Below are 72,089 nucleotides of genomic sequence, written 5' to 3'. Positions count from 1 at the left end.
CCGTGCTGCGAAGTCTCTGCCACGCAAAGGAGTCCTAGCCTTAGTAACAAGTTTTAATGCCATGCTAAGGCTAGGGCACTTTCCAAGGCAATGGAAGCGAGCACGTATCATCATGATACCTAAAGCCGGAAAGCCGCCAACGCAGATCGATGCATATCGCTCAATCAGCCTGCTATCAACATTCTCTAAGATTTTTGAGAGAATACTCTTAGCCCCCCTGATGGAACTGCCGCAAGTAGTGAACCACATACCTCCACACCAATTTGGTTTCAGGAAGTCCCACGGCTGCCCTGAACAAATACATCGACTGGTAAACCAGGTGACGCATGGCTTCGAGCACAAACTCTACACGGTCGGCGTCTTTCTAGACGTGAAGCAAGCGTTTGACAAGGTGTGGCATGAGGGCCTTCTATACAAGATGAAAGCTCTCCTTCCTGCTCCCTACTATGCCATCCTGAGATCGTTCATCTCTAATCGGAGGTTCGACGTTGCAGTGCGTGATGCTCGATCCAGCCTGGAAGAGATTCACGCAGGAGTTCCACAGGGAAGTGTTCTTTGGCCCTTCCTATACACCCTGTACACTGCTGACATGCCATCTCCCGCAAACAACGCCGAAGTCCCTCCGGCTCAGCTACTCCTGGCCACTTACGCCGATGACACTGCCATGCTGGTGTCTCATCCTTCACTGCAAACTGCCTCCAACGCAGTCCAGGGATGGCTGCACGCAATAGAAAAATGGACTGCCAAATGGAATGTGGCCATTAACTCCTCAAAGTCAGCCTGTGTAACTTTTTCCCTGCGACCCGGAACCTGCACAGATCTGACCTTCGATGGAAGCCCTATCACCAATGCTAGATCGCACTGCTACCTAGGAGTTTATCTAGATCGGAGACTGACCTGCAGGGCCCACATCACGTCGGTCAAATCTAAGTCACTGGCGAAGCTAAAAAAGCTCGACTGGCTCTTCCACTCCAGCAAACTTCAAATGAGCTCTAAGGCTCTTTTAATCAAAGCCATTCTCGCTCCAACGTGGAGTTATGCCATCCAGGTGTGGGGAACTGCCGCCAAATCCCAGCTTAATAGGCTCCGTGTGGTCCAGTCGAGAGCTGCATCTGGGCTCCCCTGGTACGTGACGAACATGGTCATCGAAAGAGATCTGAAAGTTACCCTTCTTGGGGATCAGATTAATTTCCATAGCAGCCGTTATGCCGACAGGCTTATGGCCCACCCGAACCGACTAGCAACTATCCTAGCTGATCCCATCTCCCTACCAACGTGGTGAGTTTAAAGATTAGCGGAGTTGGAAAAGTCACTCGTCACGTATTGAGAAACGTGTATATCGAGCCTGAGTCTGCCGATGCAGAAATTGAGTCGACAGGATGTCCAAGACGTGAATAGATATGCACGCCTGCCGATGAAGCCCTACAGCAACGCGGTTTCAAAAAGCTGCTCATCGGCCTGGATCACGGACATCTCGGATTGCCACTTAGAACGAGGCGGTTCGCTAGAGATGGACTGTACGCGGCCGCAACCGAGCTGGGCTGGGTTGTGTTTGGGCCTGTAAGTGGACAATCGACTAAGCCATCACCGAGGTCCTGCCTCCTTGCCGTGACAGTGGATGACGCGATGGAATAGATGGTGGAGGACAACTTCGACATGGAGCGACGATATGCGGGCCCAAAGGATGCTTCAAGGCACCACGGTGAGAGTGGGGCGTCGCTACCAGACGGGATTACTCTGGAAGGAAACCACGTTGTGTTGCCACAGAGCATCGGGTGGGGTGAGGCTGAGCAAAAGATCCTCGGAATGCGTTGGCAGGTAGCAATGTATGACTTCAGATTCAACGCGGAGTATCATCGAGTGCCAAGCAGCGTTCTGAGTGGAGATCGAGCCCCTACGAAGATGGAATATTCGAGCCTGGTGATGTCGACGTTTGATCCTCTGGGATTCCTGTGCTGCCTCATGATTACAGCGAAGCTTCTGCTGCGAGAGATTTGGAGGCAGATATGGACGTCGTGGGACAGTTCCGATGTTCTCGCCAATATTTTGGGCGAGGAGCAGTCCGGGCCGTCGAATTGCACGTCTTCGTGGATGCTAGTCAGGCAGCATTCGCGGCGGTGCCATATTGGAGGGGTACATACGAAGACGACAACGTGCTGGTGAGCTTCGTATGTGCAAAGACGAAGTGCGCCCCGATGAGAATAATGACGATCCCACGGCTGGAGCTGCAGGCAGTAGTCCTCGAAACTAAGCTGATGAAAACCGTCAAGGAGGAGCACAGTGTGGCCATCACGGACCTGGTGTAATGGACGGACTCAAAGACGGTGCTAAGATGGATCGGCAGCACCCTCCGCCGGTATAAGCAGTTTGTTGGCAACCGCAGCGAGCGAGTTAACATACCCCCTCTCTCGGTCTACCCAGTACTGCAACTGAGAGCCGAGCGAAAGTTCAACGAAGATCGCCAATACGAACTCTGACGAAGATATTTGGGAGATACATACATATACATATTTGTAATAAAGAATTCATGATCATTCTCATTTCACACCTCAAACTACTCAGTCGTTTTTTTTGGAAGCTTTCCTCCCTCGGCCACGGGATTGTAACTGGCGCAGCCGGTCAACGGACAAGGGATTAACAATGCCCACTACGCTTATCGTTCTAATTCTAAAGAGGTATTGAACATGTGACGGCAGTGGTTGTGGGGATTTTATTAATGAGTGGTGAAATAGAAAGGAATTGGATAAAGCGTATTGAAACATAATAACGTGCAAGTGCAAGTAAAACAAAGGAAACAAACGAAATCAAGTTCAAATTGCTTCACAGGCGACCGTATATGTGTATATCAAACGCTGATAAGGCACCGGGATCGCTTGTGCGGGACAATTTACAACAATTATACCAACAAGTTACTGTGTGTGATGACCGTATATGTGTACATCAATCGCTGATAAGGCACCGGGATCATCCATACACCCTAACTCATACAAATGGTAAATTAATCAACAACAAAAAACAAAATAATAATAAAAAAAAAAAAAAAAAGAGGAAACATTTTTTCTGACATGTTAAACTACTGTGTATGGTTACCATTTGTGTGTCGGAGAGCGCTTGGAGTGTGCGAGAGTATTGGTTGCTCTTTGGTTACTTCATAAGAATGGTAATTTCATCACTATGGTAATATTACATCAGCCTATATTAGCACTGCGAACGGTTGTTGTGTCTCTATAGTTCTGAGAACAACCGTTTGGCGCGGCGACAGAGCGACGTCGCTGCCGCTGAGTGTTGGTCGTTGTGCACAACAGAAAAGAGAATGGTAAAGAACGAGATCAGTCGAATATTAGACTACGTTGTGACCAGAACTCGCTCCGCAAAGAATAAATTTTGGACATCGATCGCCTCCGAGACAACGGGACCTCCTACACAAGTGTTTAAAAAAAAAAAAAAAAATAATAATAATAATAATAATAAATAAATAAATGTAAGTTGTGTGATTAACGACCGAATATGTGCACATCAATCGCTGATAAGGCACCGGGATCGTTTTCACTTAAAAATTTACATGAACACAAATTTTTTTAGCAAATACAGAACTCGCTGCGCAGGAGGTGAATTTGGACATCAGTCGCCTCCAAGGCAACGGGATCTAATTCACAGTAGGTTATAAAAATAAATGTGAGTTTGATTAACGACCGAATATGTGTACAACAATCGCTGTTAAGGCCGGTATCCGGTATCGTTTTCACTTATCCATTTCCATGAAAAAAAAAAAAAATAATAATAATAACAATCATAATAATACTAATAAATAAAAAAAAAAAAAGACAAAAAAATAAAAAAAGGAGAAATAAAAAAAATTTGCACAGTGATACAGTTTCCTTCGGCAAAATCAAGTATGCATGTATGTGTTTGTGTTGCGCCGCTTGTATAACCCTAGCGACGTCGACGCATCACTGTACATTGGCTGCCGCCAAAAGCTGATGTCGCGCCAGAGTGGCAGCGCGACGCTTGACGCTGTGCTCGCTTGTATACTGTTGAGTTCTGTTCAATTCAGTTGAAAAAAAAACCCACTCAATTAATTCAAGAAAAATAATGCATATATGTATAGAAAAAAAAGAACCAAAAAAAAAACAAAACCAACTTAACGCCTACTGTTGTCACATGTTCACAAGCCTATAAAAAAAAATACACTCTATTCAATAGCTATTTAAATCATGTATTACAGCTAATGTCGAAAACACGAAAAAAAAAACTACAATGGTGGATAGAAGCACAGCAGCACTACAAGAACGACATATACTAAACACCGGGAAACAAGGATAAGAAGAAACTGCGTAACGGACACACACATACAGGTTTTCTTTTATTTTGAAAAGAATACACACATATAATACACATTCAAACATATACATATACGTAGCATCACAGAATATAATACAAAATATTACAACATTAATATACAAACGAAAACAAAACAAGCCTAACACCCAAAATTTTCCCTAAACAAAAAGATATTATTAATATACCTATTTTTACATATTATTACACATATCATAACCATACCCCAATATATAATTATTCACTATTATTTGCAAACAAAAAATAATACAATATATTACTCGACTATAATACAATATATTACTACATTAATATACAAACGAAAACAAAGCAAGCCTAACACCCAAAATTTTCCCTAAACAAAAAGATATTATTAATATACCTATTTTTACATATTATTACACATATCATAACCATACCTCAATATATAATTATTCACTATTATTTGCAAACAAAAAATACAGATTTCTTCCCAATACGTGTAAATGTTAGGAAAAAAAGCCAACATTAGTAATACAGTTAGGGACAGATTAGGGCTAAGAAGCGGATCTGGTCTATCTGAGATAAGGGAAGCGACAGGAACTAAAGAAATAGACCAGTCGGTTCAATCTGAAGACAATAATCCCACCAACACTATGGATTCCGGTAACGACACAGGGCCAATAAGTCCTATCTTTAATTCATCAACAAACACAAACCTGAACCTACAACAATTACTAACCCCTGTACATCAACTACCAACCTACGAAGACCCACCTGACAATCTTGATAGATTCATAGACAGAGTAGATCAGCTCCTTTTGTTAGCCTCATTAGTGGACCAAACAACAGGCGGACAGTACTTACTTGGAACTATCCGTGACAAAATTAAAGGCAGAGCAGAGAAAAGAGGCTGAGTTAACATACCCCCTCTCTCGGTCTACCTGCTGCAACTGAGAGCCGAGCGAAAGTTCAACGAAGATCGCCAATACGAACTCTGACGAAGATATTTGGGAGATACATACATATACATATTTGTAATAAAGAATTCATGATCATTCTCATTTCACACCTCAAACTACTCAGTCGTTTTTTTTGGAAGCTTTCCTCCCTCGGCCACGGGATTGTAACTAGCGCCGTAAGCCGCCTGTAATGGGACCCCATCCAGAGGACAGATTCTATGCGGTTGGATGGCCATTCAAGTACACTGGATTGGATTACTTTGGGCCACTGTTGGTGACTGTGTCCTGTCACAAGGAGAAGCGTTGGGTCGTCTTGTTCACGTGCGATCAGACTCTTTGTCTGCCGTAGAGGGCCAGTACATAGACTGCGCAGCAACAACGGCAAGAACTTCGTTTGAGCTGACAGGGAAGCCAGACGCTTTGGTGATGTGCTCGAGATGGAGAAGATTCAGAGTGAGTTGTTAAGCAGAAGCATCGAATGGGCTTTCAATTGCCCAGTAAACCCGTCTGAGGGCGGAGTATGGGAGCGCATGGTGCAGTGCGAAGCTGAGAATGATGTGAATTCGCGTCCGCTCACCCATATCCCTGTGGATGCCGAACAGGAGGCGCCGTTGACGCCGAACGACTTACTCAAGGGAGTAGCCAATCTGCCGGATACGCCTGGATTGGATTAGGAGCTGTCCATGGGGGTTTCTACAAGAAAGCAGTGGAGGATTGCTCGCATGCTGCGAGACCGTTTCTGGAGGAGATGAGTCATGGAGTACCTGCCTACGCTTGTGCGCCGCGTGAAGTGGTGCCGAAGAACTGAGCCCATCCACCAGGGTGATGTGGTCTTCGTCTGCGATCCCGCCTTGTCGATCGAGAGTGGTGCAAGGGCATCGTGGAGGAAGTTTACAGCGAAGCAGATGGAGTCGTCAGGCGCGCCAAGGTGCGCGTGAGCGACAACGGCCTATCGAGAACACTGAACCGACCCGTCTCTAAATTTGCAGGGGATATCGCGGATCGGACGGTGTAATCGATAGGCATAGTCAGTATTTCCTGATAATGATAAGATTTGGTGGATAAATCTGTGCGGACGCCATCGCAAGGCGCAAAAACTTAGCGTCAATTGTCGATCGAGAGTTTAGAGGGCAAACTGCGGTAAGATAAGATTATAATAATTTGTACTGAATAATCTTAAATAACGATCATAGAATAAAACGAGCGAGCCAGGAAGTCGTTCCTTTCCTTTGAGATCCAAAGGGAGTAGCCGTTGAAGGCAACTCCACTCGAGCGACGACATATATCAAAACTGTGGGCGTGCAATATTCGGAAACAAACTTGCTTTGCGTCCATGGATCTGTAAGCTGAATGTTCAACATTCTATCTTTTCAAGATTATTTGATCGAGATGTTCATACGGAAAGACTGACATTGCCAAATCGTTTAGGCTACTGATTCTTATCAAGAATATATATAGTGACGTATTTGGGTGTTCCAAACCGGCCACTTCAATTATTTCAAAGAAATCAGTAATGCACTTTAATCACTGATTAATGCACTTTAATAACTTCCATAATGTATCCCATCTGCGCAGCATCCGTTTCTAATAAGAAATTCTTTGGCTGCGGCACTAAGCCGTTCTTGTAAACATCCTAAAACCTGACCTAAGCAGATTTGACTGCTCTCTTTGAACAATTCGTAATCTTAAGAACCAAGAGCGAGGATCTCCCGAAATACAAATATTGTTCAAATTTGCATTTGATTTTTAGTCTTAAGCTGAGATCAATAGAATAAGGACGTGAAAACTATTTCTCCGATAATTTTATATAGTAGTGGCAAGTGTTCAGAAAATATAAATAAATAAATTTTTTGAGTTCTAAGGGTTCTAAGCTAAGATCATTTCAAGTGGGGGAGCTTTAAAACCAGCTATACGTCACAAGACCAGTACTGTATAGCTATCCCACTCCTACCCGTTGTTCCGTTCTGCTAGCCTGGAAGAGTCCCGTTAAAGCTCGCATATTTCATTCACATGTACTGCCACGCCACTAGAATTTCCGGCCACGCTGATCATTTCGCTGTCGATGACAATATTCAAGAAACCCAGGTGTGTTAATTCTAACTCTTTAACAAGTATTAACGGACGACGTGTGTTTGAAAACATAACTACATATCCAAGACTTAACCTCAGAAAATTGGCGGTGCACGCCCGACCCGACTTATGAGCAGAGATCAGGAAATTTATTGAGCCTAATAGTAATTAAACTGACTGCGGGAAATGTCGCAAGACAATACGAGTACCGTCTCCTTGACGGAGAGCCTACTTCGGTGGTAACACAAAAAAATGATCCTAAACGGAGTGTGCCAACGGCACAAGCACGCCCAGTTGCGGGAGGGAAGAATCGGGCAGCCACACCGAGCCACTCGAATGTGGTCCAAGCCAGCCAAGCGGGACGGGCTAAAAACCCATTACCGCAACTTGGTCAGCCTGGGGCCCGGGATGACCCTAACCGTAGAGGGCTGAGCGGGGCCAGAACGAAGTGGTATCTTCGTTACCTTCAGCAGGGCAGCCGCTAGAGCAAAGGCTCAACTCTGCTTCGAGAGTCAGGCCACTGACTGCTCCCTTCGATGGCCCAAGTACCTCAAGGGCTACAAAGGCAACTAAGATACGTGAGAACCACTCACAGCGTCCTCGAACGCACTACTGAAGGAAATAGTCCTCTCCGGTTGGGATTCTCCAATCAAGTTTGGAGGAATCCACTTCAGGGTGGGTCACCTGATAGTGGACTGCCGCAACGCAACCACTGCTGAGTGGCTGCAATCAGCAGTCCCCAGCCTCAGTAAGTGGAGCGGTGTCTCCCTGGAGGTAGAGATGGGCGACGACTTGCCATCGTCACACAACATCACCATCTTCTGCCCCAGGACAGGAGACAAAACGACAAAGTGGATTATGGATTTGATAAAGAAACAGAATGACACTAAGAACTGGCGTCTCATATCAAGGAAGAATGAGGGTGGTGGCTCGCTCCTCAGCCTTGGCCAAGATTATCTCTAGTGACCACAACCTGAGCTTCAGGTTTGGAGACATTTCAGTTTGTGGTTTAAAGAAGGCCAGAGCGATCAAAGCCGGCACGAGACAGGTCGAGACTCCTCGAAATCTACCAGATTATCTCTAGTGACCACAACCTGAGCTTCAGGTTTGGAGACATCTCAGTTTGTGGTTTAAAGAAGGCCAGAGCGATCAAAGCCGGCACGAGACAGGTCGTGACTCCTCGAAATCTACCAGTCTCCGCGGAGTAGGAGAAGTCCAATAAGATCTCTGAATCGAGGATCTGGCGGATGATGAGGATCTTGATGCGACCATCATCGAGATGGGGGATCAGACCACGATATCCTCTCAGGAGCTAGGCATGGAACTAGACCTACTGAGTAAGGAAGAAGCGATACCGGCGGATGGTGATCTGGGTATCTCCAGAGCAGCAACGCCGACGAAAGAGCCGATCATTTAATGGTCGGCAGTACAGGGATAGCTCAGGTGAACATCCATCGCACCAAGGCGGCCTCGGCTGTGCTGGCAAGGATGTTCACCAAACAACATCTTGGGCTAGCCCTGGTACAGGAACCCTGGTATAATCAGGGAATAAAATGACTGTACGTGAAGAACGCCAAGGTAATTTGGGATCAACTGGCCTCTAGCCCTAGAGCCTGTACCCTGGCATGTAGAAGTATTAATTATTATATACATACAGAATTTCTCACGCGCGACTGTGTACCGAGTAGAAGATGTGGGAGCAGCCCACCGCCCACCGCAAAGTACACCGTGTGCTACTGAATGGGCCAAAGCAAGATCAATAGTAACAACGGAGAGACTAAGATGGGAAATTGGTATATTCCAGCCCTACAAATCTCCTGGTCCAGATGGCATTCAGCCAATCCTGCTACAACGAGCGCTAAATCAGCTCGAAGTGCCGATCGGGAAAATACTGATCATCAGCCTAGCAGGAAAGAAAGACATCACTGATCCCAAGTCGTTCAGACCCATCAGCTTGACATCGTTTTTGCTAAAAACGTTGGAAAAGCTAGTGGATGTCAGCATTAGAAGCACTCTGCTTGTAGAGCATCCGCTCCAACGGATGCAGCATGCCTATAGGGTGGGCAGATCAACTGATACTGCCCTATATCACCTGAAAAGCCTTATTGAGGATTCACTTACTCATAAGGAAGTGGCGTTATGTGCTTTCTTAGACATACCATACAGGGTGCATTCGACAATACCTCTCATGAGGCGGTCAACGCATCTCTGGCAAGAAGAGGACTAGATGCAACAACCAGCAGATGGATCAATTCACTACTGGCATCTAGGCGAGCCATGGCCACTATAGGAGGACAGTCGTCCACAGTATCTACCACAAGGGAGGGTTGCTCCCAAGGGGGTGTCCTCTCGCCTCTCTTGTGGAGTTTGCTGGTAGACGAGTTGCTGGACAGACTGACCCGCAGAGGTATACTTTGCCAAGGCTATGCTGACGATATTGTCATAAGAGCCAGAGGTAAATATGAGGAAACACTCTGCGATATCATTCAACTGGGCCTCAATATGACCAGCGAATGGTGCAAGGAAGTAGGCCTGAGCCTAAATCCTAGCAAAACTGTTATTGTTCCTTTCACAAATAGGTACAAGCTACAGAGAATGAAGGCAGTAACCCCGTCAGAATGTCGCATAGAGGCCAGCAAAGAGTATCTCGGGATAACCCTCGACTCCAAACTTAGCTACAAAACTCATGTCGATAACAAAATTGATAAGTGCACCAGAGCACTTTTCACGTGTAGGAAAATTGTTGGAAAATCGTGGGGAACCTCACCACGCATAATAAGATGGCTGTACCTCATGGTCGTCAGACCCATACTAACCTATGGAGTAATAGCCTGGGGTGATAGAGCACGCCTTAGCACCACTAAGGTAAAACTTCATAAGCTGCAAAGAATGGCCTGCATATGCATGACATGAGCAATGCGTACCTGATCCACTGCAGCCCTAGAAGTACTAATGGAGGTAACGCCGCTTCATATCATCATTGAAATGAAACGGAAAGCCACCCTAATAAGAATTGAGGAAGCAGGAAATGACTGCAACCTTACAAGAAAGGATGCTGAAAGCCTAAGAAGGGATATTCCTTTGCTGATGAAACCAAGGGATGAGATGCCAGCTGAGCAAAGGTTCGCTCAGAACTTCAGCACTCATCTCAGTAATATAAACAGTTGGACAACCCTGGGGAAAGTACACCCTATGAAACCACAAACAATAAAGTGTTATACAGACGGATCCTTCACCGACGAGGGAAGTGGGCTGGGGGTTGTAGGCCCCAGGTTAAAATACCACGAATCAATGGGCAGATACAATAGCATTTTTCAAGCTGAAGTCTGTGCTATTGGACGCTGTGCGTAGTTTAATCTGCAAAGGAACTATCGTGGCAAGGACATTGCTATACTGTCTGATAGTCAAGCAGCCATAAAGGCGCTCAGCAAAGCTAAGATAACATCTAAGCTAGTAAGTGAAGTGCAGACAGCCCTAGACAAACTAGGAGCTGTCAACAAACTCACAATAAGGTGGGTGCCGGGACACAACAACATCCCGGGAAATGAGCTAGCGGACAACCTAGCCAGGAAAGGGGCAGACAACCCTCTAATTGGGCCCGAACCATTCTGTGGTGTTGGTCACCACAGAGTACTGGGCTTACTTATGTCAATAGAGGAAGAAAAACGTCAGTCCTTCTGGGAACACCTACCAGGACTTAGGAAGTCTAAGATTCTCCTTCGTGAATACAACCATACAAGTTTCAAGACCTTAATGACACACGGGAAAAACACCGTGCGAACTTTAAGTGGCCTTCTTACGGGGCACTGCCGACTTCGCAGTCAGTTGCATAAGATTGACAGTGAACTCTGTCGCTTCTGCTGCATGGAGGAGGCGAGCTCTGCACATATTATATGTGACTGCATGGCGCTTTCCATCAGGAGGAACAGACTCCTGGGCATGTATGTAGTCCCACGGGAAACAATTGCAGCCCTGAACCCCAATAAAATTCTGTCATTTATACAGTGCATTGGACTTCAGGGAGATCTTTGAGTCATGAAGGGGTAGTACAATAGCTCAGTATGGGTCGCAGTACACATAGAAACCCACTTAATAATATAAATAATAATAATAACAGTAATTAAAAGTTATTTTTTGTGTTTTAATTAAAGGTAATATTAATTTCACACATTCCGGGGTGTATGCTGTAGTAGGTAGGCTGTCGCCGGAATCACATACAGCAAGTAATCGTACCTAGATCGCAGCATTAGAGAACAAAGCTTTGCAGGCAGTTGCACCAATGCACTATGGTCAAGAATTCTTTTTATTTTGGCATAAAGTCTAAATTTGTATGTCAATATATCGCCCTTTAGCAATTATTTTCTAATAGAAAATTGATCATATAACTAAAACCCAAAAACAAAATTGACCGGAAGCTTCATTAAATCGTTTTATGAGCTTTTAAAGGTGAAGCGTTAAACAGCTGATTGAGAGAGGGCGATTCCCAGCAAATTATTAGCTTACTTTTGCCTCTGGTACGATTGTTAATACGCATCCATAAATTATAGTAAAATATGGAAAATAAATGCCAAGGTATGTTGTTTTTAACGTAGGTAGTTAATGTATGTGAAGTCGTTCTGTTTTTGTGTTGTGTAACATCCAACTTATGTGTATTTTAACAGATAATTCGAAAAAGTCCCCTGTGTTTTGTGGAGTATAACTAATTATCTGACAAAAGTTAAAAACGTCAGTTTGTACCTGCAATGGGAGACAACTAGGAATTAAATTTGCATGTATTGTATAACCTGTGTCCTTCGTCGTCGTCAGTACTGACATAATGCAACATATGTTGATGCAACGGTTCTCTTTATATATATAGATTGATAGATATATATAGTAGCATATGTACCATAGTATAACACTCGAATACATATATATACTTATACATACTTACACACACAAACAACACACACACATATACATTGCTACATAGCAACAGCCACACACCAAATTATAGAATGCCTTAGATATGTCATAAATTCAAAAATTTTGGTGACAATACTTATTATACCTATTCCAGCTTGCCCTAATGTTAGCATTAACATCCGCTGCCGAATTCGCTATTCCCACCAAAGGATCAAAACTGCTGACCACACATAAGCATCCGCAGCTGCATTCGAGACTCAAAACCGCTTACGCAGCTCAAATTCTAGGCTGATCAGTATCAATACGCGATCCACTCAAGAGAGCGCCCAATTCATATAAATACAAAGGAGAGCCTCTTACGCTCAACATAAAGAAGTAAATAAGTCTCAGCCAAGGGTTTGTTAAGCGTTTGCTTTGTAACTTACAATTAGATTTAATTCTTTCGCTCTACAAATAAGACGTGAATTATCTACGCTTTTAGACTTTTAAATTTATTTGAATAAAGATTATATTTTTTTTCTTATGTTTTTTCTCGTGTGATTTAACTTCAATTTTGTGGCTAATCAGTGCTTCAAGAGGTGACTAATCCGCCAGTCAGACCGTGCCTTATAATTTAAATCGTTTCAACTTGGTAGCCCACCATACAGGTGTGACCACCATAGAAGTGATAAAAAGACCAAGGACAAGACCATTAAAGGGTAACTGAAGCCCCAGACTTTGCGTATTAAAAAAAGACACTGTGTAGCTCGCAAAACAAATAGTGTGTGTGAGTGAAAAAAAAAAAAAAAATTAAAAAATTTAATCCCGAGTGCTAATAATAATGCTTATGAGCTGAACATTGCTATTGTCATTTTCATCTAATTTTACTGAGTTGTAGGCGATTATGTCTAATCTCTTGTATTTTTACTCGATCATTTTCTAAAGTGTGCCAAATAGGTACTTAAAACAGCCCACAATGCTAATAAGTCCCCGTTTATTTCTATGCTGTACCGTTTTTCCGTCTAGTTCTCTCTGCATTTAATTCTATATGTCGCATCGATGCTATTACTTATTTTGTTACCAGTTAAGTACCATTACTACTTAATAATTGTCCTGTATCGTGAGCACTAATAAAGTATAAGAAATAAAGAATTGGAAGATAATGTATAACTATCATTCTCATCTATCCTCTTCCTACTGGTTCCTTCTTCACAAGCCCACAAGATTGACTGTTCTGCGTGCCTTTACTGCGTGTAGGTATTGTGCTAGCTTAATTTTGAAGTAGTAGTCAGTCAGAAACAAATATTTGGAGAAGATAGTTCAAAATGTCATCGAGGAAACGCAAGGCCACGAGGCTTGAATTAGGAGGTTGAAATGTTTGAGTCTGGCCATCAGACTCCGACATCAGAAGTGTTATCGTTTCAACACCAAACCATCACCGACGATCGTGTACACTTTTGGAAACGCAGCATCGCAACTTGATCGACGTCTAGAATGCAGTAAAAAGTCAACGCGAGGCGTAAATAAATAGGAAGACAGTTAATAAGACTCAAGACTAATGGCAAAGTGGAAGTCGATGCCTACGGAAGAAATAGCGGTGTCGGTAATTCTGGCGCACACGGTCCAGAAGAAAGAGAATTGACATAAATTATTACATTATAATTGAGCGTTTAATTTTATCTCATAATTTTTGTGTAAAGATAGTAATAGATACTTTTGAATTATATAAGACAAAAGCTGTGTTCACCCTGTGGTAGCCGTACCAACATCGATACCGAGCTCAGTGTAGATAACTTTATTAAAAATTTAAAGTGAATTTTCAACCGCATTTATAGATGGGTTTCCGAAAAGCCGAGTCACAACTGGATAGTAGAAATACCCTTGATCGATCCTAACAAGACTGTGCAAAGGCGGCAATATCGGCTTAGTATCGAGAAAAAAGGAATCGTAAAAGACAAATTAAGGGACTTTGTGGCATCGAATAGGGCATCCGCCCTATCTATTGCAAGCCCAATTAAAAAGAAAAATGGCTCGGAATTAACGACCAAGTCTCTAAGTAACGTGGGGCGAGGTACCTTTTGTGTCTAGCTGTTTCGACCAGATTCCTTTACTTAATTCCAATTCAATCGAACGAACGGCATTTGTCATTCTAGAGGGAATTTTTAACTATGCCTTTCGGCTTGAAAATGCACCCTCTGTGTTCCAACGTGCGATAATGAAAGCGTTAGGTAACCTTGCGCACTCCTATGATAACGTTTACATGGATGATGATGAAAGAAGCTCGGAAAGTCTATATATTCTTGATCAGTAGAGTCGATCTAGCCGTCTGTCCGTCCGTCAGTATAAAAGTCGAGATCTCAGGAACTATAAGCTAGAAGGTTGAGATTCAGCATACAGATTCTAGAGACAAGACGCAGAGCAAGTTTGCTGACCCATTTTTGGGTCATTTGGCCATTTGTGCAAGTTTGCCACACCCATTCTTATGCCCACAAACCAAAGAAAACTGCCACGCCCACACTTTTGAAAAATATGTAGATATTTTTTCACATTTTTATTAGTCTTGTAAGTTTCTTATTTTAACGCCCTAAAATCGACCAAAGCTGCCACGCCCACATTTTTGAACAATGATTTTTTCATAATATTATTAGTCTTGCAAATTTCTATCGCTTTGCCTAAAACCTTTTATATTATATCCACTCTGGTCCTTTGTATAATATCCAATATACGCTTTTGTTTTTTTTGTTGAGGGACCTTTTGGAAATAAACAAAATTGCTACAACTACATACGAAATAAGAGAAGCTTACAAGGAATTAGCGAAGAAATGAAAAGTCTGCATAGCAATTGTGCCATAAAAACTTAATATGTTTAAAATTAAATGTTTTTTATCATTGTATTTATATAAGAATTTAGAAAAAAGTTGCTTTGCAGTAAAAATATATAAAAATAATAATTATTATTTATACCCTTTACTCGTAGAGTACAAGGGTACTAGAGTACTAGATTCGTTGAAAAGTATGTAAACGGCAGGGGGAAGTTAGTTTCCAAATGTTCCAAATGTTGATGGTAGCATGCTTAATCTCAACATTCTAGATTATATATTTTCATATTTTTGTTAAACTTGTAATATTCTCTCGATATGTCAAACAACTCTTTGCCACGCCCACACTTTTGAAAAATGTTTTAAAATTTTTTTTTGGATTTTTGTAAGTCTTGTAAATTTCTATCGATTAGTCAAAAACTTTCTGCATGCACAATCTAACGCCCACAAGCTACCCAGAAATCTCCCAAAACAATTCGATCTTTTTCATTATATTCTCCAATATCTATCGATATGCCAAATAAGTTACGAAATTTTGCGTATTCACATTCACTTGGTTACTAGATACACCTTACCCGTTAGTCGGGGACTAAAGCATGAATACAGCATGCTTGTTATTAAAAAGTTAATGGGTATGTAATATATATATAAGATTTAATTAATTATTGTTTATCTTTCTATTAATAAAAGTGGGTGTTTTTATGTTTAAAATGTTTTTTTTGGGTTTTTTGGGTCTGGGCTATCTGCTTTTCGCAAGCAATATTTTTGGTTAAATGAATAAGTATGTCGAAACATTTTTTTTATTTATTTTTGGAACGAAGTGTTTTCCTTTTCTCATTTGGGATGTTTAGTTCATATTTTTGAATCTTTGTTCTATTGGTTGTGTAATATAATTTGTGTATTGTATTGTAGTATTTTTTTTTTATTTTTAAGGAAATAAACAGCAGTTTAGCGACGGACGATATAAGTGAATGAGGATTTGTGGAGGTATATTTAGAAAAATTTTTTTTTTTATTAATATTTATTAAGTGAAGAATCCGTACATCATAATTTTGTATCTTAACATCACAGTATGGAGAAATATTCATATGAATTACCAAACACTATAAAAATAAAATAAGTGAAGTAGGAACATAAATGAAGAGTTTTTACTGTTGCCCAATTGTCTGAGTCGTCTCAGAGGTCGAGCGGGGATGAGACGTCTTGCAAGAAGACTGCTATGGCTCAGTAGTCTGTCACTATATCGACTTGTATGTCTCCCAATTTGTGTCTCAACTGTGTGAATATTGAGGTCTTTATGGAGTGTAGAGTTACGTACATACCAGGGACAGTTGGTCATTTGTCGTAATGCGCGATTTTGCATCACCTGGATACGATTATAATTCGATATGGCTGCAATTCCCCAAATCTGGATCCCGTATAACCATATCGGTACGATACAGTGCGCATACACAGCTCTTTTGCACCTCATCGAAAGAGTGCTCCTTCTATTCATGAGCCATCTCAGCTGTTGTGATCTGTGACCACATTTCTTTACTGTCTTTTTGAGATGCGGCCCAAAGGTGAGCCGTTTATCCAGGGTGATACCTAGATATGTTGCTTGCAGGGGCTGATTCAGGGTAACTCCTTCTAGCCGAATTGGAGGGGTGTTCGGGATAAGCGTTTTTAATGTAAAGCATGGATTTGTTGTTTTCAGTGGGTTTATTTCTAGGTTCCACCGTTTACACCAGGCTGCCAGAGCATTAATATATTCTTGTAGTCCGTTAGCTGCCTCTCTGCTGTCCCTGGAGTTATATACAACTGCGATGTCATCTGCATAGGTTGCAATAAGAGTCCTGTTCGGTGCTACCATGTATTCGAAACTCGGGCAAGGGATATCAGCAGTGTACAAGGAATATAGTAGCGGTCCGAGAACACTGCCCTGTGGGACTCCAGCTCTCATTGGGTATATAGAGGAGTAGCTATTTCTCACCGTGATTTTAAATTGTCGTTCTTCCAGATATGACTTTAAAATACAGAAGTAGGGCGCAGGTAGAAGGGTCTTGATCTTGCATAATAATCCAACATGCCATACTTTGTCGAAGGCTTGATGCATATCTATAAAGACAGCGTTGGAGTACTCGCAGTCGTCAAAAGCCTGTAATATACACATATTCACCAGTCTGTGGACCTGTTCAATAGTTCCGTGTCTCTTCGAAATCCAAATTGATGATCCGGCAAGATATTGCCTTGTCTTATAATGTCGTTTATCCGATTGGCAATAAGTCTCTCCCATTATTTAGAAAGGGAGGGTAAGAGGCTTATAGGCCGATACGACTCAGGATCATCTTCAGGCTTTCCAGGCTTGTGGATCATCAAAATAGCAGCCATTTTCCACTGTCTTGGGAACACTTGGATCATTAAAATAGCATTAAAGATTAGTGCTATATATATTATCGCTTTTATAGGTAAAACTTTAGCGTGGCATGACAAATCCTGTCAATTCCTGGAGCTTTATGTTTCGCCAGTAATTTAATTATTTTAAGGATTTCTTCTATCCTTATTGGCTTAATAGGCCAAGACATCTGCAATGGCATTTGTAGGTACTGGTGAGTCTCTCTTATTTGTTCTGTCGTGGCGAAGTCGTAAGGAGTGAAGCGATCCTCTAGGTGGAAGCCGAATGCATTAGCCTGTTCCAGCCTTCAGCTTTTGCAAATTCCCCACCTGGACAGCGTACCGGGTACCCATCGAAGTGGTTGTCGTTTAAGCGCTTTTGTGCACTTCCACAGCGAATAGTTTGCATCAACGGTGTAGTCCATGCTAATAGATATAGTAAAATAGTTTTTGTTTTGAATCGAATAAATGATCCGTATTTGAACTAAGATCAACGCCGAAAAAAATAAAAACTCCGAATGAATCCGCTTTGCGTTTTTATTGATTGAATATTAGCTCAAGACTGAAACAATTGGTGTGAAAAAATCTTAGATGTACTGGGTTAGTGGGTTGTTTACTTGATCTGCGCGAGAGCGCTTCGTGATTATGCTTATGTGCATACATATGAAAAAGAATTCTTATGCCTGGCGGCTAGGTTCTGATTTCGGCTTGAGTGGATGCGCAATATCGAGAACTATTTGTTTATTTAACGATGAATCGATACGGCGGACCACCGCGGTCTGTCTTCTGTATAAGTGAATGAATTATGAGGATATATATATGTACCATAGTATAACACTTGACTACATATACTTACACACATACATTACTACATAGCAACAGCCATACACAAAATTATAGAATGTCTAAGATAGATATAAGTCATATATTCAAGTATTCCATAAGAACCCCAATTTTTGTGACAATAACAAATCCAGCTTGTCCTAATGTTATCATTAACATCCGCTGCCGAATTCGTTATTCCCACTAATCGGTCAAAACCACGCAGCTTAAATTCTCGGCTGATCAGTATCAATACGCGATCCACTCAAGAGAGCGCCCAATTCATATAAATTCAAAGGAGAGCCTCTTACGCTCAACATAAAGAAGTAAATAAGTCTCAGCCAAGGGTTTGTTAAGCGTTTGCTTTGCAACTTAAAATTAGATTTAATTCTTCGCTCTACAAATAAAACGTGAATTATCTCCGTTTTTAGACATGTAATTTTATATGAATAAAGATTATATATTTTTTTTTAAATAAATAACCGTGGATTCGTTATTGGCGCAGTCGGTGGTCCTAAATTTATAGGGATCAGCAAAAGTACCTTCGTGTGTGATTTAACTTTAACTTTGTGGCTAATCAGTGCTACAGTGACTAATCCGCCAGTCAGACCGTGCTTTATAATTTAAATCGTTTCAACTTGGTAGCCCACCATAGCGGTGTAACCGCTACTAGAAGTGATACAAATTACATAAGTGCTGCAAGGACAAGACCATTAAAGGATAACTTAAACCCCTAATCGCTGAGTTTAATACCCAAACACCGTTTCAAGAACTTTTAAGACGCCTATATAACACACAATTCAATGGATCAGTTCGTAAGTTCACAGAAGAACCTGAAGCAAAATGTTTTATAATAACAAATAAGTTAGTAAATTAAAGCAAATTGTCCAGCAAGAGGGTTGTTATGACAATACATGATCCCATCGCCCAAACTCCCAAAACACTCAAAAATACCCTAAATAAAAATAAGCACAAATAATCAAAATAGAAATCAAAACTATAACCAAGCTCAACTTACCAAAATAAAAATCAATTATTTTTTTTTTATATAACTACTCTATTTAATGGATCTTCTCAGAAATTATGAGACTAACAATAAGTTTACAAATCTTAATTATGTATTGTTTTTGTTGGAATATACTATTCAACCTACAAAAATAACGTTAAACAACACTACTTTATATTTGACATGAATGGCCACACTTTTTATTTGATTTCTCATTCTTGTACGTTTTTTGCTGTGAGTAGGTCGTGGTGCTGGTGTTGCAGTTGAAAATAACTTAAAATATAAAACATAAAACTCAAACACAAACTTGACTATTTATTTATTTATTAAGAAAGGAAATATAAATTATAAACTACAACAGGTTATGGGCCCAGTCCATGCCTAATAAACAATTAAATTGTGAATTAAAGATTGTGAAAATAAATTGTGAAATAGCATTTTTTTCACATTCTTGTGAAATTAATTCCTTCTCAGAATTTGAGTGAAAAATGGACAAGGCTAAACGTTATATTAAGCCGTTTGATGGCGAGAAGTACGCGATTTGGAAATTTAGAATTAGGGCTCTTTTAGCCGAGCAAGATGTGCTTAAAGTAGTTGATGGTTTAATGCCTAACGAGGTAGATGACTCCTGGAAAAAGGCAGAGCGTTGTGCAAAAAGTACAATAATAGAGTACCTAAGCGACTCGTTTTTAAATTTCGCAACAAGCGACATTACGGCGCGTCAGATTCTTGAGAATTTGGACGCCGTTTATGAACGAAAAAGTTTGGCGTCGCAACTGGCGCTGCGAAAACGTTTGCTTTCTCTGAAGCTATCGAGTGAGATATCACTATTAAGCCATTTTCATATTTTTGACGAACTTATAAGTGAATTGTTGGCAGCTGGTGCAAAAATAGAAGAGATGGATAAAATTTCTCATCTACTGATCACATTGCCTTCATGTTACGATGGAATTATTACAGCGATAGAGACATTATCTGAAGAAAATTTGACATTGGCGTTTGTGAAAAATAGATTGCTGGATCAAGAAATTAAAATTAAAAATGACCACAACGATACAAGCAAGAAAGTTATGAACGCGATCGTGCACAACAAAAATAACACTTATAAAAATAATTTGTTTAAAAATCGGGTAACTAAACCAAAGAAAATATTCAAGGAAAATTCAAAGTATAAAGTCAAGTGTCACCACTGTGGCAGAGAAGGCCACATTAAAAAAGACTGCTTCCATTATAAAAGAATATTAAATAATAAAAATAAAGAAAATGAAAAACAAGTTCAAACTGCAACATCACACGGCATTGCGTTTATGGTAAAAGAAGTGAATAATACTTCAGTGATGGATAACTGCGGGTTTGTCCTTGATTCTGGTGCTAGTGACCATCTTATAAATGATGAGTCGCTGTATACCGACAGTGTGGAGGTTGTGCCTCCACTTAAGATTGCAGTGGCCAAGAGTGAAGCTCATTTTAATTTAAAGGTTGTGTATTTATACATTGACAATGGTAGAGAATACTTGTCAAATGAGATGAGACAATTTTGTGTTAAGAAAGGAATTTCTTATCACTTAACAGTGCCACATACACCTCAGTTAAATGGTGTTTCTGAGAGAATGATAAGAACCATTACGGAAAAAGCTCGAACCATGGTTAGTGGTGCAAAACTATATAAAAGCTTTTGGGGCGAAGCAGTATTAACTGCTACTTATTTAATCAACAGAATTCCTAGCAGAGCACTTGTTGATAGTTCAAAGACCCCATATGAGATGTGGCACAATAAGAAGCCATACTTAAAACATTTGGGAGTGTTTGGTGCAACTGTTTATGTGCATATTAAAAACAAACAAGGAAAGTTTGATGATAAATCATTTAAAAGTATTTTTGTGGGCTATGAACCCAATGGTTTTAAGTTGTGGGATGCTGTAAATGAAAAATTTATTGTCGCAAGAGATGTTGTTGTCGATGAAACCAATATGCTTAATTCTAGAGCTGTTAAATTTGAAACAGTGTTCCTGAAAGATAGTAAGGAAAGTGAAAATAAAAATTTTCCGAATGACAGTAGGAAAATAACACAAACAGAATTCCCGAATGAGAGTAAGGAATGCGACAACATACAATTCCTGAAAGATAGTAAGGAAAGTGAAAATAAAAATTTTCCAAATGACAGTAGGAAAATAATACAAACAGAATTCCCGAATGAGAGTAAGGAATGCGACAACATACAATTCCTGAAAGATAGTAAGGAAAGTAATAAATATTTTCTGAATGAGAGTAAGAAAAGAAAGCGAGATGATCACCTGAATGAAAGTAAGGGATCAGGCAACCCGAATGAGAGTAGGGAAAGTGAAACAGCAGAGCACTTAAAAGAAATTGGAATTGATAATCCAACTAAAAATGATGGCATAGAAATTATTAATAGAAGAAGTGAGAGATTAAAGACTAAGCCTCAGATATCCTATAATGAAGAGGATAATAGTCTAAATAAAGTTGTTCTTAATGCTCACACTATATTTAACGATGTCCCAAATTCATTTGATGAAATTCAATATAGGGATGATAAATCTTCTTGGGAAGAAGCCATCAATAAAGAGTTAAATGCTCATAAAATTAATAATACTTGGACAATTACAAAAAGGCCTGAAAACAAAAATATTGTAGATAGCAGATGGGTATTTTCTGTTAAATATAATGAACTTGGAAATCCAATTAGATACAAAGCTAGATTGGTTGCACGAGGATTCACTCAAAAATACCAAATAGACTATGAAGAGACATTTGCTCCTGTAGCTAGAATTTCAAGTTTCCGATTTATATTGTCATTAGCAATACAGTATAACTTGAAAGTCCATCAAATGGATGTAAAAACAGCTTTCTTAAATGGCACGGTATATCGTGTAATAGTGACAATGTGTGTAAATTGAATAAGGCAATTTACGGACTCAAGCAAGCGGCTAGATGCTGGTTTGAAGTATTTGAGCAAGCATTTAAAGAGTGTGAGTTTGTAAACTCTTCAGTTGATCGCTGTATATATATTTTAGACAAAGGTAACATCAATGAAAACATATATGTATTATTATATGTAGATGATGTGGCTATAGCTACAGGAGATATGACAAGAATGAATAACTTCAAAAGGTATTTAATGGAAAAGTTTAGGATGACTGACCTAAATGAAATAAAACATTTTATTGGAATTAGGATAGAAATGCATGAAGATAAAATCTATTTAAGCCAATCTGCATATGTTAAAAAAATTTTAAGTAAATTTAACATGGAAAATTGTAATGCAGTTAGTACTCCTTTACCTAGTAAAATAAATTATGAATTACTTAATTCAGATGAAGACTGCAATACCCCATGCCGTAACCTCATAGGATGTTTAATGTACATAATGCTTTGTACACGCCCAGATTTAACTACTGCAGTAAATATCTTGAGCAGATATAGTAGCAAAAATAACTCCGAGTTATGGCAGAACTTAAAAAGAGTTCTTAGATATTTGAAGGGCACTATCGATATGAAATTGATTTTTAAAAAGAACTTGGCATTTGAAAATAAAATTATTGGTTATGTGGATTCTGATTGGGGTGGTAGTGAAATTGATAGAAAAAGTACAACAGGGTATTTATTCAAAATGTTTGATTTTAATCTCATTTGTTGGAATACAAAGAGACAGAACTCAGTAGCAGCCTCATCAACTGAAGCTGAGTATATGGCCCTATTTGAAGCCGTGTGAGAAGCTCTATGGCTTAAATTTTTATTAACTAGTATTAACATTAAACTAGAAAACCCCATTAAAATTTACGAAGACAATCAAGGCTGTATTAGCATAGCAAACAACCCCTCATATCATAAACGAGCTAAACATATTGATATTAAATATCATTTTGCCAGAGAGCAAGTTCAGAATAATGTGATTTGTCTTGAGTATATTCCTACAGAGAATCAACTGGCTGACATATTTACAAAACCGTTGCCTGCTGCGAGATTTGTGGAGTTACGAGACAAATTGGGTTTGCTGCAAGACGACCAGTCGAATGCTGAATGATATTTTTATATATTTTTCAAATTTAAATTCCTGTAAACATATTTTGTTACAATGATCTAATCGGGTTTTTCTGGGTTTTCCCCGTATCCTCGCAGCAAATGCTGGATCAGTTAACACTTCCCAGAATGCACACCACCCACATTTGATAGTTACTAATGAATATTATTGTTATGTTTTTAATTATAGACGTTATTTTTGAGGGGGCGTGTTGGAATATACTATTCAACCTACAAAAATAACGTTAAACAACACTACTTTATATTTGACATGAATGGCCACACTTTTTATTTGATTTCTCATTCTTGTACGTTTTTTGCTGTGAGTAGGTCGTGGTGCTGGTGTTGCAGTTGAAAATAACTTAAAATATAAAACATAAAACTCAAACACAAACTTGACTATTTATTTATTAAGAAAGGAAATATAAATTATAAACTACAACAGTTTTTGTTGAAAATATGTATGTAATAAGGTCAATGCACTGTGTCTCCCTCTTTTGGTCGCGGTAACCAAAAGCTTTTTTCTCTTATTGTGAGACTCTCTTAAGCATGTAATTTGGCTGCCTGCGTGCAGTAATATTGTACTCAAGATCAGTCACAATCAGTGGGCCCAGCCCACGCGGACATAAAAGTGAATATTTCTAAACGAATTAGAATATTCGGCATCTTTAAATATTGTGATTCAGGGATTTAATACGAAAAATTTTTCGATGTAAAAATGAGTTCATCAATAAACCAAATAGAAAAACTTGATGATGAAAACTATAGTGCGTGGGCTGTACAAATGAAGAGTGCCTTAATTCATGCGGAATTATGGGAGGTAGTGTGTGGACGTGTGGTTAAAAACGAAAGTGATAGTGCTGAGCTAAAGGCTTTGTGCGACGCGAAGGACGAAAAATCATTGGCAAGTATAACCATATAACCATATAAAAAACTGTGAGACGGCTGTAGAGGCATGGCAAAGGCTTAGTGAAGTCCACACTCCCTCAGGACCGGCACGACGTATATGTTTGCTAAAGCAGTTGTTGCACATGAGAATGTCTGAAACAGAAGTTGTTTCAAGTCATGTGAACAATTTTTGTGCGGTTGTCGAAAAACTTAAAGAAATCCAATTGGTGATCCAAAAAGAGGTCCTTAGTATTCTCCTGTTGTCCAGTTTGCCGGAATCGTTTGAAAGTTTCGTAGTTGCAATAGAAACGCGCGATGAGTTGCCCACATTGAAAAGGTTACAAATAAAATTACAAGAGGAAGGGCAAAGACGTATGGCAAATGAAGAACATTCTGCAAAAAGCGAACAAAGTGCATTTGGAATTCGGTCTGCGAAACAAAAACCGAAAAGTGACATGAAGAAGAGTGTGCAAGTAAATAATCAGTAACTGCTTAACGGGAAAAGAACAGTTAATTGTTGGAACTGTGGTCGCAGCGGCCACAAAGCTGTAAACTGTATGCAAAGGAAAGGAGAACATAGAGAGAGAGAAAACTTAAATACCGAGAAATCATTCTCTGTGCTCTGTTCACCTGTACAGCTTGGCGAATTGCCAAAAATATGTGGTGCCTTGATTCAGGAGCAACGGCTCTATTGTGCAGTGAGAGATCGACGTTTAAAAACTTCAGAGAGCATAAAGAGCGCATTCTTTTGGCTGGCGATAAGTATATTATGGCTGACGGTCGTGGTACAGTGAAAATAACCTGGCGCAACTCATCATTTGAATTGATCGACGTACTCTTTGTAAAGAATTTACAATGCAACTTTATGTCGGTATCGAAGGCTACTAAAAACGGATTTCGTGTGTCGTTCGAAAACAGGCGCGGAATTTTAAAGAATGATAAGTGTTGGGTCATGCAGCCGCCAAAACTGTGCAGTAGACTAATCACATATTCTTTAATATTATAAGCCAAATTAGTCAGTGGTATCAGTTGCGATGCCCATAGTGCAAACCGCTGTTCTCGCACGCATTTATCTGTACGGCGCTCATTCCTTGTTTGTTGTTGTTAGCAACCTACGTTAAGCTTGGGCGCTGCATTTCGGCTGCCTGCCCGCCAGTTGCCAATTCTTCGTGTTTCGGAAAAGACCAAACTTACGCATTCCATTGTCGCTATCGTAAAAGAATAACAATTCGCAAAATAAAAACTGTCGTAATAAAAACAAACTTCTTCGCTTTTTTATTATTCGCAACAGCTATTGAAAAAGCTCAATAGCTAAACATTTGGTGACCCGACGTGATCTTATCTTAACTTATCTCGTTTATAAATAAATATAAATACATTAAATCGCAATCGGTTGGACAAGTGAGTGGAGATTTCGGTGATAGTGGCTGTGTTTAAGCGAGCTAGCATTGCATATATACATACATTTCTACATATATCGTTGCGTGCATTGACCCCGCTTGCATTTTCGGCATCTATTTTGTGCTCATCTTCCCGCTGAACCGAATTAAAGGCAATTTGTTGCTATGCCCGCTGAAGGTGACAAAAACAGGGTGACCTTTTTAATGCGCAAAGCCAATGCGCTGTTCAGCAGGTTGCAGAGGCTACAAACGTCGCTGTCTAATGAGACGCTTAGCGGATACGACGAACCCACTCTTACGGTGAGGCTGGAGCAGATTGATGAGCTGCACAGTGCCTTCAATGTTCTGCATACAGAACTGGAGGAATTGGACTTCGACGAAATTGGCAGTGAAATAATGAGCGAGTCTTTTGATGAATTCATCGTTGAATTCAAGGCTAGTGTGCGCGCGGAAATAGCCAAACGCAATGTGCATTTCGCGCCGCACTCAACGCTTGCGGAAGGTGTTGTGCCCCACCAGTGTAGTGGTCCTCAAACGCAGCCGCGGCCGAGGCCGATGCCGTTGCCGCCTGTGCAGCTGCCAACGTTTGGCGGGGGCTACGCAAACTGGGCGGATTTTTACTCCGTGTTCACGAGCATAATCGACAGCCATCCGGACCTCTCCAACATTGAGAAATTTCAACATCTGCGGTCATGTTTGAGGGATTCAGCGCTGGAAACTATCCGATCATTGGAGATTTCAAACAGCAATTACGAAGCGGCTTTAGAGTTGCTTCAAAAAAGGTTTTATAATCGGCGTCTCGTTTTTCAGGCGCACATTACCGAGATTCTGGGTTTAAAGGTAGTACGGAATGGTTCAGTGGCATCGCTTCGGGAAGTGTCGGACAAGTTTAACGCTCACATTCGTGCGTTGAAGGGTTTGGGCACCACTGATCAAATCGCTGGCTGCATCATAGTGCAAAAGCTGCTGCAAAAGCTGGATGCGGCGAGCCAAGCTAAGTGGGAGGAGCGCTTGGAGTATCCGGTCTTTGCCAACCTTATTCCGTCGTGGGAATCGATGGCTGCATTCCTGGAACAGCGATGTAGGACTTTGGAGGCCGTGGATTGCGCCATGGCAACCTATGCGCCAGGCGTTCAGGTGGGCAGAAATCGTTCGACGCTAGTTGCTACCACCCAAAATTCTCTTGGTTGCATGCTTTGCCATAGTGCAGAGCATGCCATATATCATTGCCAGCAATTTAGAGACTTAGCGCCAGTAGATCGTCTGCGCGAGGCAAAGAGACTAGCACTATGCCTAAATTGCCTAAAGGCAGGTCATCAGCTACGGCAATGCAGCTCGAGCCGCTGCCGCACCTGTGGAATCAGGCATCATACGCTGCACCATCTGGATGGTCGGCCTTCCTCGCAGCCACGTGTTCCGGTGTCTTCAAGCTACCACACTGAGCCTTCTGCCCCGCTTTCGAATTCTTCTACTCTAATTGCCCAGGATCTCGGTAGTGACCTTGTGCTGCTAGCCACTGCAACCGTTCTAGTGCAGAATCGATCGGGACTGCTCGTTCCCTGCAGGGCCTTGTTAGATTCTGGCTCTCAACTGCACTTGGTCACCTCTCGGTTTGCAAATCAATTGCAACTTAAGAGGTCGAGGTCGTCCGGCTCCATCACTGGAATCGGGGATTCCAATTTCGCGACTGATGGATTCTCGGTAGGAATTGCGATTCGGTCTGTCACTTCGGACTTCTCAACGAGCATAACAGCAGTTATCGCTCCCAATATCACGGATCGCCAGCCAAGTTCTAATGTGGACATTGGGGACTGGAAGATTCCAGAAAACCTGCAGCTCGCCGACCCGGACTTTCATAAAGCTCAACGTGTTGACCTGTTAGTAGGAGCTAGCCTGTTTTATGAGCTGCTGTGCGTAGGTCAGATAAAGTTGTTGCCAGGACTGCCCCTGCTTCAAAAAACTCGTCTGGGCTGGGTTGTGTCTGGAGGCTGCGCGCGCCCTTGCGGTAGCGCCTTAATAGCTTCACGCGTTCCTTCTTCAGCCAGAAAGGAAATCAGCATTGATGTTGAACTTGATTCACTTCTGCAGCGCTTTTGGGAGGTAGAAAATTGTCCCGGCCCAATAGTTCAAGCCACTAAGGAGGAGCTAGATTGCGAGGCCCACTTTGTTAAAAATTACACCCGACTGCCAGCTGGCGATTACTCGGTACGGTTGCCGCTAAAACTCCATTTGGACTCTTTAGGAGATTCCTATCCTCAGTCTTTGCAGAGATTCTTGTCGCTGGAAAGGAAGCTTACAAAGCACCCTGGCTTGAGGGTTAAATATGCGGCCTTCATTAAGAAATATCATGATCTGGGACATATGTCGCCTGTGCCTGCCTCCGAGGTCAGCTCGTGCCGATATTTTTTGCCACATCACTGCGTCATGAAGGAGGATAGCACTACCACCAAGCTTCGCGTTGTCTTAGACGGATCAGCTGCCACTTCCACTGGTTACTCGCTTAACGATGTGTTAATAGCTGGCCCGGTCATCAAGCCCAAGCACATCATCATCACATCCTAGTTCGATTTCGCTCACACCCAGTTGCCGTTACAGGAGACATATGTAAAATGTACCCATGTGTAAGGGTCTCGCAAGAAGATAGCTATTTGCAGTGCATTGTATGGAGGGGCTCCCCGATCGATGACCTTCAAGTATACAAACTCGACACAGTTACCTACGGCACCAAACCAGCCTCCTTCTTGTCCGTAAGGGCTATGCAGCAGTTGTCAATCGATGAGCAGGCATCGCTTCCCATTGGATCAGAAATTCTTCGGCGTGATTTCTACGTGGATGATCTTATCTCCGGCTCAGGCACGGTAAAGGATGCTATTACCATAATGCAACAGACGGCTGGCATTCTTGCGAAGGGCAAGCTCAAGCTAAGGAAATGGTGCTCTAACATTCCGCTTGTGCTGGAGGGTGTGCGCTTAGCATAGCGCATAGCTCCGTTGAAGACCATAACAGTACTAAAGCTGGAGCTTTGTGGTGCGGATCTTCTGGCTAAAATCATGAGGGAAATAGTTGGCTTGAAAGTATTTAAAGGACGCTACTATTGTTGGTGCGACTCGACGGTGGCACTTTCCTGGATCCGAGATGAGCCCGCCAGGTTCAACATATTTGTGGCAAATAGGGTTGCTGTCAGTCAGGAGCTGACAGATGTCACGGCTTGGCGTTTTGTTCCAACAGCGTTAAATCCGGCTGACATCTTATCCAGAGGATCCCTGCTGTCTGAGCTTAGCGAATCGTCACTCTGGGCGCATGGACCCGCCTATCTTACGGAGCCTGAAAGAGATTGGCCAACAGCTGTTTGTCCTGACAAACCGGTGCTTGAGCTTCGTCGAAGTGTGTTCATCGTAAAGTCGCCGTACGTGGATGTATTTTCAAATTCTTACCCCTCACTGCAACGAGTGTTTGCATACATTTACAAATTTTGTAATGGAATTCGTCATCCTGGGCTCACCGTCGCACACATTCAAGAGGGTACTCATATGATGCTGCGGTTGGTGCAGCGCGCGCATTTATGGGAGGACCTGCAGTCCCTAAAAACGCTGGGAAAAGTTTCCTCGTCTAGTCCCATATCCTCGCACTCGCCGTTTCTTGATCAATTTGGACTTCTTAGAGTAGGCGGTCGCCTCCGGAATTCGTCATTGGACTTTGATGGCCGCCACCCGAAAATCCTTCCAAGGTCCCATCCGGTGACTCTAGCAATTATCTCACATTACCATGAAAGCGATCTTCATGCCGAACCTCGAGCTCTTCTGGATGCAAGTCGATCCCAATATTGGCCTATTGGGGGGAGGAAGACGGTTACCAAGGCAGTGAACAAGCTGTGTCTGCTTCCCCTTGAGGACTCTGTTGGAAGCCAAGCTTCCAATGGGGGGAGGATGTTGGGTCATGCAGCCGCCAAAACTGTGCAGTAGACTAATCACATATTCTTTAATATTATAAGCCAAATTAGTCAGTGGTATCAGTTGCGATGCCCATAGTGCAAACCGCTAGTGCTCGCACGCATTTATCTGTACGGCGCTCATTCCTTGTTTGTTGTTGTTAGCAACCTACGTTAAGCTTGGGCGCTGAATTTCGGCTGCCTGCCCGCCAGTTGCCAATTCTTCGTGTTTCGGAAAAGACCAAACTTACGCATTCCATTGTCGCTATCGTAAAAGAATAACAATTCGCAAAATAAAAACTGTCGTAATAAAAACAAACTTCTTCGCTTTTTTATTATTCGCAACAGCTATTGAAAAAGCTCAATAGCTAAACAATAAGAATAAAGTTGTTTTGATTGCTTAACTGCAAAGTGATTTTTTTCTGTTCCAAAATGAAAGAAAAGTTGAAAGTGCATGTTTCGTTGCACAGACAAATTCATTTAAACTTTGCAAGCTTGAACAAAATGATCAAACAAGAAATGGTACTCGGACTTAAGAAAAATTATTTAAGTGGCGCAAAAGAAACCGACTGTTTGAGTTGCGCAAAAAGCAAAATATGTGTGAAGAGTTTCCCAAAAGCCTCTGGAAATCGCACAAATGAAGTACTGAAGCTAGTGCATAGTGATATCTGTGGTCCAATGCAAGCGACGTCTGTTGGAGGTGCACGCTATTTTGTCACCTTTGTAGATGACAAATCGAGATACATGTTTGTGTATTTCATAAAGACGAGAGATGAAATACTGGCCAAATTCAAGGAGTTTAAAGCATTTGCCGAAAACCAAAGCGGCAAGAAGTTGAAAGCATTAAGGAGCGACAACGGGCGTGAGTATTTGAGTAAAGTGTTTCAAGCTATCTTGACAGAAGAAGGCATAAAGAGACAATTGACGGTACCGCACACCCCACAAAAAAACGGTGTAGCGGAGCGCGCTAATCGAACCCTAGTCGAGATGGCAAGGACTATGATGATTCATGCAGGCGTCGGCGACTCACTATGGGCTGAAGCTATCAATACTGCTGCTTATCTACGCAATCGCGCTGAGACGTCAGCATTATCTGATGTAACACCGTTCGAGTCTTGGACTGGAAGAAAGCCATATGAGTCCCACCTAAAGATATTTGGGTCGAAGGCAATCGTGCTGAACAAATCCACTAAGAAGAAGTTTACTGCGAAGGGCGAAGAAAATATTTTGGTTGGATACTCTGATGCTTCTAAGGGATATCGCCAGGAAGAATGTCTGTGTTGCTTGTGACGTAATTGTATTTGAAAACGACCAGGATGATAGTATGACGGCAGGGCAAACAGTACCTTCTCCCGATATTCAACTTGTGGAGATGCAGCACCTTCCAATCTGTGTTGCTGAGGGTAAGAAACAAGATGATGTGTTCCAGGTGTCAGATAAACACGATGACGACGTTCCGTCTGTCGAGCAACACGATTCAGAGGGAGAAGCGTCATCCACTGAAGACAATGAAGCCACCGAAGTCAGACTACCTGGACGGCCAAAGAAGATTTACACTGGTAAACCTGGAAGACCTCGAAAACAATACAACATGGTCAACGGCATGAGTACGGATGAGGTTCCGATTCCAACAAGCGTCAAGGATGCTTTAACCATAAAAATGGAATGGAGAACCTCAATGCAGAAGGAGTTGGAGAGCCTACGTGCGAATAAAACCTGGTCATTGGTGGATTTGCCGGCAGGTGAGAAGGCCATTGGGTCAAAATGGGTCTTTGCAGTGAAGCGTAACAAGATGGGCAAGGTCGAGCGCTTTAAGTCTCGACTTGTCGCAAAAGGGTGCGCTCAGCGATACGGCGTTAACTTTACGGATACGTTCTCACCAATGGCACGCTACTCATCAATCAAACTAGTAATTTCTTTGGCGGTGGAAAACGGACTTTACATGCACCAAATGGACGTCTAGTCTGCATATTTGAATGTTGATCTTCACGAAACGGTATATATGAGGCAGCCAGAGGGATTCATCGATGAACGATATCCAAAGAAGGTGCTGAGGGTACACACATCTATATATGACACTTTCCATGCATATAGTAAGCATATAGACATAAAATATCATTATATAAGGGAACTGTATAAGAACAATATAACAGAAGTTAATTATGTACCCACAGAAAAAATGATAGCAGATTTTCTAACCAAAAATTTGAATAGATTCAAACATGAAAAATGTATCCAAGAGATGGGTTTAAGCTAACAGAAAAATGTATTTTGATTTTGTAATTAAGATAAAATATATTATCTGTAAGGGTTGACATATTGCATTGAGAGGGAGTGTTGAAAATATGTATGTTATAAAGTCAATGCACTGTGTCTCCCTCTTTTGGTCGCGGTAACCAAAAGCTTTTTTCTCTTATTGTGAGACGCTCTTTAGCGTGTAATTTGGCTGCCTGCTTGCAGTAATATTGTACTCAAGATCAGTCACAATAAATATTGAAAGCGAATAGTAGAAATTAAACTAGAATTAAAAGGTCCAATAGATATATGCGAAGATAATCAAGGTTGTATTAGTATTGCAAATAACCCAACTTGCCACAAAAGAACTAAGCACATAGACAATAAATATCATTTTACAAGAGAACAAGTTGAAAATAATCTTATTTGCATTAAGTATATTTCTACAGATTTACAACTTGCTGATATACTAACTAAGCCGTTATCATCTGCACGATTCAATACATTGAGAAGTGGACTTGGACTCTCAGAATGAATTAAAACATTATATTTTTAGATGAAACTGAGGAGGAACCAGACTGAACTGGGGCTCGTGATATAAAGTATCATTTAATTAAATTTAATTAAGTTTATTGATAATTTTGAGTTTCTTACCAAGATGAATAATATTATTTGTTAGTTAAAATTGTTTGTAAAACTCAATTTATGTAAATAATATGTTAAAGTTATCTGGTTGGGTTATACTGGGTTTCCCCAACTTCTCGCAGCAAATGCTGGATCAAAATTATTTTCCAGAACAACATGCACAGCCTCGTAAGTAATAAAAGTACAGCAATGTAACTTTTGAGGTGACGTGTTGGAAAGTATGTACACATGTATGCAAAAGTCACATGGCCTGCATATACTCTTCCATAACAGAGAGTATTTGTAGAGAGAGGATCAGTCGCTCATTGGCAGCTAAGCTACATTCTATTTGTGGCTTTGTGGTATGTGTCCTCGCATGTGTGCCTATGGATCTACGCTGCGTCAGTCGATTTATGAAAGCGAGACTGTGCAGTTGTTCTTACAATAAAGAGTTATAAAAAAGAAAACAACCACGTGCCTATTTATTTCATGCTAGTCTGATAATATTTAATAATTGTATTCCACAATAATATTTATAAATAACCATAATATACATAAGTCGCATTATAAATGTATTTTGACCACTGTACGTGTCTTTACATTATTAACATGGTTTGACCACTGCGCTTGCAAGACCCTGCTGGGTCTTTTCTTTCCACGCAAAAGTGCGCGCTATTTAAAAATATAAAATTCGATAGACCACAAAAAAAAAAAAAAAAAAGGAAATGGATCATTTACATTCATCATATTAAGTCATATGACTTAATAAATATACTAAATAATTAAAGCAAATACAAAGGAAATTAAACATAAATTTTCCAAGAAAAAGGCATTAAATTGAGAAATAAATATTTCATAAAAATAATACGTAGTAGAAAATAAACATTTGTAAAATAAATAAAAATATGAAAACTGTTTATTGCAAAGTCATATCGTGAGGCACGAAGTGCGGACACAAGCACTCAACAATCATTGCCTTATTAATTTGTCACACGTCGCAAGCTGCATACTCTAATGACAAATATTCTAATATAAAGTCATTTTTAAAAATGTTTTTCGTGATATTATGATTCGGCTATTACTATTTCTAAGCTTTATTTTAATAATAATAACGTTAAGGCAATGCAAAACAAGCATTTTTCGCATGGTGCCAATTGATCAAAAATAATATAGATTTAAAGTCAAATGCATGCGCATACGTGTGCACACATACAGTTGTCTGCTATCACTGTATGCGTAGAAAAGAGCTGTTTGCTGTAGCGCTCTCCGCTCTCTATCTCTCGAACAAAAATTCGAGAAAGCCTGGAGCCACCTCTAGAGCCACGGCGAAAAAATCGTGTGCCAAAAAAACGTATGGCGTTACGCATCTTGTTATTCTGGTGTCTTTGGTTTGGTATATTGTGAGGTCATTCTTAGAATTTGACTATAACGTAGAATATGACTGGCACCAAAGTGCCGTTACGAGTGAGGCGACGGCGTTGTCGCCGTCACGCCAATAGGTATCAGAAGGGGATCAACGCGCCACCAAACGGTGTTACGCGCCGTAATTGTGACACACTACTGGAAGTGCAACTACACTCTCCACACGAGGGCGGCTGGAAACAGGCTCTTAGTTAGGTCATGTCTCTGCTAAGAGTGCTGGCTAATCGTAGTTGGGCTGGAGCTGGTAACTCTCAAAAATTTCCACACCTCCAGGCCGGACCAAGGTGTCATTCGACCCGTGCCGAAAGTCTGCCAGGCTGGGGTCCCGTGTAATAACTAGCTCAGTCGATAACGGAGAGTCCGGGCAAGTGGCGTCCGCCCGGTCTAGTTAGCCTTACCCAGGTACTGCGGATCTCTGCCCGGGTGGACCGTTTATTTCTCTGCTCTCGTGGGAACTATGAGCAATACACCAAATAATTTAAAAATACCGCATGCCTTGACTGCGGGAAATGTCGCAAGACATTACGAGGACCGTCTCCTTGACGGAGAGCGGCTTACTTCGGTGGTAACACCAAAAAAATGATCCTAAACGGAGTATGCCAACGGCACAAGCAGTTGCGGGAGGGAAGAATCGGGCAGCCACACCGAGTCACTCGGATGTGGTCCAAGCCGGCCAAGCGGGACGGGCTAAAAAGCCATTACCGCAACTTGGTCAGCCTGGGGCCCGGGATGACCCTAACGGCAAAGGGCTGAGCGGAGCCAGAACGAAGTGGTATCTTCGTTACCTTCAGCAGGGCAAGTCACCCGCAGAAGCTTTGTCTCTGGCCAAGACACCGCAGCCGTTAGAGCAACGGCCCAACTCTGCTTCGAAGCGGGCAAACTCCACCCTGACGCCTCCGACGGATATGCTTAAGAGGCAGAAGGTGGAGAAGAACTGGCCACTGACTGCTCCCTTCGATGGCCCAAGTACCTCAAGGGCTGCAAAGGCACCTGAAGTACGCAAGCCATCATATGCGGCCGTAACTGGGGCCATTAAGGTTGCGGTCGTACCAGAGGGGTACCCCAAAGTCATCCTCAGCAGTGAGAACCTCTCACAGCTCGAGGACGCACTACTGGAGGAAACAGTCCTCTCCGGTTGGGATTCTCCAATTAAGCTTGGAGGAATCCACTTCAGGGTGGGTCACCGGATAGTGGACTGCCGCAATGCAACCACTGCTGAGTGGCTGCAATCAGCAGTCCCCAACCTCAGTAAGTGGAGCGGTGTCTCCCTGGAGGTAAAGATGGGCGACGACTTGCCATCGTCACACAACATCACCATCTTCTGCCCCAGGACAGGAGACAAAACGACAAAGTGGATTATGGATTTGATAAAGAAACAGAATGACACTAAGAACTGGCGTCTCATATAAAGAAAGAATGAGGGTGGTGGCTCGCTCCTCAGCCTTGGCCAAGATTATCTCTAGTGACCACAACCTGAGCTTCAGGTTTGGAGACATTCTCGGCTCGGCTCTCGGCCTCGGCTGTGCTGGCAAGAATGTTCAACAAACAACATCTTGGGCTAGCCCTGGTACAGGAACCCTGGTATAACCCGGGAATAAAATGACTGTACGTGAAGAACGCCAAGGTAATTTGGGATCAACTGGCCTCTAGCCCTAGAGCCTGTACCCTGGCATGTAGAAGTATTAATTATTATATACATACAGAATTTCTCACGCGCGACTGTGTACCGAGTAGAAAATGTGGGAGCAGCCAAGAAGACTGTGGTGGCATCGGCATACCCACCGCCCACCGCAAAGTACACCGTTTGCTACTGAATGGGCCAAAGCAAGATCAATAGTAACAACGGAGAGACTAAGATGGGAAATTGGTACATTCCAGCCCTACAAATCTCCTGGTCCAGATGGCATTCAGCCAATCCTGCTACAACGAGCGCTAAATCAGCTCGAAGTGCCGATCGGGAAAATACTGATCATCAGCCTAGCTTTAGGATACATACCTACTGCCTGGAGTATAGCAAAAGTGGTCTTCATTCCAAAAGCAGGAAAGAAAGACATCACTGATCCCAAGTCGTTCAGACCCATCAGCTTGACATCGTTTTTGCTAAAAACGTTGGAAAAGCTAGTGGATGTCAGCATTAGAAGCACTCTGCTTGTAGAGCATCCGCTCCAACGGATGCAGCATGCCTATAGGGTGGGCAGATCAACTGATACTGCCCTATATCACCTGAAAGGCCTTATTGAGGATTCACTTACTCATAAGGAAGTGGCGTTATGTGCTTTCTTAGACATACAGGGTGCATTCGACAATACCTCTCATGAGGCGGTCAACGCATCCCTGGCAAGAAGAGGACTAGATGCAACAACCAGCAGATGGATCAATTCACTACTGGCATCTAGGCGAGCCATGGCCACTATAGGAGGACAGTCGTCCACAGTATCTACCACAAGGGAGGGTTGCTCCCAAGGGGGTGTCCTCTCGCCTCTCTTGTGGAGTTTGCTGGTAGACGAGTTGCTGGACAGACTGACCCGCAGAGGTATACTTTGCCAAGGCTATGCTGACGATATTGTCATAAGAGCCAGAGGTAAATATGAGGAAACACTCTGCGATATCATTCAACTGGGCCTCAATATGACCAGCGAATGGTGCAAGGAAGTAGGCCTGAGCCTAAATCCTAGCAAAACTGTTATTGTTCCTTTCACAAATAGGTACAAGCTACAGAGAATGAAGGCAGTAACCCCGTCAGAATGTCGCATAGAGGCCAGCAAAGAAGTTAAGTATCTCGGGATAACCCTCGACTCCAAACTTAGCTACAAAACTCATGTCGATAACAAAATTGATAAGTGCACCAGAGCACTTTTCACGTGTAGGAAAATTGTTGGAATATCGTGGGGAACCTCACCACGCATAATAAGATGGCTGTACCTCATGGTCGTCAGACCCATACTAACCTATGGAGTAATAGCCTGGGGTGATAGAGCACGCCTTAGCACCACTAAGGTAAAACTTCATAAGCTGCAAAGAATGGCCTGCATATGCATGACATGAGCAATGCGTACCTGATCCACTGCAGCCCTAGAAGTACTAATGGAGGTAACGCCGCTTCATATCATCATTGAAATGAAACGGAAAGCCACCCTAATAAGAATTGAGGAAGCAGGAAATGACTGCAACCTTACAAGAAAGGATGCTGAAAGCCTAAGAAGGGATATTCCTTTGCTGATGAAACCAAGGGATGAGATGCCAGCTGAGCAAAGGTTCGCTCAGAACTTCAGCACTCATCTCAGTAATATAAACAGTTGGACAACCCTGGGGAAAGTACACCCTATGAAACCACAAACAATAAAGTGTTATACAGACGGATCCTTCACCGACGAGGGAAGTGGGCTGGGGGTTGTAGGCCCCCGGTTAAAATACCACGAATCAATGGGCAGATACAATAGCATTTTTCAAGCTGAAGTCTGTGCTATTGGACGCTGTGCGGAGTTTAATCTGCAAAGGAACTATCGTGGCAAGGACATTGCTATACTGTCTGATAGTCAAGCAGCCATAAAGGCGCTCAGCAAAGCTAAGATAACGTCTAAGCTAGTAAATGAAGTGCAGACAGCCCTAGACAAACTAGGAGCTGTCAACAAACTCACAATAAGGTGGGTGCCGGGACACAACAACATCCCGGGAAATGAGCTAGCGGACAACCTAGCCAGGAAAGGGGCAGACAACCCTCTAATTGGGCCCGAACCATTCTGTGGTGTTGGTCACCACAGAGTACTGGGCTTACTTAAGTCAACAGAGGAAGAAAAACGTCAGTCCAACCATACAAGTTTCAAGACCTTAATGACACACGGGAAAAACACCGTGCGAACTTTAAGTGGCCTTCTTACGGGGCACTGCCGACTTCGCAGTCAGTTGCATAAGATTGACAGTGAACTCTGTCGCTTCTGCTGCATGGAGGAGGCGAGCTCTGCACATATTATATGTGACTGCATGGCGCTTTCCATCAGGAGGAACAGACTCCTGGGCATGTATGTAGTCCCACGGGAAACAATTGCAGCCCTGAACCCCAATAAAATTCTGTCATTTATACAGTGCATTGGACTTCAGGGAGATCTTTGAGTCATGAAGGGGTAGTACAATAGATCAGTATGGGTCGCAGTACAAATAGAAACCCACTTAATAATAATTATAATTAAGGCGGTAGAGGGAAGTGCATCACAATGGCTGTCACAAATATGATTTGCTTGGCCACAACTTAATGAATTCTTTGTTCAACGCTTTGCTGGCATCGAAACGTCTGCTGCCACACTGATGAAAATTTTGAACGGGCGACCAAAGTCTGGAGAAAGTTACACCGAATATGGGAGCTGAATCGTCACCTTACTTATGTCAAAATTTAAATCTATTGATCTGGAGAAAATTGCGTTTTAACTAGCTCTGGCCCACATGGCAAAAATTTATGACAAATTGTCGCGCTGGGTTTTTAGAATCAATATTAAAACTCGAAATGATATGCAACAAGAATAACAGGCGCACACTTTTAAGAAACGGAACCTTGATAACGACGAATCTACAAAAGGCCCGGAGCGTAAAAAGACGAAGTATCTCCCTTAAGTGAAATGCAATTATTGTGGAAAGTCTGGACATAAATATGCCGAATGTCGTGCTCGGCAAAGGACACAAACTCAAGGAAAAAGTCCCAACGGAAGTTCAACGCAAGGATCAAAAGACCGGTCAACAGTCAAATGTTTCAATTGTATCGAGCCTGGGCACTTCGCATCTGCTTGTCCAAAAAGACGATCACGAGAAACCGACCGAATAATCGAAAAACGTGTTGACATCTGTACAGTAGCTCCACCATCAGGAACAATACGTAGTTCAACCTTTGGGTCCGTTCCATTTTGTCACATTGTTAAATTGAACGGCATAAGTGATGATTCAATATGTAACTGACGCAGGGTGTATTGGGTATGGACCGATCCCGTTACATAAAATTGACAATAAGCCTCATGTGGTAGAGTAGTAAAGTGGACGTCTCCCGCCGAATCTAAATTCCATTCATACGAACTGGAGTCGCTAGCAGTGATAAATTCTATTAGGCACTTCCGACATTAATTACAGGGACGTAAATTAATATTATCTAAAGTAATGTATCTAAGCCACTTGTTGGAAAAGTGCAGGCTAAATTTCATCCTATTTCTAAGTTAGAAATACCGTGGCATACGATAGATATTGACATCACAGGCAAATTGAGTGGTAAAAATTATTTAAAGGAATACATCATCGTTCTTATAGATGCCTTGACCAATTTTGTTTACTTTTATCACATACATAATATAGATTCTGAAAGCAGCATTCAGGCTGTAAAATCAGCCGTGTCCTTATTTGGTTTACCCACTCGAATTATAGCATATCAGGGATGTAATTTCGCAAGTACTAGTTTTCGCGAATTGAGCTCATCTCAAAAAATTAATCTACATTTAATTGCTAATGGTGCAAGTAGAGCGTACGGTCAGATAGAACGGGTCATGAGTACCCTGAAAGGTATGCTAACGGCTGTCGAGTCTAGTCAGAGATCATGACAGGATGTGTTGTCTGAAGTGGAGCTAGCAATGAATTGTACGATTAATCGTGTGACCAAGTTTAGCCCTTTAGAATTACTGATTGGTAAGGAAGCTCAACCTTTTGCCTTGTTGCCGCTAAACGAAGATAATGATGATGAGGTAGACAAAGAAAAATTGAGAAAGGAGGCTAAAAAGACTATGCAAAAAACTTCAGGAAAAATACGACAAAAAAAGATTTGATAAAAATAAAGCTAAAATAGTAAATTTCAAAATGGGTGATCAAGTTTTGCTCAAAAACGAAGAACGTCATCAAATTGAACAAGATCCAAAATTTAAAGGGCAATTAGAGATAGTTGAAGTATTGGATGGAGATAGATATACACTAAAATCTTTAACATGTAATCGAAAGTATAAGTATTCTCATACATGTTTAAAAGCAACACCAAATAATCAGATACTCGATGAGTTATGTAAAGATAGACACAACATAATAGAAGCTGTGAAGCTTGCTATGGCGGGGGTCATACTGAAGACCGCACCATAGCAGAAAAGCCTTGTTATGGCGGGGGTCGTGAAGACCGCACCAGAGCAGTAGAGACTTATTATGGCGTATATGGTCGTATGTAACAACGTAACAACTCAGCGTCACATACAATTCAGAGAAGGTGAAAATTTGACCTTCACAAGTACCTGCTAAAGAACATGCTCTACATGTCATCAAAAATAAACATGAAGACCTGTCTAAATATGTATTTAGAAATAAGTAGGCAAACATGTCACGGGACAGCATAAGTGGCAACTACAGATCAGTACGATTGCAGCGGCCTATTGCCGGAGTGTCAAGAGATATGACCACGCGGGAGGCCTCAAACATAGATTTAAGAATAAAACTCAGCTGCATTTACCAACGCAGACTGCGGCGTCTTGCAAGCGCTGCATTATATAATTAGATGATAAGAACCTATGTAAGAATGAATAAAAGGTGAAGCCCTCGCAGCAGCGAGTCAGTTAGATTCAAACACCCGAATTGAACTCATTAAGTGTACGCACAAGTTATAGTGTGAACATTTTGGTCCTTCGAGCCGAATTCTATTGTTTCCCCCACCAGTGGTAAGAAACATTTTGGTCCTTCGAGAAATTCTGTTGTTTTCCCCCACCATTGGTAAGAAACACAGAAGAAAAAACCAGCGCTTCAAAGTAAAAAGAGCAAGGTTATTCGAGTGATTCTGTTGTTTCCCCCACCAGTGGTAAGAAACACAGAATAAAAGACCACGCCTTAAAGTACTAGGACTATAAGGTGAAACACTGTGTTCTTGCTTTTCCTTGGCTGATCAATCTGCTGTGAGTCGAGGCACAGCTAGGTCAACTGGGCTACCAATCAAAAAATCCTCCAACGGATCACGCCAAAGAATAGTAGCAGAGAGCACAAAAAAAAGTCACAGTGATTGTTTTCCCAAAATGTTATCGGAAAGATCTGTGAACTTGATGCAAGAACAAGGAGAGCTGCAGAAAAAAATACTGCAAGCCATCCAGGAAAAGGCATCTATATCAGCAATAGATGTATTGGTAGTCCGATTTACTACTAACAACAATGCGCTGGTAAAATTGGGAGTTGGCGATCATCAATATTTTAATGATAAAATATTTTTGAAAACTATGGATGCTATCAAGGCCTACAAGGAGTCACTATTAAAGGTAGAGACACTTGAAGAAATAAACATACCAAGCGGATCAAAATTATCTGATACCGCATCAGCTCGGAGCGCCAGTCCAGTTGATAATCTGATTCAACTGGTGGATAGAAGAGCGGACAGGGTCAGGCAACAGATGAGCCTAATCTACGAAACCCTAGATAGTTCAAGCTGCATTGAACTAGTCAAGCAGCTGGCAATGATGAAAAGTCATTGGTCCAACGTGACGGACACACTAAAACTGCTTGAAAACAAGTATGACAAAACTGCCTTTGATCAAGATGAGGCCGACATTCTGCAATCTGAAGTGGCCGCACTAGAGGTGGTACTTCAAATGAAGTTGGAACAGTTCAAAAGTTCCAACTACGACTTGCCAGAACTCCCAAAAGTGGACCTTCCAACGTTCAATGGAAATGCGAAGAAATGGCCAACATTTTACGAGCTGTTCTCTGAGCTAATAGACAGCATGAAGGATCTCAGCAACACAAGGAAGCTGGGATATTTAAGAGCCTGCTTAAAAGGAGAAGCTCAAATGGTGGTTAGCCATTTCATAATGGGATCAGCGGCTAGCTATACAGCAGCGTGGGAGCTTATCTGCAAACGCTATAAGAATAGCAGAAAAATATTCTCCCAACAGTTCAACTAATTAATGGAACTGGAGTGCTTGCTGACCCACGATGAGAAAAACTTAAGGAAGTTTTTGGATACTGCGACTGAGAGCATATTCATCATAAAGGAAAAAGGAAAAATAGAAAGCTCTGCTGACGTAATTTTAGAAGAAATTCTACTGCGGAAATGTTCGCCAGAAGCCTTACAGCTGTATGAACAGCATGTAAAAAAGGCAAGAGCTATACAGTCCTTGCAAGACGTACTGGAGTTTATTGAGCAACAATACAACTCAGTAAATGCCATTACCAAAAATACCGCTCAGCTTGCTACAAGAAAAGTGCAAGTAAGATCGTGTGCCTTGTGCTCTAAGGATGGCCACGATATGAGCACAATCTATTGAAAAAAGAAAAGAATTCGTTCAAAAGAACAGCATGTGCTTTAGATGCTTTGGAAAGCATAATGCTATCGACTGCAGAAAGGAAATTACATGCAATCGATGCTCCAAAGGACACAACAGCCTTCTTCATGAAGACAACAAACGCAGTATCAACAGCAATAGCCTCAAGCAAGGCCAAGATCCGAGAAGACGCTGATTTCAGAGGAAGCAGCACAAATATTAAGGATTCCCAGAATAAGGAATACTATAGAGGTCGAAGGTATCTCCCAGGCTACTCAAGTATCAAAAAATAGCGTCCACCTGACGATCAAGCCAAAAATTCCAAGCAGCTTCAAAACATCAACGGAAGCATTGGTTTTACCAACACTCCAACGATTCAACGAGCCAAGCAGAATTGACATGGTGATAAGTGTGGATCTATTTCCCCTGATTATGATGGAGAAAATCAAAACCATGAATGGAATCTTGGGACAAAAAACCAGATTTGGATGGATTGTGTCCGGAAAGTGCCACTACAACAATAAATCTAAAGGACCTGGAACGCTTTTGGGAATTGGATAGATGGAAGCTTATTCAACGTATTAGAGGTGATTTTTGGAAGAAATGGAAAGAGGAGTATCTGGTGTCATTGCAACAGCGAACCAAATGGCGCCAAGAAAAGCCAAATCTGAAGGAGGGACAGCTGGGTCTTATAAAACATGAGAACACTCACCCTGCAAGATGGCCAATGGGAATAATCATTAGTACGACTAAAGGACAAGATGATAAAGTCCGGGTAGTGACGGTGAAAACAAACGATGGGGATCGCTAAACAAGATCTGTCAACTTCCTGTTAGCGAAGCAAAACCATCTGGAGCTGCAACGCCATATATGACGGAGTCAACGCATAAGTGAGAGACGACTACCCGGAGAATGTCTAAATATGTGTTTAGACATAAGTAGGCAAACTATAAATATGTTCTATAATAAACATGTCACGGGACAGCATAAGTGGCAACTACAGATAAGTACGATTGCAGCGGCCTATTGCCGGAGTGTCAAGAGATATGACCACGCGGGAGGCCTCAAACATAGATTTAAGAATAAAACTCAGCTGCATTTACCAACGCAGACTGCGGCGTCTTACAAGCGCTGCATTATATAATTAGATGATAAGAACCTATGTAAGAATGAATAAAAGGTGAAGCCCTCGCAGCAGCGAGTCAGTTAGATTCAAACACCCAAATTGAACTCATTAAGTGTACGCACAAGTTATAGTGTGAACAAGACCAAATCTATAGAAAAAATAAATACCACCAAGCCTACGACAATGAAGTCGAAGTACAAATCAAAGAAATGATTTAACAAGGCATCGTTCGAAAATAGAACTCACCTTATTGTTCACCCATCTGTGTAGTACCGAAAAAAAGCGATGCTTCCGATAAAAGAAAGTTTAGGATAGTAATCGACTACCGCAAACTTAACAAAATTACTATTGATGACAAAAACCCAATTCCAGTTATGAATGAAATACTAGATAAGCTCGGTAGGTCGCATTATTTCACTACCATAGACTTAGCAAAGGGTTTCCATCAGATCCAAATGAACGAAAGCTTAATTCAGAAGACAGCGTTTTCGGCAAAAAATTGACATTGCGAGTACACTCGAATGCCATTCGGATTGAAGAATCAACAATCTATTAGAAGACTTAATTTACAAAGATTGTTTAGTTACATGGACGATATAATAGTTTTTTCCACTTCATTGGAAGAACAATTGTTATCTCTACTTAAAGTATTTGCTAAACTGCAAGAAGCTAATCTAAAGTTACAACTTGACAAATGTGAGCTTATGAAAAAAGAAACAGAGTTCTTAGGTAATATTGAAACTACTGAAGGCATAAAGCCTTATCCCTAACTTCGAAAAAATTTGTAAACCCATAACACAAAAATTAAAAAAGGTTCTGTTATAAATTCTAAAGATGTCCGAACCAATATCAATATATCCAAATTTCCAAAAAAAAAAAAATCTCATTAACCACAGACGCCAGCAATGTTGCCTAGGTGCTGTATTATCTCAGGATCATAAACCTGTTTGTTACACTAGCCGTACTCTCAATGAACATGAACTTAACTATTCAACAATAGAAACAGAACTTTTAGCTATTATATGCGCCACTAAATACTTGAGGTCCTATCCTTACATATGCACAATTTAAAGAAATCATACTTAAAAGCCATAAAGAGGTCTTGCACACCGGTATAGAAAAACCATTAGCATTTTCAAAGAAAAATTTTACTACCCTGATCATCAAAAATTAACTCAAAATATTATAAACGAATGTGAAATATGTAACATTGCAAAAACAGAACATAAAAGCACCAAATTAGCATTTGAAATAAACCCAGAAACATTTAACCCAAGAGAAAAATACGTAATGGACTTTTATATGATAGACAATAAACAGTTCCTATACAATTCCAATACATACTGAAAGTATGTCACTTTCTCACTCTAACCAAGCAGCGCAAGTGGCCACGTTCAGCAACAGCTCTATCGCTCTAATTTCAGCAGAGTCCCGTTCATAGATAATTCATCTATTCATACTTATTCATTGACAAAAAAATAGGTACACGCATAATAGCAAAAGGAACATGGAGAAGAAATAAGTAGCGACTACACGCATACCCATTAGTTTCGCCCTGACATATACAATCATAAATTTTAGCATAACACAACTGGAAGAACTACAGCCAATATTTTTATGTACGCAGGAACACCTGCATACGATACCCAGAAAAAAAGTAGATAACATACTTAACATACTAGATATAGATAATACAGTAAAAACTAAGACAACAAACCCATTTAGGAAAACTGGAGAAATTACACAAATATATGATAAACAACATGAAGAAGAGTACATAGGAAGAAAAATTGCTCACTATAAATCGAAATATAAAAAGAAAAAGATAAATTAATAATACTAAATATGATAATAATTCCAGCACAACCCCAAACGATCAAGACAATCCAACATAACCACACAAAATTGGCTACCTAATATTTAATACTGGATAAGCGAATAAGCTTGCCAACTAATTACGAGTATCATTACTTATCTGTCAATATATCAAAAACAGAACAAACCTCTAATAACATAATAAAACAATCAGAAGAACATGAAACTCTACCCCAAGTTCAATACAATTAGAATTAAAAATTTACAATTTGTCCGAAAAGAGCGTCCAAGCTAATGAACTCAACGAAGTCAAAAAAACAGTAAATAAAGGCATAGAATTAATCAATTTATTAAGTGCGAGAAATAAAGGTGATCAAAGATTAAATATTGTATTATTCAATTTACAACAGTTTACCGAATACATAGAAGATATTGACCTTGGAATGCAGTTAACGAGACTAGGCATTTTTAATCCTAAATTACTAAAACATGATTACTTAACGCATGTAAATTCCGAAAAACTTATACATATTAAAACAGATACAAATGAAATTCTTATAATTTTCCATATTCCAAAAGAATTAAGTAAAACCCCAATCTTTTCAATAATTCCATATCCACAGTGATCAAAACATTTTAATAGAAAATGTACAAAATAAATTTTATGTTCAAAATAATAAAACTTACTTAGCATCTTCAAAAACTTTGATAATAAATAAATGATAAGCTGGCATACTTAATCAATTCAATACAGAATGTATATATGTAAAAACTCATAAGAAATTTGAAATCAGTTATGTCGAACCTAATATAATATTAACCTGGAACCTACCAAAAACCATACTCAACCAAAATTGCATAAATAGAGATATAATAATAGAGGGAGATAACATAATAAAAGCTTTTAATTGCTCCTTACAAATTGAAGGCATCTCAATATCAAATACAATGTTAGATTATACACATACCGTTTATGACAATTACAATATACATAAGTAAATTAGAACCTCTTTCTTATATACAAGCTAAAGATATTTTTAAAATTATAATAAAACAAATAATTATAATTGATATTTTTTTTATTAAAAGTAAAACGGTCAGTAATGTTTATATAATCATGTATATTATCCCACAACTCTGAAATTAAATGTAAAAGTATAACTAATTTTTTTCCTCATTAAAATAAAAAAATGACAATTTGAAGCAAAATATGATTCCATCTAATTAGATAATGCCAAGGAATTAAAGAGGGTAGACACGATGTGAAGTTACACTATGGGTAATGCAAATAATGTACCATTACCAAGGAAGAGCGGGTGTAGAACGCGTGATAAGTAACAACCAAACCACGCAACGACTGTCGTGTCTCACTTCCTTCTATCGTCAATAGCGTTCAGGGATAGTTCTTGTGATAGGGTAGAGTCAGGAAGTGTACTTACTTTTTATAAAAAATTGTATAACCGGCGAGCTAGCCTAGCATAGTACACTGAAACTCCGATTCCCTCTCCTAACGAGGCTGTAGCCGAAAATAAAAAAAATAAACAGCCAACAAAAGTGTGGGCGTGACAGCTTTGGGCGACTTTAGGACCTTAGAGTGGGCGTATCAAAAAGTGTTTTTTGCAAATCGATAAAAATTTAGAAGACTAATAAGAATGTTAAAAAATATCCAATCATTTTTCAAAAATGTGGTGTGGCAAATTGTTGGGCCAAATTCCAAATAAAAAATTTTAATGTTAGAGTGGGCGGGGCAAAAAGTTTTTTGGCAAATCGATAGAAGTTTACAAGGCTAATAAAATTATGAAAAAATATCCAAATAAATTTCAAAGATGTAGGCGTCAAACATTTTTTTGACAAATCGATAGAAATTTACAAGACTAAGAAAGTTATGAAAAAATATCATACCATTTTTCAAAAAGTGGGCGTGCTATTTTTGGTCGGTTTTAGGTCATTAGAGTGGGCGTGACCATATGGTCAACAAACTTGAGCTGCGTCTATGTCTCTAGAATCTGTATGCTGAATCTCAACCTTCTAGCTTTTATAGTTCCTGATACCTCGCCGTTCATACGGACAGACGGACAGGCGGCCATGTACAATAGAATACGCTTTTACTCTTCAAGTAAGTCCTATAGACAATCAGGTAGTACGTCTGTCCGCTGTTAGATCACTTATATAGAAAAAGAGAGCAGTGATAATTTAATTGTAAAATGAAAAAATTACAGCAATAGCCTAACAAAAGTTAATTTATTGATAAATTAAATCTTATATTATTAATAACAAAATAAATAACCGTTAATCGCATAGTAAGAGTGTACACTAGATTCGGTGTAACAGGTAAGAGGAATCGTATAAAATATGTAGAAATAACATAAATTTTTAATTTAAATTAAATTTGATTTCTTATAATATTTATGTATATATATATACATATGTATTTAGCCCTTAATTATATATACATACTGTATATATATAAGTAAGAGTGCAGTATTTACTTACGGGCCATTTCAGGTTTGCTCCCACTCATAAATGTATGTGACTTCAATACTTGCTTGTTCAGTATGCACTTATTCATATATACATATGTATATCAGCAAACCTGAAATGGCCCGTTTGTTTCTATCCAGCTATCTGCTCAAAACGTTTTAAAAGTCATCTTTTATTTATGTCGGACTGGACTACAAAATCATGTTGCTGACATAGAATATTAAAAAAAAAATAAAATAAAAAAGTACCTTCGTTTTTTACAAATAAAGTGACCTCATTAGGAACTCATCAGGTTTATGTTAATTATATATTTTCAGCATGGACTTAAGCTCTGCTAATGTTAAAGTAATAAATCAAAATTTTAATTCTTTGGTTAAATAAAGAACATTATAAGCAGCTATTCACTTTGAGCACCAAATTATATATTCTATAAAATTATTTTATTTTTCAATCAACAATATTTTTGCAGTATGCATTTTATGAGAAAGGTATTTTGATCTTGCTCTGTAGGCGACTACACAGAAACTAGTTTTGTTTTACTTGTTGTTCTGTGACGGTGACGCTCTCTTGAATAAAACGTATTCAACACACATTCTTACGTCAGCAGACATTTTCCAATTCGCGGGCTGAAAATTTGTTGCCACGCCCACTCTAACACCCAAAAGCCATCCAGAACTGACACGCCCACACTTTTGAAAAAGGTTTTGATATATTTTCATATTTTTATTAGTCTTGTAAATTTCTATCGACTTGCGAAAAAACTTTTGCCACGCCCACTCTAACGCGAGAAATGAATTTATTTTTTTTGATTAAATCTGTTTTTTTTGCCAATTTTTAACGATGTTCCGAAACATTTTGCACTCTCTGACCTATAAAAACCGCCCAAGTTTATCACGCTCATACCTTAGAGCATTAAAAAAATAATTTTTCCCCCAAATCCCACCAGTATTCACACGAACAGACAGACAGGGACAGATCGACTCGGCTATTGATAATAATATAGAATGTACATATATACTTCATATGGTTGGAGTGTTGTTGTAAAAGCTTTGATCGGGTTGTAGCTATTACTCGTATACTAAACGTGGCAATTTTCTGAAACAAACTGAAGTATATGAACAGCTTACAACTAATTGGAAACCAAGAAATGAAGAAAGGGGGAAAAAAAGAATTAGAACAATGTACGATCAGAATGAAATCATGATTTCTTTCCTAATATGTTCAACGACGATCAGATACCCATTACTGAGCTAACGTAAAGCCGACCGCGAAATTTCATAATTTTTCTGGGATATCGATTGATATTGAGGAATAAAATGAGAAAAAAATGTTAGAATTGTTCAAAAATGTGGGCGTGGCAAAAATTAATTAATTAATTTACAAATTAGTTGAAAAATTTTATCAATACATTTTATAAAAGTGGTAAGAGTGAGCGTGGCTTCATGGGTAAACCAACTTGCGCTGCGTCTTTGTCTCTAGAATTAATCCAAACCTTCTATCTTTTATAGTTCCTGAGATCTCGGCCTTCATACAGACAGATGGCCAGACGGACATGTCTAGATCCTGATCAAGAATTTCATATTAACTTTATATGGTCCTTCTGCCTGTTACATACTTTTTAACGAATCTAATATGTATACCCTTTTACCCTACGAGTAACGGGTATAAATATAAGCACTTAATATATAAGTGCTATATATAAGGCATATAAGCACTTAATATTAATATTATAAATTATTATTAATTTAAATTCTCCGCCATGAGGAAAAATGGTGCATACCAAGTTAAATAGCTTTATATTCAAAGTCATTTAGAATTTCATTTTAATTTTATGAACTATATAAAATACCCGTTGGATGCTTTTTAAATTAAAACCAAAATATAACTTAATGAAAAAGACTTGTGTAAAAACAAAACAAACAAAACAAACAAACAAAAAAATAAATTCAAAACACGTTATTATCATAAACAACATCACTGTTTTATTTATTTATTTCAATGACCTCGAATTTCTGTTACAAACTTATCAACGAATCTAGTACACCGTCTTCTATGAGTAACGGGTATACAAAATTAAAGACTTACCGCAAGTTTGTACGTAAGAGTTTTGTATGATGGGCGAATTATTTTTGGTGTACCGGTGAAAAATGTCAATTTAAATAATAAAATGGAGAAAGGATGTAAAATCTTTTCCAGTTTTAATTGAAAGTAGTCACTGCAAAAGATATAGCAAGCCGTAAATAATGAAGTTAGGGCTGAGCTTTCATTCGTGACCACCGGACTATGCTTGTTTGGCTAAGTGCAGAACGTTCTCGAACATCTGTAAAAGTCAATGATGTCTTGAAGGTCGCGGTGGCCTCGAATCCTTTGATGTTTATGGAAGAATCCGGGGACTTAAAAGAGGATCATGGCCCATCCAGATAAAATAGCCATACGAAATAGCCATTCATACTCATTCTATAACTAATCTTAGATTCGTTGAAAAGTTTGTAGCAGATAGAAGGATGCGTTTCCGACCATATAAAGTAATTATCGGGAGTGAAGATAATTTGCCCATTTTGCATACTTGCACCACGACCATGCGAGTGCCTTTATTTTGCTTTACACAAACTGAAATGAATCTCCACAGCTCAAGATATTTAAACACAGCCGTCATGATATCCATCTCACTCAAAATCGTTTAATCTAGTTTTAATCTTTATCTCTCACTGCAGCAGACACCGCGGCAGAAACTGTGAGAGTCTCGCGCCCGAAGTCAGCAGATAATCGCTCTCCGACTGCTATGCCTTTCACATAATCTTGGAAGAAATGTGTTCTTGACCGGAATTCTTTCCCTGAGTGTTGAGTCTTCAATTTACCAGCCAAATTAAAAAAAATATGAATTTTGTTTGAATTATTCATTCTCTTTCTTCTTAATCTCTTATGAAGTTACTAAAACATTTCAATTCAATTTCAACTTCATAGTTAGTTTACATAACTTAAACTTTACCAAGATCTTCATAACCTTCATAACAAACATTTCTTATTTAATTTGAATCAAAAAGTTTACCAAGACCGTCACGATACTGTTTGTCTATGCGAGCCAGCTTTCAAGTGTTTTCCTATTGGGAAACAGACGCACAACTCTTCGTGCCGTCTACATACATTTCCCGTATTCCCGTATTTTCCCACATTCGCTAATGCCGTGCACAAGCTCTTCCCCATCTAGGGACTCATTACTTTCAAATTCGCTAAATATTTGTTTGTTTAGTAGCGCTCTTAGAAAGTCGTGGGAATATTTATGTGTTCCCATATTTATTAATAATTTAATTTCGTATCGATCTCCATATAGCATTTTGGTCACCTTAAAGGAGACCCTAATACTTGGAATTAGGTTTTGTTTGGTGACGTTCTTCAACAATACTTGATCACCTACGTTATCTCTGCTAGATCTACACGAACTTCTGCTGATCTACTGATCCACTTGGGTTTCGCGAAAAAAGTTCACAAGAGCCATTTGGCTACCCTTTCTGTACTCAACGCTGAAGTCAAACGTCTGTAAGTACGCCCATGATGCACTCTTGGAGTTAACTAAGCTTTCGTTCTGGTCGCTTTTAGTGAATTGCAATTCGTTACTCCCGTGTAAATAATGTCTGAACTGCTCTTTAATGTTTAACTGCATCATAAAAAGCTAAAGTTTCTATCTCATACGAGTGATATTTGGCTTCTGAGGCTGTTGTACTCTTGGTAAAAAATTAATTTATCCTCCGTTTGCCATCTATCTTGTGCATTAGATTGCACCGTAGCCATCTGTACTTGCACATAGATGTTCGATTTGGAGTCCAGAGTCAAAAATTATCAGCATGGAACCATTCGTATATACTTTAATAATGTTCTTTTGAATTTGCTCTTCTAGGTCAGCTGATAGAGCGGCTTCATCTGCTTTGACCCTGGGACAAACTGCCTGAAATATGATACCAAACCTATGAATTGTCTAAGCTGCGTTACAGAGTTTTGTGATGACAAAAAAGATAGAGCCTCAATGCAACTAGGATTCGGAATAATTTTACCATCTCTTGTGTAAAGTCTAAGATATTCAATATCAGTTCGAAAAAAGCGCACTTCTTTACATTAAAAGTAAAACCTGCCTCTGACAAAACATTTAGCACCGTGTTTAACACCTCAAATGCATTATCTCTTATGTTTGCATAACCAGTACATCGTCTTTATAGACTACTGCAAAAGAATTTGCTAAATTACTTAAAGCTCGCATTATGGATCGTTAAAAAAAAAGAAGCACTCTTTAGGCCAAGTAGCATTACCAGAAATTCATACTGGCCCTCTGGAGTCACAAATGCGGTCCTTTCGATAGAATTATGGATAATGGGCATCTAATAAAATACGCTGGCCATATCTGAAGTAGAAAAATATTTTCCCCCACGCAAGCGATCTATCTGATCTCAAATCAATGGTGGTTAGTGTTTATCAGAAATTGTATTTGCATTCAGCTCACGAAAATCGATACACACTCTGTCGCTGCCATCCTTCTCTGTCGCTCTGCCATCCTTCTTCTTGACAAATAACACTGGGCTTGCAAATGGCGAATCACTAGGACGGATCACCTTTGGTCTACTTTTTCTCTAAATATCTACTTTTTATCCGCACTGAGCCGATAGGGGCATCTTTGGACAGTCTTATTCTCATATATTTATAGAATTTCTAATGCACCTGTATTGACCTAAAACTGTGGGATGTTCCTGTATTGTGAATTTAGGTGAGAGTTGGCGTGTATGTATTATGTATTACGATGAAGTGGGGCTTTCAGTTTTAGAATTTTATTGAACTCTGAATGATAAGTCAATAGCCTGCCATTTCTTAAGCCGTCGACATTGAATTGTGGATTCCAGCATCATGACAGCTAATGGGTTGACATGTTCGTTTATCTTGTTCAGGTGACTCATGCTATATTTTGCAATTTCTTTTACCACTGATGGCAAGTTAAGGTCTTTTTTGATATTTCGCACATAGAAAGGCACATTTAGTACTAGTTTGTTCTCGGCTCTTTCCAACCTATTGATGTTCGTGAATGAAGCTGTCCGTATGCCGTATATTCAGGCTGGCATATTAATCGCCTTGTACGGGAGGAAATTGTTGGAAAGTCTACTTCTTCTTTGAAGCAACCAGTGCATTTGCCTACTTTTCTGATTTATAAGCTTCACCTTTCCCGTGATGTGTTCCTTCCAAAAATATCAAAGCACTTCTCAAAAGTGTGAGCGTAGCAGTTTTGGGCGTTTTCTGGGCGTAGAATGGGCGTGGCAAAATGATTTTTGGCAAATCGATAGACATTTACAAGACTAATAAAAATATCTAAAAATATCATAATATTCTTAAAAAGTGTGGGCGTGGCAGTTTTTTATCGTGCCATTCATGTTGGCAAAGATGCACTTCAAGTCCTCGTTTTGGATTGCCGTGGGCAGGTCCGAAGGCCGATGAGGGGATCCAGCTGGGAACCTCACTCCCACCCCTGGCAATGGCACAGTAACGTGGTCAATTGTCTTCTGGCTTGTAGCGTTAGTAGAAGCAGTAGGAGCCAAGTTTTCCACCTCTACAGCCGGACTGCAGTTGCTAGTCAACGGGGGTTGTGGGCCTGCTTGCTCAAGCCTCGGCACACCGTATGTATCCTGGTATGCCCGTGTTGCCCATTGCGCCGAGGATGCCAGCTCGCTGCGTTGAAAGATTCCTAACGCCACGTCAGTTACCGCTGTGAGAGCGTCAAGCGTGCTTTTGCCCTTACGGAAGCCATACTGCTGGCCTTGAAGATCTGTGGGACTCTCGGTGATTAGCTCAATGCGCACGTACAATATGCGCTCACAGAGCTTGCCCACAATGACTAGCAGATTATGTCTGCTACGGTACGGGACCGTTGCTTCCTATTGCACTTTCAGGTCCCTTGCCCTTCGGCAGTAAGACTAGTATCATCAATTTTCAGACTCTGTTGGAATGTTTCCCTGAAGACCTCCGGTCTTGCGGTGGCAACTGCTTTGATGATCACCCCCGGGGTACCGTCCATGCCAGGAGCTTTGTTCGGCTTGATCCTTTTCGCGGCTTCAACGACTTCGCATGCTAAGAAACACGGGAAGTCGGAGGCAGGGGGTTCTAGCACGGGCTGCCCTAGCGTGTTTTGTCTTGGGAAAAGCGCTGACACGATGCTAGCCAGAGCGACTGTATTCTTCGGAGTTCCTGCCTGCTTTGTAAGCGAGACCCCAAGGGTCGTCGTCTACCTCGCTATCTGAGCCAAAAAGTCCTGTGCAGCTGCAGCTATTGTAATCGCACGGGTCCCACGGCCACACCTCCCGCCCAACCGACCGAAGGGCGCTGCCGTGTATCGTACGGCTCGATTCGCGAGAAGATATAGACGCGATATAAAAAAGAGAACAGGAACGAGGAAATGAATATAATGTGAAATAACTATGTTAAATATTAGTGTTAGTAGGATCTAATTATGTAATAGAAAAGATAAAATCGATTGCTTTAATAGCGGCAGAGAGTCAAGATTACAGATAATAGGATAAAGTCTATTATAGTCAGAACATAAAACTCTGTAAAAGTCATGCAACTCATAATTAGATCTACAATGATTTAAGATAAGGGGTATATAGTTTCTAGTGAATCTACTTGGAACCGAGAAGTTAAGCCGACTAATCAAGTCGGGACTCTCAACATCCCCACGAATAAGCTTACGAATAAAGACTGTTCCAAGCATAGTTCTACGGTTAGCTAGGGACGGTAAATTAATTAAAAGTAGTCTACTGGAATAAGGAGGTAATATATGGTTTGCATCCCAATTTAGGCGCCGCAAGGCAAAAAGTAAGAAGTTTTTTTTTACCGATTCAATGCGGTCCGAGTGGACTGCGTATTGTGGACTTCAAACATGTGATCCGTACTCGAGAATCGGACGGACTAACGAAATAAATAAGGTTTTAGTCAATTAAGGGTCAAGTAAGGGTCAAATTCCTTAGACCACCTTTTTATAAAACCAAGCACACCCCTGGCCTTATTGAGAATAGACGAAATATGGTCAGAAAATTTTAGTTTTGGGTCCAGAACACCTCGTGTTATTCTGTCCAGAGAGCACCCACTTAAAGTGTAAGTCGTGCGTATTGGGTTGGCACGACAAAAGGTCATAACTTTACACTTGGAGCCATTTAAGTCTAATATGTTATCACGGCACCATATTTGAAATCGGTCTAGATCGGATTGTAAGTCCAAATGGCAAGAAGTGTCCTTGTACTGGAGGCATAATTTAACATCGTCTGCGTACATACACGCGAATGTTTTATTATTAAGGGGAGGTCGTTAATGAATAAGGTAAAAAGAAGCGGACCAAGATGGCTCCCTTGTGGGACACCGGATGTGACTCGGAGAATAGAAGATAAAGAATTTTTAAAGAGGACTTGTTGTGTCCTGCCATTCAGATAGCTTGAAATCCAATTTAGAAGATCAACAGGGAAACCTATAAGGTCAATTTTTTTTATTAGAAGGTAATGATTAACAGAGTCAAATGCTTTACTAAAATCAGTGTAGATGACATCTGTTTGAAGATTATTTTTGAAACCCTGTATTACAAAAGAAGTTAGCTCCAGGAGGTTAGTGGTTGTAGATCTGCGTTTCATAAAACCGTGTTGACACGGTGATATGATTGATCTACAAAGGTGCTGCAAATGAGGAGTGATAACATTTTCGAAAAGTTTTGGGATAGCCGACAATTTAGAGATTCCTCTGTAATTGCTTGCATCCAGCTTGCTACCTTTTTTGTGGAGAGGAATCACAAAGGACTCCTTCCATATATGAGGGAATTGTGAAGATTCCAAAGATAAGGTAAACAGTTTCAGTAGAGGCTTGCACAAGGCTTCCGCACAGAATCTGAGCACACAGCCAGGGATTCCATCGGGACCTGGCGAATAGACCGGTTTAACACGCTGAAGATCGTTAAGCAGTGAGCTTTCGTTTATAGTGGGGCAAAATATTAGGTTCGACTTAGATACCGCATAAGAGTATGGCTGTTCGGAATGAGGTAAAGTTGAATATGTTGTTTGAAAAAACTTGGCGAATAGATCGGCTATTGCCTGATCCGTAGTAACCGTAGTATTTTTAAAAAAATAGCGAGGAAGGGTAAGAACTTGTTTTTCGCTTAGTGCTAACGAAATTATAAAACTGTTTCGGATCCTGTGCAAACTGGAACTTACAACGGTTTAAATAATTTTTGTAGCACTGAGCATTAAGCACGGTAAAGTTTAACCGAGCGCTTAAATATTTACAAAGGATGGACTGAGAACCGGTATTTTTAAATTTCATATAGAGTCTGGCCTTTACATTTCTTAGGTGTGTCAACTCTTTATTAAACCAAGGAGGTTTAGAGATTGACGGATAGTACATCGGAACACAAGATTCAAAAAATGATTTAATTGCGGTATGTTGCAGGAGTAAAGATCGGACCAATTAAAGCCTCCGAAAATTTGCCTTGCGAAAACAGGGAATTCGCTTTGTTGACTGCTCTGAATTTACTTTTAATACCGTACCTAAGTCGATTTCCACCTCGAAAGTAGGATGATATTGATCTTCAGGTTGAGTAAGAGGTACTACCCTGGACAGAAACACACTTTCAGGACTTGTTACAAAACATAGATCCAAAAGTCGACCAAGAGAATTTGGAATATAAATAACTTGCGACAGCGATAAGTCGAGCAAGCCGTCAATAAAGTCATGTTGTGCTAAAGGGAGAAGGATATTCGATTGTTTTTCTGGGGACCACATTGTGCCAGGTATATTAAAATCACCTAGAACTACCAATTGGTCCCTGTCAGAAAGTTTATTCAAGATGGACTGGATAGCGGACAGATGATTCTGATATTCTGGGAATTCTGAAGATGGCGGAATATAGGAGCACGTAATATAAACTGATCTGTCGGAAAAAGACAGCTTTACACATACGAATTCCGAGTTACGGGAATCGTCCAAAAGTAACTCCTCCGACGCGAGGGTAAATCTAATCGCAATTAAGACTCCACCTCCCCGTCTGGAGGGACGGTCAAACCTATATATAGTATACATACCTGGGAAGACTTCGGAGTTAAGTATCTCCGGCTTTAACCAAGTCTCTGTGAGCACTATAATATGGGATGCAAATGAAAGACTATCACAATACAATTTGATTAATTTGCTACGCAAGCCTCTAACATTTTGATAGGAGATAGTAAGTTTTGTATTTAGTTTTTTGAAGAGGAAGAAGATGAAGAGGCGGATGGTGCAGTGGTCTGGCCACGTGGGGGAAGTTTAATTCCCACGGGCACCTTTTTCTTATTTTTGATCTTAGCTTCAAACTCTTTTACCACCATACTATCCGGCCAAAAATCACCCGAACATATGGTCGAAAAGAGCTCGTTTGGGACAGTTATCTTGAAAGATGATATGTCCCTAGCGTAAGAGAAGTTAAATTTTTCCACTTTTATATTATCGGCTTTTGTTTTGTCTTGTATACAAGACAATACATAATATTATGTTTTATCAGGGGAAAGCCGAGAAACAAAAATTTGTTTCTTTAGTGGAACCACCGCGAGGGGTTTTGGCGCTGCAGATTGTATTTCTGAAGCGCCAACTTATGCCGGTAGTCCGGACTCAATGTTCCCTTGTGGTGGTAAACTAATCGAGACAGGTGGAATCACTGGTTGAGAAACCAGTGCAGACAGTTCGGAATTTTTAGCAATCACAGGGTGGGGTCCATCCACAGCTGATTGATCGGATTGCTCCGAATCTTTTTTAGCTGCCGATCTTAGCAGCATATGTGGATTTGCTGCGATTGACAGCTGATCAGTTGTGGAGTCCTGTTGATCACTTGCCCGTGGTTGCGGGGCCTTAGGCAGCCTACCACCAGCGGCTTTTTTGCGCTTTGGATATTCATCTAATAGCTTAAGGCCATTAAACTGTGAATTAAGCACGGAAAGGAGATCATCGGCTCGACGAAAACTATCTCTAGCTACGCCAAAACTGTTGATCAGTTCTTTCAAGCCACCTTTAGTTTGGCGCATAAACGATTTCATCTCGTTTGCAACCACAAGGCAAGCATCACAACAGTAATTTAGATTTTTACCCTTTGCTAGGTCATCACTTGTACGCCCATTAAAACCAGCGCACTTAGTATGCACCATTCTATCACATAGCCAACAAGTCATTTTTGGCTGCTCAGGTTTTATAACCTGGCAACAATTATTATAACAGCAGACAACATTTACGGTTTCCATGTTTAACTGAAATCAGACCACTGTGCGTGCACGAAAACACAAGACCAAAACTTTCAAGCGAGCTGTTAAAAGAACCGCACGAGAGCAGTCTGCACGCTGAGAAATTTAGATTTTGTGTGGGAGAGCGAAAGAGAGAGAGAGAGAGTGAGAGCGAAAAGTGCAGTTTATGTGCATGCAAAAAACAACACCAAACACCACTGCGAACAACGCACAAAAAGGGAGAGTAAACAAAACAAAGAGACAAAAAATGCAAACTACTTTGTATATTTGTTTAAACTACTGCACAAATCACAAAAGAATCACTAGCGAAGCGAACGGATCTTTAATAATTATGTTCAAATATATGATAATTAATGAAAATTATTTAAAAACCACGGCTGGTTTGACAAACACAAAATAAAAACCGGGGAGCAAAAAAAAACACCACCGTTCGCTTTGAAAGCTAATGTATTAATGCCACACTAGCCATTATGGCGGCTATCAGCTCCTATAAGGTGCCTGAAACATATTGTTGGAAGTGTTGTCCTAGACAACCATCCTACGGTTACAAAACCAAGTTTTAGTACCGTGATTACATCGTTCATGCTTAACATCACTGATGCGGATTGCGCCAGCCGCAAACGTCCTCTGGTCTCACTAGTATGCCTTGGTATTGGGAGTCTAGATAACTGCGGAGTGCATGTTAACTCCATTCCATGGGCTCCCGTGCGTTACGCAGTCATTCCTTTGAGGGCATCCTCTATTACGGCGTACGAATCATCGACAGTCTTTTTGAGAATTATAGCCCCTGGCTTCAGGATTTGCCGTTATGGTAGGCTTAGGTGGCTTCCCTGAGACGTTTAGACATATTTTGACTTCAATATAAACACGACAGCTTTGGTATAACGCTGTGTGCGCCTCTCCACAGTTGCCACAAGTAGAAGGATCGTCTTTGGCTTTTTTACACTCAGCAGAGTGCTCTTGACCGCACTTGACACAAGTGTGCTGGAGTCTGTAATACTTGGCCGCAGCCAAGGCATTGCTAACACTGATCCAGGTCATTAAACTTCCTGGGCTCTTCTACAGTCACCACAACGTGGTACAGCCTGGTTACTTTAAATACCTTCTTGTTATTGGCGGCTGGTTCCAGATGAACAAAAAACATTGCCAGTGAACTTTTGGTGGTTCTAGATACCGTATTCTTTAAGTTTAGGATAGTGTCTCCGAGAACTTTTAATTCTTCCGTTATGAAATCAGCTGTTTTTGAGAAGTGCAGTCCCTTAATTACAACACAGAAGGCCTCCTTAACCCGCGAAATGCCATTTGATACTTGTCCATGTGATGCACTATTTTGCGGTAGGTCGAACTATCTTGGGCATGATTCGAACACACCCTCCTCCAGTTGCCTTGTATGATAATCTGTCAGAGCAATGCTCTTGGAATTATAATTGGGTGATGTTTTGGGTTTTGAGGTTTTGTTCTTCAGATTCATCCTTTCTCTCTTTGCCGCTCTCAACAGACAGTGAGGCAAATCGATTTGGGGTTCTGACTCCTGGGTCCTTGTACTTATCATTAACCTCATGGATCCTTTTAGTCGTCTTTTGCGGGAAAATGAAACCACCAACGACCTCACCACAGTCTGGTTCGGAGTAGCTGCTGTACAGGAAAAACACCAAAGATATTCGTCTCAGGAATTTATATTTGGTTCAGGTGGGCTGTATTTGGTTGTAAGAAAATCCGTTCTGTACACAGAGGAGAAGACAAGATAATTACACAGTAATTGGTTATTGCGTCTTTATTCATGGATAGTTAAGTTGCTTACAATAGTCCTCGAATCCCGAGGTGGGAGACCAAAAGTTTTCTGGGCTCAGGGTAGCGAGTTTCCCAATGTCTGTGAATGGGGCAGAATCGGAGAAGCTGTTCAGATTTATCAGTTGGTGGGGAACGGTTTAGAAGACTTTCACATGTATGCAGGTGAGAATGGCTTGAGAGGTCGTTCAGGTCTACCCAAGTGAGAATAGTTTGAGAGTCCCTTCAGTTCTACCAAAGTGAGAAGAGTTAAGAGGCCGGTCAGGTCTACCAAAGCGATAAGAGTAGGAGGTGCCGGTCAGGTCTAACAAACTGAGAAGAGATAGAGAGGCCAGTCTGGCCTACCAGAGTAAGAAGAGTTTGAGAATATCCTTGTTTCTATGTACTGCATCCTCCGATTGTTCTCTCTACTCATCGTCAGTCGATACGCCAACAGGGTTTCCATTGCTCTCCTCGTCATCTGCCGTTGTGATATCCAGCTCAATTTCGCCACACCGTAATGTGCTGTTGGCTCCGGCTAGGAAGTCCATCCCCTGAAGTATCCCTCCTGATAAGTGTACCAGTGCCATGAACGATATTTGGAAAGAATTCCCCCAAACCGGATTTCAGCTGTAAACTTTCCTACGGTATTTTGTTTTGACCCATTGGGCAGCATTATCTCCGATCGAGCTCCGCTCTATTTTCATTGTTCCCTGAGGTCAAGCATATCACACTCTGTGACGCTCCTACGTCTACTACTCTTATCATGGCTATTATCTAGAATCCGTCGCAACTAAACTGTTTACCCGCTGATGGCTCTTGTGTACCCGCATGAGCCGCAAGCTTTATCTACTCAAGCCTCCTGCGTTTCCCGATTACGCTCTGCAGCATTCTGTCCATCTCATGCCGTTCCTTCCGGGTTGCCACAGATTAGTGCCGCGTGACCTGTTTCGCCACACTAGACGTCTGGTCGTACCTCCTGTTGACATGGCTGCTCGACTTTTGGTTTGTTCTCGGAGGCCTCTATCTTCTCTACTTCTTTTGCCAGCTTTTGTGTTTGCGTCCGAATCCCATACTGTGCGTGTAAGGTCTTATCTTACCAAAGCGCGAAGAGTTAAAGCGTTATCAGTGATAAGAAAGGCTACGATTGTTAGTAATCTCTGGGTTACCCGTCCCCTCTTGAGTCCTTACAACTGGTCCTTTCCACTGGTTCTGCTAGCTGAACTGTTGCCGATCGCCGGTTGAACTGAATGCCCTTCGGAGGGCTGTGACCCGCTTTATGGTGTGCCCGCATATCTCGACTTATTTTAGTCACCTTAGGGTGTCCGAATCACTTTTATCAGTGTGACCCTCCCTACCGTAACAGGCGGGCTCTCGGGTTGTTCAGCTCGACTTGATGACGGTCAAGAAGTTGATGGACTGTAAACAACGGTATTGTAGTCGGCTTAACTTCTCGGTTCCAAGGAGATTCACTAGAAACTATATACCCCTTATCTTAAATCACTATGCAACTATGAGTTGCATGACCCTATTATGTTCTGACTATAATAGACTTTATCCTATTATCTGTAATCTTGACTCTCTGCCGCTCTTAAAGCAATCAATTTTAACTTTTTTAGTGCATAATTAGATTCTACTAACACTAATATTTATGAGTTATTTTACATTATGTTCATTTCCTCGTTTCTGTTTTTTTTTCTATATCGCGTCTATCTTCTCGCGAATCGATCCGCACGATACACGGCAGCGCCACTGGGTCGGTTGGGCGGTAGGTGTGGCACTGGGAACGTGCCAAAAAAAAAAAAACTTTTTTCTTTCAGTCTGCAATTACTATGGCCAGCTTGTATTTCTGTTCTTCTCTTTAAAAACTCATCACCTTATCACTACCAAATTCTGTTTTTCTTTATTTAAGCCCGGTTTACATGCCGCTTGATTATTTCTAACTGAAATTAATATTTGGGTGTTAGACACTCTAGGTATTTCCTTCTTTATAAACAGTGAGGTGCTCTACGTTTTGCGTTAAGTCGCCATTACGTTGAACCGCCTTGTTGTGAAGGGTATAAATTATATGATAGCTATCTGTGCTTTTTTTTCACTAACTGCAGGGTTTTATTTCTTGTTGGTTTTTCTTTAAGCGACCTGTTCTGCGATCCTTAACACATTTTTTCCCAACTGGAATAGCTTACTTCAGCGGTACTTTTAGGTCGACGCGGAGAAGTTTGAAATACTGATTGACTCCCTCGGGTAGCCCTGTTTTAACGGCATCGGTCGCCCCAGCGATTTATCGCATTGTAATCAAAGATAAGAAACGGCGTGCCCTAAACGTGAACAATGATATTAGAAGACCTTTGACAATTTTATTTACAATAATAACCTCGCCGACTTGGCAATTCACTGTCGCTTATTAATTGACGCTTGTTTGTGGCCTTATAATAATGAAGACGAAGTGAAATGTGTTTTAAAGTTGGGAGCACTGTGATGGCAGTCCACTTTTTTCTTAATTTGCCTGTTGGTCTTATCTCTGCTGGGGTTAGACCAAAACTGTCGGCTTGACGATCGCCGAAAGAAAAGATCCAAACGAAATGCTGCGGACCCGAAGAACCCTTATCCAATATTTCTAGTCAATATTTACCAGCCGGTCAACAATCATTTTGATGACGTTGCTAGATAACATTCCGATAATTATTATTAGGCGCAAATCTTGGTGATTTAGAAATGTCTTGGTATATGGGGCCATTACATCACCAGATAATCCAAGGAGATGATGAAACGAGCCACGATTAGCTGGAATTAGCTTCGATCCTTCGCGTGATATGTACCGATTTCTTTGCCATGTAATGTTTCTAACATATAAAATGCTGTTTTTTTCACTCTACACTTTGAAAACTGAAGCCCTACGTTCTTATTAAAATTCTTCGGGAAAGTACTTAGGTAAGTGCTTCTCCTAAACACCTGTTCGTTGTACGAGTCCGGCGTAGATCATAAATTGTATTGTGTCGTATTACGCTCTTAAGCCGTACTTCTGTTTTGCTTTATCGCTTCTCGTACGGTCTGCCGTTCTCTATTGGCTTATATTGTTGTCTTAAGCTGAAGATAATCAGGGTCTATAAATTATGACGGTTCTAAATTAATCTCTGGACCTATCCATTCAACACTATCAATTTTAGGGTCACAAATTCAGGATAACGCATCTGGAACAATGTGATCTTTCCCCTTACCGTGCGAAATGGTGAAGGTGAAAGCTTGCAATCTAGAAATCCAACGGGCCAATCTCCCCCATATATTCTGCTGTCGCATAAGCCAGAGAAGGCATGAACCAGTTAGTTAGTTAAGCAGATATTTAAACGACCACGAACAGAATTACAGTACAATAAAAAAATTTAAGAACCTATTATGTATTAGTGAATACATCTTTAAAATATAATATTTGGAAGTAAAATTAAATTATGTAGCAGACGCTGTATCTAGCGTTAACATAATAGAGACTATGCCAAATGAATAAAAAAGACAAGACAGAATTCTCTAGACTTCTTTCCAGACTATCATATACCCGTTACTCAGAGGTACTATCACAAGATAATAAACCAATTAGATTTACATACACTAGAAAAATAATGATAAGCAATTGTTTGGGCAACCAAATACTTCCGTCCATATTTATATTGGTCCCCATTGAAATATTAAGTGATCATAAACCCCTTGTTTGGATAAAAAACAAGGTACCTAAGATGAAATTACAACGTTGGCGAATAAAACCGAGTGAGTACAACCTTAAAATAAAATATTTGGAAGGAAAACTAAAAAATTTTAAAATTAATAGAGAATAATAGAGAATTTAAGGAAACAAGAATATATACAATTTTATAGGAAGCATAAAACTAAACTAAACTAAATAACCCTCAGAGGCGACTTTGATGTAGTTTTTATTGAAAAATTATATTTAGAATTATATCATCATACATCGCATCAAACAAATCTTTCTCATTGAAAAACCTTCAAGTCGTTTTAGACACATTTCCCCATCGTGATATATCTTTTTACTTTTGATGCTACTAACGTATCTTCACTCAAGCCTTTTTTTACTGCAGACGAAGCAAATTGGGTCTTGATTTCTAGCCTAACAGAAAAATACCTTTTGCAACAACAAATAAACAAAGATGGAACAATTCAAGAAATTATCCTCTCAAGTGCATACAAAGCAATTCCTCAAACACATTTTACCATATAATGTGCCATGGTGGAATACAATCTAAAATCTCTAAGAGGTGAAAAAATATAAGGATTGAAAATTTTAAGTCGAGATATTTCTACCATACCCATAATGCAAATGACACATTTAGACTAACACTAAAACAAGCAAAAAAAAAAACAATCCATCGAAAATTGTACCACCCAAATCTCAACCAACAACCCCTCTAAAACAATCTAGACCAACATTCAGCACTACCAATAGCAGAGCTTTTCTGCAAAAATTTCTCCGAAGCATCACTTGACATAAATTTTTCCTAATCTTTTATAAACATAAAGCAAACATCGCTTAACAACATCCAAAATCACCTATAACATATCTTGCATTTTCAGCAGCACCAAACACACAAAAAGGAAACACACCAGGACTGGACAGAATTAAATATGCTTTAATAAAAACCTGGACAAAAAACCAAAGATAGAATTATAAATCTCCAAAAAAACATTCTTACCAAATACATCCCGCAAGCATACAAAAACAGCCTAAAAATACCAATTGCCAAATCAGACGCAAAGAAAACGATGTTTAAACAACAAGTTAATCCACAATAGTCAAACTGGTTTTAAGAAATGTAAATCGGCTATATAGTCTACTTCTAGTAGACCGCCTATTAGCTTGAGGTATCTCTAGAAAAAACCTCTATCTCTAGTTATAACCATAACTCTTGAACAAATATTTTTCCTAAGAAGCCTTACGGATCAAACAATTGCTCTAATATTGCGATACTATGTGCTTTATTATCTTGCCTGAATGACTTGTCACTTATATAAACTGAAAATTATCGAAAGCCGTGTCCCAATATATGCAGAGTATTTTTGCTGTTAGTTATACCCGTTACTCGTAAAGTATGCTAGATTCGTTGCAAAGTATGTAACAGTCAGAAGGAATCGTTTTCGACTATATAAGCATATATATTCTTAATCAGGATCAATAGCCGAGTCGATTTTGCCATGTCCGTCTGTCCGTATGAACGTTCAGATCTCGGGATCCCAGAAAAATGATTAAATTCCGCGTTCGCATTCACACTAGCAGAGTAACGGGTATCTGATAGTCTGGAAACTCGACTATAGCATTCCAAGGAAGTGCCTTCCCTACGTTCATATTCACCTACCACTATCCACCCCAGTAACGATTTCTGCATTATAGTCTTATTTATGCCCATTCATTACTACTTAAAACCATTTCAATTCATTAATCTGGCTTTATTAGGTGTATTTCTTAAATCTCAATTCTGTGTAGAAACAAAAAAAATTACATTTCATTGTTGCTGAGATAACTTATTTTATTTTCATAATCAGTTTCATCGATCAGTAACACATCAGCTTACAACAAGTCTTAACATTATGATTTATCGATTCCTAGTATCGATCTTCCGCCAGTTCACACACACTCCTTATTGATTCAATACAAGCTCATCCTCTCTCTTTTACCGATCTCTCTTGTTACAAACAACAGGTGATACAGATCTCTCTTCGTCTCGCTAGACGGATAACTCTTTATTACTTCTTCATCGTCTCACCTCGACGGATACCTCGCAATTCGTCGTCTTGCCTAAACGGATAACTCGCAATTCATCGTCTCACCTAGACGAATAACTCGCAATTCATCGTCTCACCTAGACGGATATCTCTCGTTCACAAAAGAACTCATTGGCGGGCTTTCTTATCATTCAACTATTTCTATATTTCAGCTATTTCTCTATATTCTCGTTTAACTCATTGGGCATTTCCCAATACTCTAATACTTCAGTTACCAAAAACGGTCCTATGAGTTTCGGATCAAACATGGTTTGGTGTCTTTCTTCATTATTCAATAGCACATAGTCACCTACGTGGCGTCTGTCAACGACTGCCCTACTGCTATTAACTCTGGATTTGTCGTAAGACGGTAAGGAATTCATATTTTTCGTTGCCAAATCTATTTAACATTCGCTCTCACATGCGGGAACTACCCCAAGGGGTCGAGCCTGCTTACCAATTAACATCTTCAACGGACTTCCCTCAGTAACACGAGAAATTGTACAATTCAGTGCAAGTTGGACTTCGCCAAGTGCATCCTGTCACGATCGTTGACTTGATTCTAGCACTGACAACAAATCTTTCAGTATGCTCATCGCCATTTGCACGGCTAATTCCCGTAGCAATCAAGTGAAGTTGAACTTCTGTGATACGCAAAACTCTGAAAACTTAGAGCTAGTAAAAGAGTATAAAAAAGGCGAGCGAATGGCTTATGTGTATTTTCTCTCTGGATTCCAGTGCTCGAACAACACAAAAGTTTGAATAAGGTACCAGAATTACAAATCAATTTGACCGAGGTATCTGATAGCTGGTTGGTTTCAGAACAGCAGCGGATACCGAGATACAAATAAAAATTTTAAGATATAGTTTGTCCACGAAATATGGACAAAACATGAATTTCGAAAGCGAATACTACATAGAGAAATACAGCGAAATAGTAAGACCAAATGATTGCCGGTAAGACCAAGAGCTTTTTGATGGGCCGTCATAAAACTATTATGCATCTGGGATGGGAAAAGACGCTGGACAAAGTCTATTGTTATTACTGGCTTGAAAATATGTCTAAATATGTGCATTCGTAGAAAGTATCTAAGCCACTTGTAGAAAAAGTGCAGGCTGAGCTATATCCTATTCCTAAAATAAAAATACCGTGGCATACGATACATATTGACATCACAGGCAAATTGAGTGGTAAATATCAGGGACGTAGTTTCGCAAGTAAAAGTTATCGCGAATTTAGCTCATCTCAAAAAATTAATCTACATTTAATTGCTAATGGTGCAAGTAGAGCGTACGGTCAGATAGAACGGGTCATGAGTACCCTGAAAGGTATGCTAACGGCTGTCGAGTCTAGTCAGAGATCATGACAGGATGTGTTGTCTGAAGTGGAGCTAGCAATGAATTGTACGATTAATCGTGTGACCAAGTTTAGCCCTTTAGAATTACTGATTGGTAAGGAAGCTCAACCTTTTGCCTTGTTGCCGCTAAACGAAGATAATGATGATGAGGTAGACAAAGAAAAATTGAGAAAGGAGGCTAAAAAGAATATGCAAAAAACTCAAGCAGAATACAACAAAATAGATTTGATAAAAATAAAGCTAAAATAGTAAATTTCAAATTGGGTGATCAAGTTTTGCTCAAAAACGAAGAACGTCATCAAATTGAACAAGATCCAAAATTTAAAGTCCAATTAGAGATAGTTGAAGTATTGGATGGAGATAGATAGATATACACTAAAATAAACATGTAATCGAAAGTATAAGTATTCTCATGCATGTTTAAAAGCAACACCAAATAATCAGATACTCTATGAGTTATGTATAGATAGACACAACACAATAGAAGCTGTGTCTGTTGCCCAATAGAGAAACTGAAGACCGCACCATAGCAAAAGAGACTTGTTATGGCAGGGTCGTATGTGGGATTACACAAAATATAAGTTTAGGTATGTGTAAAAGGAACTTCGCAAATGATAAGTTAATTATGTGTAAAAGAAACTACACAAATTTGTATGGTTCAAAAAGATATTAAAAAAAAGATGTTAAAGGAATTGCACGAATGGTATGATTTTTTAAATTTAAATTATGTTTCGATAATTGAACTGATTTAATTATGTTTTGGTAAGAATGAAACTGATTTCAATTGGTAATAATATGAATGAAAGTAATTCTTTAAAATTGCGCTTGCAAGACGCTGCTGCGCAAAGAGTTTGGTATATTGTGAAGTCCTTCTTAGAATATGACTATTATGAGAATATGACTGGCGCCAAAGTGCCGTTAGTACGTACCGATCAAAACAGATTGGCATCGTCAGCGAAATGATCAGAGTGGCCGAAAATTCTAGTGGCGTGACAGTACGTGTGAATGAAATATGCGAGCTTTAACGGGACTCTTCCAGGCTAGCAGAACTGAACATCGGGTGGAAGTGGGATGGCTATACAGTACTGGTCTTGTGACGTATAGCTAGTTTTAAAGCTCCCCCATTTGAAATGCTTAAACCTCTAGCTTAGAACCCTTAGAACTCAAATAGTGTACCTATTTATATTTTCTGTACACTGGACACTACCGCCCAAAACTAACACGACAGTATATATATTCTTAATTAGAATCAGTAGACGAGACGATTAGGTCAGTCGAGACGAATGTCAGTCTTTCCGTATGAACATCTCAATCAAAGTATCTGTAAAAGCTAGAATGTTGAACATACTGTCTACCATGGACGCAAAGCAAGTTTGTTTCCGAATATTGCATGCCCACAGTTTTGAAAATGGTTTTGATATATTTTCATATTTTTATTAGTCTCGTAAACTTCTGTCGATTTGACAAAAAACTTTTTTGCCACGCCCACAAACCGTGTCACGCCAACACTTAAAATTTTTTTTTTGATATTATTCAAATAATTATTGGTCTTTAAATTTCTATCGATTTCCCAAAAACCCTTTTGCTAACTTTTACTTTTTTGTCCACTCTAACTCGCTCAAATCGACCAAAACTTTCACGCCCATAGTATTTTATGTTTAAATTAGTTTTGTAAATTTGTATCGATTAGCCAAAAAGAATTTTACCACGCCCATACTTATGAATTTTTTTTTGATATTTTTTAATATATTTATTAATAAGCTTTTTATATCCGCTACTCGCCCGTTTGAACGTAGAGATCTCAGGCACTTATAAAGTCTAGAAGATTGAAATATGCATGCAGATTCTAGAGATTTAGACGCAACGCAAGTTTATTGGCCCATGTTGCCACGCCCACTGTAACGGCCACAAGCCGCCCAAAACTGCCAGTCCACACTTTTGAAAAATGTTTTGATATTTTTCCATTTCTTTTTTAGTCTTATAAGTTTCTATCGATTTGCCAAAAACTTTTTACCACGCCCACTCTAACGCCTAAAAAAAAAAAAAATTTGCCACTTCAACACTTTTAAAATTCTTTTTTGATATTCATGTAAATTTCTATACATTCACCAAAAAACCTATTGCCACGCTCACTCTAAAGTCCTAAAATCGCCCAAAACTGCCACACCACACAATTGTGTTTTTATATTTTTTCATATTTTTATTAGGCTTGTAAATTTCTATAGGTTTGCCAAAAAACTTTTTGCCACGTACAAAAACCACCCAAAATTGCAACACCAACACATTTAAAAAATGTTGATACTTTTATACCCGTTACTCGTAGAAGAAGAAAACCGTCGCTCTTCTAAACACTCATAATAATGACACAAGCCATTTATCAATAGATAAGCAAACATGTAAAGCTTCGTAGATCTTTAAGGATTGCTAGAACATAATAATAATTTTTATAATCAGTTCTTGAATACCTCTTGTATGATCAGCATCAAATAAATGTAATATATACATAAATATAGATATGTCGCAGCGTTGGCATTTTCTTGCTCCTGATCTTCCATATTGGCAAATAAACTGTTCGAGTGAAGCGAATTCCAACCGGCGTGCGCGATCGTCTGTATGCAACTGATCGTATTTTCTACGCATCGATCTATCCTTTACACACCCTAGCTGGACTACACTTGGCGACAGCGCGACAACGCTGTCGCCTCACTCGTAACGGTACTTTGGCGCCAGTCATATTCTACGTTGTAGTCAAATTCTAAGAATGTCCTCACGATATACCAAACTCATTGCGCAGCTGCGTCTTGCAAGCACAGTGGTCAAACCATGCTAATAATATGACAGACACATACAGTGGTCAGAATACATCCATAATGCGACAGATACATATGTTTTTTATGATATTAAATACTTAAATATTCCATGGGCGCAGTCGGTAGGATTCCGAAAAGAAAGTCCTAGTAAATACGGCCCTTGACAATCAAGTGAAAAGGTAACCTGCGTGACCAAGATATTGTATATGTCGGAGCACAATTATTACTTTCCATTTCACGCAGCGAGTTTCGAAGGCACCGAAGGTCTACACACAATTAATTTGTGTCACTCACTTCTTCTCCGTGCTAACCTTCGAACCACACTCGGCGACAGCGACCACACGCTGCCGCCGCGCTGTAACGGAAGATGCCAAAGCTACAAAAATACATCCGACCAATAGCAACGCAGTATGCAATAATGTAATATGATGAAATACCAATGATTTCCCCGAAATGATGGAATTATTATTCTTGTGAAATATTCTAGCACATCCACCAGCTTACAAAAGTATGCGCCGACATATATATATTAGATTGTGCACTCGAATTTGCCGCAACAAAGTGAATCGTAGTTTTTACAATTAAAAGTGACTCAATCGGTATCCGCCGCAAGAGCCTGTGTCCTTATTGTATTAAATACTTTAATTAAACGACTGCTTCGCACAGTGCGAACGCGATTAAGCTTTAGAAAAAATATCAAAGTGTACAGTGTAGTTCACATAAGACATTCGACTTCTTCTGTCGAAAGGCAAGGGGCCCGCAAATGCACCTCGCAGCTACCGAGCGTTGTGTCTGTTGGACATTGTTGGCAAACTCTTTGAGCGCATACTGTACGCGCGCATTGAGGTAATCGATGGTAACCGATGGTTGGGAGGCAGTAAGGAGTACTCTGCCATCATCACGCTAGACGTCAAGAACGCATATAATACAGCTAGATGGCCCAATATCCTCGGCGCAATGCGCAACTTAGGCATATCCGGTTACATACGAGGCGTAATTGGAGGCGTAAAAAAAGCTGGTCCAAGAAGTCACCAAGTCTCCCCAGGTGTTCACCAAGGGTCAGTACTAGGTCCAATCTGGTAGAAATTATGTATGATGGAATACTGAGCATCAGCAGGAACAGAGGTGTGGAACTGCACTGCTTCTCAGACGACCTTGCGGTAACAGCGGTCGCCAAGACAATACCGGATACAAAGGGCGGTCATAGAATGGCTCGAGAAAGTCGGACTAGGAATAGCTGAGACCGAAGTAGTCCAATTGAGCAGCAGAAAGTCCGTTGAAATCGCCTCAGGAGAAACGCTGAAATACCTGGGAGTTGTAGACCGAAGGCTCTCGTTCAAGGCACAAGGTGCCAGCAAAAAAGCGGCAATGACAGCAGCAGCCTTGGCAAGAATCTTGCCCAACGTGGGAGGACCCAGATAGTGGCGGTTTCAAAGGCAACTCTGCTTTAGGCTTCCCCTGTCTGGAGCTGCGTTACCACCAAAAAATCCTACCTGGATATTGCCCGCGCAGTATCACGGACAATGGCTCTTAGACTAATCAGAGGCCTTAGGACCATATCGGATGACGCAGCCCAATCTTTTTCAGGCATTACACCCATTGACCTGGACATAAAGGGCATACCTAGCGAGAGAGTGGTTCACCCAGTAAGAGATCCGAGAGTGGATTCAAGGAGTTTGGCAGACCAGGTGACAAGAGTCGCAAAGAGGTCGCTGGACGTAAGAACTTATCCCGAAACCAAGAGGCTGATTGTAAGCACAGAACGGTGGCTACCACATGACCCAGTTCCTCACGGACCATGGCTGTTTCCGAGGGTACCTATCTAGGTTCCGCCATGTGGATACAGCACAGTGCCTCTACTGCACAGACGCAGTGGAAACAGCAGAGCACATTTTTCTGCACTGCTCCAGGCTCGTCGAGGTGAAGGCGCAACTATAGGCGCTCGCTGTGTCACCTCTCAGCCTGATTGCCGTTATGATGGCGGACAAAGTCGTTTGGGATGAAGCTCACATGATTATCATCACCATGATAGATGAGGAGTACTCCCGTGTGTAGGCGGGGCAAGAACCTTACGACAGTACGCTCAGCTGGTCGTAAAAAGGCGACTAAAGAGACAAGGAAGGTGCGTCCCGCTGCTGTACATCGCAAAAGAAGATGGAGTGCGACTTGGCATCACATCCTGCTCACCGACGAAATGCTTTGACTAGCAGTCCCGGTGAGCTTGACAAGGACACGAGAGAGAGCGGAGGTTTTTGTTTAGATCGTAGGCATAATTCCCCTGCTGAGGGTTATGAATCGTACCTTTAGGAGCTTTCATTTTCCGTATATAATAAAAAAAAGGGAAAAATAGCAACAGCCATACACCAAATTATAGAATGCCTTAGAATATGTAATAAATTCAAATTCCATAAGAACCCCAATTTTGGTGACAATAACAAATCCAGCTCGCCCTAATGAAGACACTAACATCCGCCGCCGAATCCGTTATTCCCGCCAAAGGGTCAAAACCCCCTTCGCAGCTCAAGTTCTCGGCTGATCAGTATCCATGCTCGATCCACTCAGGAGAGCGGGAGATTTATATAAATACAAAGGAGAGCTTCTACGCTTACTTACATAAAGAAGTAAAAAAGTCTCAGCCAAGGGTTT

At 40.4% G+C, this 72,089-nt stretch overlaps 2 protein-coding genes across 2 annotated transcripts; both read left to right on the top strand.

The window, feature by feature from the left end:
• Positions 1-24,078: 24,078 nt before the first annotated feature.
• On the top strand, positions 24,079-28,144 carry LOC123327446. The gene is made up of 2 exons (XM_044923867.1): positions 24,079-24,202; positions 27,624-28,144. Exons 1-2 carry the CDS (start codon positions 24,079-24,081, stop codon positions 28,142-28,144), a joined length of 645 nt encoding a protein of 214 aa, XP_044779802.1.
• Positions 28,145-34,387: 6,243 nt separating this feature from the next.
• On the top strand, positions 34,388-35,200 carry LOC123327445. The gene has a single exon (XM_044923866.1). The coding sequence runs from the start codon at positions 34,388-34,390 to the stop codon at positions 35,198-35,200; it is 813 nt and encodes a 270-aa protein (XP_044779801.1).
• Positions 35,201-72,089: the final 36,889 nt, after the last annotated feature.

Source organism: Drosophila simulans, unplaced genomic scaffold (genome assembly GCF_016746395.2).
Source record: "Drosophila simulans strain w501 unplaced genomic scaffold, Prin_Dsim_3.1 Segkk87_quiver_pilon, whole genome shotgun sequence".
In the NCBI taxonomy this organism is placed as follows: domain Eukaryota; kingdom Metazoa; phylum Arthropoda; class Insecta; order Diptera; family Drosophilidae; genus Drosophila; species Drosophila simulans.
This window is presented reverse-complemented; position numbering and strand designations above follow the sequence as displayed.

Bases quoted from the DNA above. Each gene is read 5' to 3' on its own strand.
- LOC123327446 (XM_044923867.1), top strand. From the start codon at position 24,079: ATGAAGAGTGCCTTAATTCATGCGGAATTATGGGAGGTAGTGTGTGGA. The intron at 24,203-27,623 runs GTATAACCATAT...TTCCTTCTTCAG, and splicing joins GGACGAAAAATCATTGGCAA to CCAGAAAGGAAATCAGCATT.
- LOC123327445 (XM_044923866.1), top strand. From the start codon at position 34,388: ATGCCAACGGCACAAGCAGTTGCGGGAGGGAAGAATCGGGCAGCCACA.